Source organism: Silurus meridionalis, chromosome 11 (assembly GCF_014805685.1).
Source record: "Silurus meridionalis isolate SWU-2019-XX chromosome 11, ASM1480568v1, whole genome shotgun sequence".
In the NCBI taxonomy this organism is placed as follows: Eukaryota; Metazoa; Chordata; class Actinopteri; order Siluriformes; family Siluridae; genus Silurus; species Silurus meridionalis.
Window position 1 is genome coordinate 2,884,753 of NC_060894.1, and position 72,089 is coordinate 2,956,841.

The window sequence follows — 72,089 nt, forward strand, 5'->3', positions numbered from 1 at the left end:
AAACGTGTCCATCAGTAGAAGAAGCGTCACTAAAACTCTAAGTTGAGATCCTTCACCCTGGATTAAATCTTTTCCAGAGTAGAAGAAAATCTGGGATAATGTTCACCATCACGTAGTTAAACACGGTTCACGCCCATGCTTTGATTTCTGTACATAAGTTCCCACTTTGGTGCACGTCGTCGCGTCTTCATATATGGGCAAGATGGTCCATTGTCCACATATATAGACAAAATCTTGTGGACAAATGACTATTTCATTCTACTTTTTGTCCATCCTATTCTACACTTAATCCCCATTTTCCAATATAATAATCTCAACTCTTCTGAGAAGATGTTCCACTCGATTTTGTGGAGATTTTTCAGCCATAAGGGTGTTAGTAAAGTCAGGAACTGATGTAGGTGAGAAGGTGAAGAGATCTGGGGTGCAGTCAGAGTTCACATTCCTCCCAAAGGTGTTCAGTAGGATTGAAGCTCCACAGCAGGAGATCTTCCAGACACTTCCAACCCATATAGCTCTTCATAAAGTTTGCTTTGTGCACAGGGGTATTGTCATGCTGGAACAGTTTTGGGTCTTTTAGTTCAAGTGTCAAACTTTGTGGTAACAGTTTGGAAAAGAACCACATGGAGAGGTCAGTTGTCCCAGTTCATTTGTCCATTAAGTGGAAAATTCCAGTTTCAAAACGTTGTGGAAAATGCAAATAAAAACAGTCTGCAATGATTTGCAAATTTTATCAATCGATATTCTATTCACAATAAAACAACAACAAAAAAAATTCCAAATGTTTAAACTGAAAAAATTAGATGGAAAAAAACTGAGGAATAAGATTTTGCTGTCATGTAATGAAAAACACAACAAAGAACACCCAGAACTGTTGAACAAGCAGAATCCTGTATCAGACACATATGGGACAACATTCTTCTCTCAAAACTTCAGCAACTGATCTTCTCATCTCCCAGATGTATACAGACAGAGGACATGGTGCTACACAGCATCAAACATGGCCCTGTCCAGAAATTCTTTGCGACGTGTTTCAGCCATTAAATTCAAAAAGACTTTATTTTTTTCCTCAGTTTAAACATTTGATATATTTTTGTTTTATTGTGAATAAAAATGGGTTTGTGAGATTTGCACATTGTATTTGATTGTATTTCACATTTCCAGAGTGTTCAAGATTTCTTTGTACTGAACCTGAAATTAACATTGCTGTTCCTAATAATAAGGAGAAAATCATGGGTAATGTGCCCAGTGATGATTATTATGATTTACAGCAGCTTTCTAATCATTTACAGGCCGTTATTAGTTCTATTTAATAATATTCACTGGTTTATGGGTTGCGATGGTGATTCTGACTTATCCAGGCCTGAATAGAGCTTCCTTATTGGAGCTTATCAAATGATTAGGAACTTTTAGAGAAAGATAAAAGCACCATAGAAGGTATTAGAGAACAGCTCAGGAACATTTACAGCCGAAACGCCACCCGCTGTCCGGAGTTCAGTTGAAGAATCTGTACAAACCATGCAGGCTTCAGGATCTATACACCAACTAAAGTGGACTCTTACTTCTTAGCAATATTTTGCATCATAGCTAAAGAAGAAAACTGTAAATCAAAGAAAGAGAGACAGAGAGAGAAAAAGAGAGCAGAAGAGAGAGAGCAAAAAAGAAAGTATTATTCGATAAATAAGATGAGCTCTTCTTCTGCTCATGCTTTGAGGAGCTTGAGGAACTTGGGAGTCCTGGAAGTGACTAAAATGAGGCTTTTACTTTTACAGTACAGTGAAATTCTTTCTTCACACATTGTTAGAATGCTGGATCAGAGCACAGGCTCAGCCATGATACAGAGCACCTGGAGCAGAGAAGGTTAAGGGCCTTGCTCAGGGGCCCAACATTGGCAGCTTGGCAATGCTTCGGCTTAAACCTCCGACCTTTTCATCAGTAACCCAGAACCATTGGGCTTCCGATTCCCCAGAGTGTCTTGTTCCATTATGAACCTTCTGAACATAACTAGTTATGAGTATCCACCATAAGTTTTGGCACCCTGCTGTATTGTAGTGTGTATAGAATTCCAGTAGATATCATCATGAGACATCAGCATGCCTTGATAAACTTTGAGTGTATTAAAGATGAGGTCCGAATCACATTTACATCATAACACCCATGTAAAAGAGAATCTTCATTCTATATTTGCAGACCACCGACTTCGATTGAGGACTTGTACATGAGTTGGGGTGTTATAGAGGTGTGGCTTTTGCAAACGGTTGCATTAATTCAATCCAAATCGCTGACTACAGCTTCTGTCTCACACACGTGTGTGAACACCGTGCGTGAGAGTGCACGCCGAGATACGGACGTCTCTCGCCTGTTACATAACTATACTGATCTGTATCTTTCGATGTGACCCTGAACTTTATCTTTTACACCTCATTGTTCCTTAATCAATGCTTATAAAAGGTGGCTTTCATGCCAATAAATTATAGCACGAGATTACCGTTAGGAACCAAATGGAACATTAAAGATGTCAACCTGCTGTTCGAGGAACTCAGGCCATGTTCCCTGATGCATTTTTCTGGGGCTTCGTGCCAGACAGGATAAGTGTAGCGTGGTAATGCTTAATGGTAGAGAATAGGAAACTAAAATGGTAAAATGGACAATACTATACTGGTTGAATAGACAAGCCTTGACTGGTTGAATGGACAATGCTAAACTGGTAGAATGGACAATGCTTAACTGGAAGAATGAACATTGATAAACTGGTTGAATGGACAATGTTATACTGGTTAATTAGACAAGGCTTAACTGGTAGAATGGACAATGCTAAACTGGTAGCATGGACATTACCAAACTGATAGACTGGACAATGCTAAACTGGTAGCATGGACATTACCAAACTGATAGACTGGACAATGCTAAACTGGTAGAATGGACAATGCTAAACTGGTACCATGGACATTACCAAACTGATAGACTGGACAATGCTAAACTGGTAGCATGGACATTACCAAACTGATAGACTGGACAATGCTAAACTGGTTGAATGGAAAATGCTAAACTGGTAGCATGGACATTACCAAACTGATAGACTGGACAATGATAAACTGGTTGAATGGACAATGCTAAACTGGTAGCATGGACATTACCAAACTGATAGACTGGACAATGATAAACTGGTTGAATGGACAATGCTATACTAGCAGACTGGAAAATGCCAGTCTTGTAGACAAGACGATGCTATACATGTAGAATAAACATTGCCAAACAAATAAAACTGAACTACATGAAGCATTAAAAGCACTGGCAGGTGAAGTGAATACCAGGGTCCATTGTCACAAGGCAGGGTTAAAGTGGTTGGATATGTCTGGCACAGATACACAGAGGGACAACAGGTCAGTTAGCTACTGAAGCACAAAATGTGGACACAGTAGAGATAATAAGATTCACTGATTCGCATAAAAGTTAACAATGTGATGCATTGATTTAAGTGTGTATCAGATCAGATTTTCTCCTTTGTTTTATAATGCATTATTTTTTAACATATTTAGACCATGGAGCAACGGAAGAAAGTGGCCTGGTCTGAGAAGTCCTGTATTCTTCTGTGTCATGTGGATGCCCCGCTGTGTGATTTACTTACCTGGGGCAAAAAAGGTACCAGGTGCACTATGGGAACAAGGTGAGCTGGCGGAGGCAGTGTGATACTTGCTGGAAAACCTCAAGTCATGGCAATCATGTAGATCTTTACTTTGAACCTACATAAAGTGTCGCAGACCGAGTTACACAAAAGACAGGTATTCACTTTTTCAGCACGATAATGCTTCCTATTGCACTTCATAAATGCTTTAAAGGAACATGATTATGACCTTCAGCCCCCAATTCCCCAGATCTTAACCCAAGCAAGCATCTGAAGGACGTCCTGGACAAACAATTCCGATCAATGGAGACCCAACCTCACAAATTACAAGTGATCTAGTGCTAACATCTTGGAGCCAGATACCACAGCACACCTTCAGAGGTCTTGAGGAGACCAAGTTTTAATGAGTCAGAGCTTTTTGAACAGCAGGGGGCGCTGTATTGGGCAGGTTCCAGGACACAGGTTTTCATGGTTTAATGCAATGGGTGATTGGTGTACATTTAGCTGTCTAGCTTGCTGCTAGCAAAAGACAACCAAAATGGCGTCTATGTTTTTTTCCTCCTTATATCTCGACTACATAAGGAAACGAGATTGAAAATAGCTTCCTTCCAAGCACCGACTTTCCTCTTCTTCAATTCAGATGAAAGTACATATAGCTAATGTTCAACTTGGTGTTACATGGCAAATTCTTGTGTTGTTTTAACGTCTGTGGTGTTAAATTAACCTCTGTAGTGTCACGGTGTTGTATTAAGTTTTCCTTCCCTGCATCATAGACAAAAATAAACTATAAATAATTACACATGGACCCATTCCCCCTCTGCTGTGATGAGTAGAATCAGTCAGCCGGGACACTTATATGTGACGTCTGCCTCCTTTGTGATGAACTGGAATTTTGGAGCTAATATTCAGCACCTTCTTCTTCTTTCGGCTGCTCCCATTAGGGGGCGCCAAAGCGGATCATCCGTCTCCATACCCCCCTGTCCTCTATATCTTCCTTCTTCACACCAACTACCTGCATGTCTTCCTTTACCACATCCATAAACCTCCTCCTTGGTCTTCCTCTTTTCCTCCTTCCTGGTGTCTCTATCCTCAGCATTCTCCTACTGATATACCACATGTCCAAACCATCTTAATCTCACCTCCCTCACCTTGTCTCTAAAACGTCCTATATGGGCTGTCCCTCTAATAAACTCATTTCTAATCCTGTCCATCATCGTCACTCCCAACGAAAACCTCAACATCTTCAGCTCTGCTACCTCCAGCTCCACCTCCTGTCTTTTACTCAATGCCATTGTCTCTCTCAGGTCTCACCACAGTCCTATAAACTTTCCCTTTCCATCTCACAGATACTCTTCTATCACAAATCACTCCTGCTATCACTCTTCTCCACCCACTCCACCCTGCCTGCACTCTTTTCTTCACTTCTCTAACACACTCTCCAATACTTTACACTGTTGACCCCAGGTACCTGAACTCCTCCACCTTCTCCACCTCTTCTCCCTGCAACTTCACCACTTCACTGCCCTCCCTCTCATTCACACACATGTACTCTGTCTTACTAATATTCAGCACCAAACACTCAAAAATAATTCATTAGCATCTGCCTGGACACCAAGTGCTGTGGACAGTTGCTACATGGTAGCGGGGACATTGGACATTCCTAAACTAGTAGACTGGACATTGCCAGTGGAGTGATAGCAGTACAGTAGAACCCCGGTGTAGTATATGAGCAGTTTTACTGGTAAAAGCCTTTGTAGGAGAACAAGGACTGTTTGGGTCCAGTTTGGTTTCAGTCTCGAGTTCTGCTCGTCGCACGTCACCTCCGTCCACATGCTTCATGCTCGGTCGCTTCGTAGACATTGTTTTGAGTGCGTTCTCGTCGTTCTCTCGTGTGAATATTGTGCTTTTTGTCTGTTTTTAGTGTTTTTGTTTTATTTTACTATAAATTTAGTTGATTTCTTTATATTTGGTTACAAGTAAAACATTTTGTAAGGGCTGAAATAAGCGATCGGCTCAGGTCCGGGAACGGATTCATCGCTTTTACATTCATTACGATGGGAAAGTTAACATGCGAGTTCGAGAATTCAGGAACACGGGACAAATTAATCTCGCACACCGTAATAATCGTGTGAAAAACACCAATGTGATTTATTGGACGATGCTGAACTGGTAGTGGACTTTAGATTGGAATAGTTTTTTTACTGTGTGATGAATAAGAGAGAGAGAGAGAGAGAGAGAGAGAGAGAGAGAGAAAATAAAGTGGAGAAAAGAGTAAGACAATGTGAAGAGAGACAAAGGAGAAAAATCTGAGAAAAATAGAGAGCATGAGAAAGACAGAGAGAAAGACAAAGACTGACAGACAGACAGACAGAGAGAAAGATAGAGACAGGCAGAGAGAGACAAACAGGAAAAAGAGGAAAGGAGAGAGAGACAAAGGAGAAAAATCTAAGGAAAAATTTAGAAAAAGAGAAAGACATGTGAAGGAAAAGAAAGGAATACAGAGAAATACAGAAAAAGACAAAGAGGGGTAGGGACAGACAGACAAAGAGAGAGAGAGAGAGAGAGAGAGAGAGAGAGAGAGATACAAAGACTGACAGAGAGAAAGACAGAGACAGACAGACAGAGATAACCAGATTAACCAAAGTGACAGACAGAAAAAGACAGAGACAGATGGACAGACAGAGAGAGAGAGAAAGAGAGAGAGAAAGAATGACAGAGAGAAAGACAGAGAGAAAGACAGAGACAGACAGACAGAAAAAGAGAAAGAGACTAATTGAAGTGGTCTCCGTAATGAAGCAGCACACATTCACCTCAAGTTCCTGTGGTAATGAATGTCTTTAATGGCGTTCTGTCTCTCTCTCATACACACACACACACACACACACACACACACACACACACACACACACAGTGACAGATGATCAAATCGCTCGACTTGGCATGACCGCACAGCCGCAACAGACACAAAACTGTCTCTCTCTCTCTCTCTCACACACACACACACACACACACACACACACACTTCAGTGTGAATGAAGAGGCTCTGTAGTGAGCGAGTCCATGAGAGAGAGCCTGATGCTAATCAGCCGCGAGTGAAGAGCAGAGACGCGCTGCTCGTCATCAGCTAACTTTCCATCCAAAACGTTTCGCTAATGTTACGCAAATTTACGCAAAATGGTCGCAAAACCTGAATTCTTACCTGCTAATCGTCGTTACCGTGACGAAGAGATTTTTTTACTTTCTCTTCGCTAGCTAGCATTCGACATTTCCTTTCAGGTTTGCTAGCTTGCTAACAAACTTGGCCTTGATTTCATTTCACACAATTCCTTTCCATTGACCTGCTAATTCAAAAGACAGTTTTACTCGCTAGGACAATGTTAGCCATCAAAACTAGCGACTAGTTTCGAAGTACACGTTTAATCGTTAGACCATAGCTAACAATGAAAACTTTGCTGCAGGTAAAATTTGCCCAAGTTTACAGTTTTTTAATGGTGGTTTGTTTGCTAGCGACCTCGCCTATTTATTTGATGCAATTAACAGTTATTGTGAAGCCAGCTAGCTAACTTCCAATAGGATTCAATTCCACTGCTAGCTTGTTTGCTGTCCAATTTGCCCGTTTTGATTAAATAATTAATCAACGAAATATCAAAGTCTTTGCCAACTTTCCAGTGAACAAGTCTCCGGTTTAAATGACACCAATATCTGACCCAAAAATTGCTAGCAAAACCGTTTACTAGTCTAATTAAACACATAATCCAATGCTAGCATTATAGCAATTAAGCCCGTTTTGTTATATAATTGCGTTAATCGGATGCTAGCTATCATAGTTGACCCGCTGCTAGTTAACCTGACTACTGGTTTTAATTATGCAATAATTGTTAGCAATGCGGTTAGCAGACTTGGTTAGTTGTTAATGTAGAATGTTGTTGGAAACGAAAGCTAACTTGCCATGCTAACATGATCAAACATAGCCAAAGGAAATTAGGTTCTGGGAATGCTAACAAGCCAATTATGACCTCTGCATAAGCTAGTTAGCTAGCGAGTTGGTTTTAAAGTAGTGCAATAAGTATTTGACTTTTGCCTGGTGAGAAGTGGACAATGGAGTGGAGTTAATAGCTCACATCAGTAGCTGTTCTATAAAAAATGCAGGACGGGCAGCATATTAGCGTTTGGGAAAGTGTGTGAAAGTGTGACACAGCTAGCTAACTTTAGCGAATTGCCACATTAGCAGGATGGATAAAAGAAAGAATCGGTTTAAGCTGTACGCAACCCAAAAAATTAAATGTTAAAATGTCCTCCTCTGTGGAACAGGGAGACGCTTTCGAGATTAGCATGCTAGCTTATTGTTATTCTAGCTAAGCTGTAGCGTTAGTTTGAATGTTAGGTCCAATTTAGCTGAACACATAGCGGTTAGCTTTTTCCCCAGAGTGGAATTATAAGTTTCTTTTTAGCCATGTTAGCATGCCATGTTATAGCTAATGCGCAGCTAATGTTAGCTAACAGGTAAAGCGGCTAATATTAATGTCGAAGATTACTAGCGGAAACCGTGTGGAGTTTCATGGAGGTTGTGAAATTCAATTTCAAGCGACAATTAGCCAAATTTCAAAATGAGCACTTTATTAGATGTTGGCTAGCGAGATATGGATAGGCAGGATAAGAATGTGCTAGCTACATCGTGACGCTCTTAGACACGTACCCGCTAGGCTAAATCACGTGGAAAAACCGAAACCGTGTAAAATTTGCATACATCTGCATAAAACCGATGGATGGAAGTGAGACTACAGGACTAGAAGAGAAGAGAGAGAGGACATTTATTAAGAGGAAATCGAAGTCGACTACAGCTAGCGAGAGCGTTAACGGAGAGAGTGAGCGTGCGTTCTGTTGCGCTCAGTTGTTAGCGTCTCCTCCTTCACTGTCCTGCTGGTCACTGGTCCACAGGGTCAAGTTGTCCCTGAGGAGCTGCATGATGAGCGTGGAGTCCTTGTACGAGTCCTCGTTCAGATTGTCCAGGTGTCCGATGGCCTCGTCGAACGCCTCCTTGGCGAGCTGGCACGCCTGCTCGGGAGCGTTCTGGATCTCATAGTAGAAGACGGAGAAGTTGAGGGCCAGGCCGAGGCGGATGGGGTGCGTGGGTGCCATGTTCTTGGCGATGTCGAACGCTTCCTTGTAGGCGGCCTCGGAGGTGGCGACGGCCGTGGTGCGCTTCTCGCCGGTTCCTACCTCGGCTAGGTAGCGCTGGTAGTCGCCCTTCATCTTTAGGTAGAAGACTTTGCTCTCCAGTTGGCTTTCGTCGCAGTTCTTGATGAGGTAGCTGTCGAGCAGCGAGAGGACGTCCTGGCACACGCCCTCCAGTTCCTTCTCGATGGTCTCGCGGTAGGCGCGCACCAGCTCCAGCTTCTTCTCGCCGCCGTCTTGCGCCGCCGTCTTCTGCTCGATGCTGGAGGTGACGCGCCACGATGAGCGACGCGCGCCCACCACGTTCTTATACGCTACCGACAGCAGGTTACGGTCCTCGTTGGACAGCGGCTCGTTCAACTCGGTCACCTGCGGAGAGGAGGGACAGGGGGAAGAAAGAAGGGCTTAATTAAGGACGTTTCACCAGTCACATTCGTCTGCCTGTCTGTCTTTCTGTTTATCTGGCTTGTGTATTTTTATATATGCGCCTTCCACTTTGTCTGTCCGTCCATCCATCCATCCACCCATCCATATCCTTCTATCTAACGCACGAAATCAAATGACTGCCTCAAACGATTCCGTAAAGTTCCCTCAGTTGACCACTAGAGGAGATACAGTTTGATACGCCGTCATTACGAGAGCGGCCTCTAGAGGCGAATCACTGACACCGCGTGCTGTTTGTTTTACACGCGAGACCAGTTCTAGTTATTAACGTAGCCTAATTATTTGTTTGATTCACCCACAAACCACATGTATAATTAAGTAGATGTTTGGATTTCAATAAATATATAAAAAGAAAAGTCATTATAATAGAAATAATGTTAATTTAATAGGCTCCTAAAAAGTAACGCTCATTTGTCTGTACGGTGCAGAACAAAATAATAAACTAATCTAGGATTAGGAGGTGAAATAAATACATTTCAAATCATAATAAAATCTCCACAATAATACTGCTGGTCACTCCGGCCCGTGCCTTTTACTGTTACAGACCGACCCGGACCCCCGTTAAAAAAGAAAAGATGTGGTCCTCACAGAAAAATGTTCTTTAGTTCGCTTTATCCAGTTACTACAAATTCACTGGAAACACTGGACAGACCACACCCACAATCAACAGATCCATCCATTTTTATCCTACTCTATCTGTCCATCCATCCATCCATCCATCTATCTATTGCATATAAAATGTAATCTATCCATCCATCCTACTGTATCTGTCTATCCATCCAACTCTATCTATCCATCTATCCATCTATAGCATATAAAATGTAATCCATCCATCTTACTGTATCTGTCTATCCATCCAGCTCTATCTATCCATCTATCTATCCATCCATCCATCCATCCATCGCATATAAACTGTAATTTATCCATCCATCTTACTGTATCTATCCGTCTATCCATCTATCCATCTATCTATCTATCTATCTATCTATCTATCTATCTATCTATCTATCTATCGCATATAAAATGTAATCTATCCATCCATCCTACTGTATCTGTCTATCCATCTATCCATCCATCCATCCATATCCCATCTATCCATTGCATATAAAATCTAATCCAAATACATCCCCCTCTCTCTCTCTCTCTCTCTCTCTGATTAAATTATAGAGGTTACTGTATTACTCTTGACCGCTGTAACTCAGTGCAGTGTATCTCAGTGCAGCAGTGTAAAGCAGCAGGTTAATATGGGGTTTAATCGTACAGGCTGCCACATATGTCTTTATAAAATCACACCCGGCTGGCAGAAACTGTAATTATGTAATTAAGCATCCCACAATTCTATATTACATACACATTATATAAACTGTGGGAAGTGAAGCGAGGAGAAGCTCTGATTCTGCACCCATTATAAGACGTGTACGTCACACATGCAATTTCTGATGCAATATCACTTTCGCTCCGAATCATCGCTTCTGCTGCTTTCCGTTCAGGATGAAGCTCTCGACCCATACAGCTTTTTTGTTCCACGTGTACAATCATGAGATTACGTTAATGCAGCAAATCGTCTTTAAGATCGTCACTGCCGTAGTCCATGAGGTCAATAAATCCATCACGGTTTTATTCTGCACAAAGCATATCATCAGGGAAAACGTAAAATTGATGAGAATTGTCAGACAGACAGTCTATCTATCTATCTATCTATCTATCTATCTATCTATCTATCACACATGCCTAATTTTGAATTCGTATCAAACACTCTTCCTGACCTTGTGTTCAATGTCAAGAGAGCGATCGCACACTTGGTGCATCAGGATGTGTTTAATTGGGAGGGGAATACGAGAGGAAAAGTCAGACTCGTGCCTGAATAATTGTGTATAATGTGAAAGCAGACTACGAGGACTACGAGGAAAGCAGACTACGAGAAAGCATCAGAGGACATGGGCATCCTTTTGTCCACCGATGCCAATTTATCTGTATGATGCTGCGGCTGATGGACAGACGCTCACTCGTCTCATCGCTGATCGACAAGCCGTGGCAAACCTCCTCATTATGAATCAAATAAAATGTAAAAAAAAAATTAATAAAAAAAAAAAAAAAGAATGCATTACTGTCATGTGGTGATTCTAATAAATTGCAGGACCTGCTAATACAATAATTAAAACAATTAAATATATATCTCCTTCATATCTATCTATCTATCTATCTATCTTGTATATATAAATATATATAAACCCTCACAAAGAGATGCTCCAGCATTGACAAAAGAGCTTAAGGTTGCCAGATTACACAAATATCCACAAAAATATTTGTATATTTTACAGAATTTAAATAAAGGTATGTGTATTGATTGATTAAATATGGATTAAGTTTATTAAACATGTTCAAACGTGATAAATAAGTTTAAGTTTACAGGGCAGGACTTGGGACTAATCGGAGGATGGATTTATCAGATATGGCAACCCGAGATAAAAGGCACGGCGGCAGCATCAGTGAAAGTGAAGCTCTGCATTGCTGTGTATTGTTATAATGGAGTGAGATTTGATGCATGAATGAATACAGATTGAATTTTGTGTTTTAGTGGTATAAATTATATTATATATATATTGTATATTAATAAATATGGTACATGGTGTGTGTATATTATATATATTTAAATACACACACACACGTATATTAATAAATATGGTACATGGTGTGTATATAGTATAAAGGTTATAGATGTGATATATAAATATATAGATATGTTTTATTCTAAAAGATTAGTCACTCACCAGCTTCATGGCGGCGGCCATGTCATCGTAGCGCTCCGCCTGTTCGGCGAGCCGAGCCCTCTGGATGAGCTGCTCCCGGTCTGCCATCTTTCAGCACTTCTAATCTTTTTATTTGTATTCTCTAAAACACGTTTAAACCAAAGCCTTTGGTATTTTCTTCTTTTGTCCCTCCTGAGCGCGTTTCTCTATGCTCTTATCTCCCGTGGTTCTCTGCTGCAGCGTCCTGCTGTCAATCCTGCTCACACACGCACCCAAGGGCTGGGAAAGGGGGCGGGGCCTCCGCTCGGTCTATTTCATGGGTGACGTCACGGCCTAAAAATAGCCCAGGCCGAAGGTGCAGCAGTGCGCACGCGCAGTACGGATGTCGTTGCAGCGTTCGGATGAAGGTGCTGTAGTACATTCGTGGCATTCCTAAAGCAGTGTGTGTGTGTAGTGGTGGTGGTGAGGCTACCACCAAAAGTATGTGGACACCCACCCATATGGGTTTCTTACCCTAAAAAAATGTGCAGGCCCACATCTGTCTAGCATGTCTTTCAGCACGTCTTCATACCTCACCTGGTTCAGTAAGGCACTGATCAGGGAGTCGGCCATTTTGAAGGCTTGTGGAGTGGAAGATCTGAGGCCTGACTTCACCTCCAATAAACCCCAGACCTTCTCACCCTGAATGTTCACAAATAAAACAACGCTCCAAACATCTGGTGAAAAAAAAGCCTGGAAGCATCCAGGTTCTTTTTAAAGAAAGGAATGTGATGTTCCAGACGCTCACATTGAGCCACATAATGTACCTCAGAGCTGCACTTTAGGACTTGCTCTTCCATGAATCACCTTCACACACACACACACACACACCTTCAACACCAAGGGGCAATTAAAGATAACCAAATCCACTTTCCTGTATGTTTTTTTGGTCAGTAGGACGAAACCGGAAAAGCCAGAGGTCTGAATCTAAACCAGTGAATGTACACTATATATGACAGGCTGAATCACATACACACACATACACACCTTCAACACCTAGGAGAACTTTACAATAGAGAGATCCACGTTTCTGTATGTTTCTGGACGGTAGGACGAAACCGGAAAACTCAGAGGAAACATTTGAAGAACAGATATTTACAGCTCAGGATCTACGCAGGGAAACTGGAGCAGAAAGCCAACAACTATATTATATATAAAACGTGGCAGAAGCCGTGTCAATGAGCGACGGTTCGGTGCCAAACGCACTCCGTTTCATAGAAAAATAGCTAAAAATTTTAGCTAAATAAACGCTATTATTTTTTTAATAGCGGAAAAAATTTAAGTTGAAGCATTATAGCTTGGGGACTTGTTAGTATGAAAGGGATTTTTATATAGAATATTATGGGGGAAAATCTCATTTTGACGTGAGATACAAATAATTTGTTATGGCAAATGCCAAAAAAAAAAAAAAAAAGCACATAAACACCATCAAGAAACAAAAAGATTTATAAATGTGGACTTGAAACGAGGTGGAACTACTACTTTAATTGACACTTCGATCTCAACCAAATCTCTGTTCAGTGTCGATTGTAGCGGCAGATTAAAAAATTTTTTCTGTTGCAAACGTTATCAGATACGAAGCCAAGTGTTCTCGTTCATTCACACCATCATGACTGCTGCCTTTAAAAAAAAAAAAAAAAAAAAATATATATATATATATATATATATATATCCTAAACCAGTGACAACTGAGCACTCATCTGAAATTTCTCCATCTTTTTCAGCATTTTGTTTCCTACAGAAAAGCATTTTCAGTGCCTCAATTTTAAAACATTATTATTAATAATAAGTCATTACATTCTCATTTGCATTTATAATTTAATAATCGTGAGCTGTGATTTCCTCCGCTATACGAAACGTAGAAGATCATTGAGAAGGTCCTCGGAAAACCGCGAACCATCGACTCGCTTCTATTGTATTTTTGTCTCTAAACACAAACTGAATAAAATCTGTTGAAATGCTCTTCCTATATAACTGAATATAAATATTATGTTTCCTATAAATAAATAAGAAACATTTTCTCTTCAGTGCAACAAATGACCCCTTTAAGACACAGTCGCAGTGCACCATCAGCATTGGGCTTCTCCTTTCCCGGGGCAAAGCAACTACTTCTGCTGACACTGAAAACTCCGTACATGATGACTCAGTCCTTTATTTCCTCTCCTCGACTCAGGCGTTACATTAAAGCACCAATCAGGACTTCCCTGCTGATTGCGCCTCGATCTGATTGGACCGGATTCACTCCTGATATCTGTAAACACTTCTATATAAATATGACAGTATAAATTAATCCCAGTCTTTGGACTGAGAGTGTGTGTGTGTGTGTGTGTGTGTGTGTGTGTGTGTGTGTGTGTGTGTGTGTGTGTTTCAAGGGGCACTCGAGTTCATTTTCTCCACACAATTCTCCCAGAAGCTCACGAGCCGTTTGTCCTTGTTGGCGCAGAAGTCGGTGAAGTCTCGGAGGAGACGCTCGGCGAGCTTCTCGTCTCCTAGGACGCCGGTGCGCCACGCTTTGGTCAGCATGGTGTTATAGGCCCAGTGGTAGCCGACGTGCTCTTCAGGCCCGAAGAGGCTCTGACTGGCCGAGGAGGCGGAGTTACGGCGGCGCCGCTGCTGACCGCTACAGTACTTCCTTTTTGAGAACGGCAACTGCATGAACACGGTGCCTGGAAAAAAGGGATGAGATCATATGCACTAAAGGAGGATGTCCCAGGTTGACAGGTTCTCCATGATAACATTTTGAACAGAATCAGTTAGCGCACACACATACGCACGCACACACGCACGTGCACACACGCACACACGCACACTTCCCAATTCCTTAATTGAACTTGATTAGAAATCTATCAGCTAGCTAGGAAAAGTTCTAACATTTGAAACTGACGCGTTGCTGGACTTTTAAACTTCGCATTTTCCGGCGCACTGCAGACAAATAAACTACTTTAAACGAGTGACAATCAGCTGAACGGCCGGAGTGTTGATATTCGTCATGCAGGTTAAGACATATTCAAAAGTCACCCCTGAGAGTTAGTGAGAGTTACTAATACTGTCTCTTTATTTAAGCCATACCTCATATAATGACCTCGTTATCTAGCGAAACGCCACCTCACATCACAGGTGTCAAACTCATTAGATTAGATTTAGATCTCTCTATCTGTTCTTCCATCTATCCGTACGTCCATTTCCCCATCCATTATTACTTTCGTCTTCCGTCCCTCCAACAGTCTGTCAGTCCATCCATTCAATTATGCATTCAACTATCCTTCTCTCTGTCCATCAGTCCTTCCATCTCACCTTCTGTCTGTGTCTGCCTATCAATCAATCCAGCTATCCATTCAACCATCCATACATCCAACAATCCATCCATCTGTCTATCCAACAGTCTAACCAGCATTCTATCAAACCATCCATTTATCTGTCCATCCAACAATCCACCCATCTGTCCATCCATCCATCTGTCTATCCAACAGTTCAACCAACATTCCATCTATCTGTCCAACCAACATTCCATCCATCTGTCCATCCAACCATCCACACATCTGTCCATCCAACCATCCACACATCTGTCCATCCAATCATCCGTCTATCCAACTATCCACCCATCTATCCATCCAACAATCCATCCGTCTGTCCATCCAACAATCCAACCAACATTCCAGCAATCTGTCCAACCAACATTCCACCCATCAGTCTACCCAACAATCCATCCAGACTATTTTCCAAAACAGCTAGTGTCAGTACTCGATACTGAGTTGGATCAAAGTGTTTGAGACACGATGTTAGTTGGTTTATGTTCTGGACGCTGGGTCACATGGTTCTAGACTGACTTTTTACTTTGGTATATTTTAGTTAATGTTTCTTTGCACATCCACTGTAATATTTTATCATTTCTGCTCACACTTTAAAGTAAAACACAAACAGGAGCATGAGGGGGACTGTACCTGTGACGTGGATGTACTGCGGCTTGTTTTCGGCAGGGAAGCTGAAAGCCGAAGCAGAGAATTTGTCCTGAACAAAACCGAACCTAAAAAATGGAGAAGGGCGACATAAATTAAGTGCAACAGGACAGAACTTGTACCTTCACCCGAAGTACTTTTTCCAGTTTACCTGTAAAGAATAGCCTCTTGGAAGAGCTGCATCCGGTCCCAGTACGTCTCCGGTTCGAATCCTGCCCGTGATAACAGGAACATTAAATCATCTCACAGGTCAAAACTCAAACATGTTAGAGCTGAGAGGAAAGATTTATACACCCCACACCAAGTGTTTGTGTGCCCTCACCCTCGAACAGGTTGTCGTTGGAGTCTTTGAGCAGACACTGAATGTTGAGAGGGATGAAGAGCTGAGCACGTAGCGGATCTCCGTACAGATACGAGGGCAATGCGAACGGCACCTCCAGCACCGGGACCAACAGGAAACCGCATGATGCCGCCTTCCTGTGCCAGCCTTGGACCTGAGAGTACACGATCGCATGCGTTTTTAGTCCTTAATTCACTTTATATAGGAAAGAAATCACTAGGAAAAATAGAAAGAAGGAAGGCAAGATTTTCTATTCTATTTCTACACTTATAAAATATATATTCTTATGTCCACGCATATGTTTTCATCTGAATATAAATTTTCTGACACTGAGGTGCCGTTTTCGGTCAACAAAAATGTAGCTTTTTTGAAAACGCTTTCGAAAATTTACAGACGAAGTGTGAATGAGCAACTTTTGGGAAACGATTGAAATCTAAAGTATGGACGCAGAACGTTTTTAGATGCAAACACTGTTTCCAAAATGAAACCGGATTAGCGTAGAGGTAGCTAATCTAATCTAATCTATTTATTTCTGTAGCTTTGGTACAACAGTAATAGTTAAAAGTGCTATAGAAATAAACGAGATCGGACTGGATGTGATCACTGACCATCTCGAAAAGCACCGCCGCAGTCACGGCCATCCAGTGCAGCTTGATCTCGAATGCCATGTTGGGAGAGAAGTTGCCGTGGTAATAACAGCTACCCCATTCAGTACGATCGCTGCGGTTGTTCACGTCCACGTCCAGAGTGACTGTCTTCTGCTCAGGTACTGTAGCAGCTGAGAGAGAGAGAGAGAGAGAGAGAGAGAGAGAGAGAGAGAGAGAGAGAGAGAGAGAGAGAGAGAGAGAGAGAGAGAGATTGTAAAATATATAACAATAGAAAGAAAGCAATCAAAACAGTAAGCAAAAGAGTCATAGAGACAGACAGAAAGATTGAAAGAGAGAAAAGAACGCACAAGAGAGAGCAATAGAGAGTGTGAAAGAAAGAAAGAAAGAAAGAAAGAAAGAAAGAAAGAAAGAAAGAAACAAACAAACAAAGAAGGAGGAGAAATAGAGGAAAGTCAGAGAGAAAGATAGAAAGATAGTAAGAAGGCGGAGAGAGAGAAAAGTGAGGGACAAGAGAGCAAGTGTGGAGACAGACAGCAAGAAAGAGAGCAAAAAAGGAAGGTTTGAAAAAAAGAAAGAGAGAGAGAGAGAGAGAGAGAGAGAGAGAGAGAGAGAGAGAGAGAGAGAGAATTTGACAGATCACTAGGTGACTAGACCCTGGCTGATCACTGTATCCAGCAGGGGGCGTGTCTGTGGGTGAGGTAATTTGCACCTAGAAGTGCGGCGGCTTGGCTGCGGCCCCCGAAGCTGCGGCTGAAAGAACTGTGTCTGCTGGCGTAGGAAGCGGGTCGACTGGGCAGCCAAGGCAACAGGAAGGTGGGAAGGTCACATGGGCGACGCTCCTCGAGCACCAACGCCACCTCAAACCACTTCCTCTGGAAATCGTCGAGAGCCGCGGCAGAGATCGCAACGCTGCACGGAGCTGCAGGACCAGGACAGACGTCTCTCACATCACAGAGGTTTGTCTGTTTATTTCAAAATGAAAGCTAATAAAAATAAAAGCCATCAGGGGGCGACTCTTACGCTTCTCTGCCTCCTTGTCCACAATCCTGTAGAAGTAGAATCCGTAGACGAAAGTGCGCATGGCCTCGCCGGACGCGTGAGCGATCAGACCTTCATCTAACATTTTCTACAAAAACAGAGTCGCTTTCACACTGCTTTCACACTTGATCTTAAATGCAACAATAAATGGATAAAAGCATAACACGTTATTCTATAATGTACAAATGACAGTAGGAGGAGCAGCTGCAATAGTTAAATATCTCACCAGTGTTAGAGGGAGTTGTGCAAGTGGTGCAAAAGTTCATGAATTGTGCAAATGTTTGCTTTGTGAATGTTAGTGTGAGTTGTGCGAGTGTATGCTGTGCGAAAGCTAGTGCAAATTGTGCGAGTGACAATGTATGTAGTGCGAGTTGTGCGAGTGTGAGCTGTGCAAGTATTAGTGTGAATTGTGCGAGTGTTAGTGCGAGTTGTGTGAGAGTGTTACTGTGAATTGTACACGAGATTGTGAGTTGTGTGAATGACAGTGTGCGCTGTGCGAGTGTTAGTGCGAGTTGTGCAAATTGTTAAATTGTGTAACTGATAGTATATGCTGTATATGAGTATATGTTGTGCGAGTGTTAAAGCGAGTGGTGCGAGTGTTTGTGTATGTTGTGCAGAAATGTGTAGTTTGTGCAAGAGTCAGTGCGAGTTGTGCAAGTGTAACGAGAGTGTTCGTGTGAGCAGTGCGAGTGTTAGCCGTGCGTGTTTGAGTGTGAGTTATGCGAGTGTTCGTGTGAGTTGTTTGAATGTTCGTGTGGCACCTGCATGATCTCCACAGCGATGCCCTGTGTGGCCACATTCTCCACTGTGTTCATTAGCCAGTGTACCACCTCAGCACTGATGAAGCAGTTCGGGGGCAAACCCTTCTGCTCAGGCAGCAGCTGGACGCCAGTACTGTGCGCACACACAGACACACACACACACACACACACACACACACACACAGTATATTTGTGCTGTGAGCAGGTTAATGCAGTGTAAGCTGTAATGTAATGGAAAATGTCCTGGACTCTTACTTTGGGTGTTTGATGGCCTCCAGAATTTCCAGCATGGTGGAGGAGGAGGACAGATTGCCCATCTGAGCCCTGAGAGAGAAGAACATCATCAGAAGCTACTCAAACACTAGCTATATAAAGCTTGGAAGCTAGCAGCGGTGTGCTCAGGAGTCATATAACTTGAACACAAAGTTTGTCGTGCGTTGCTTTAACACGTCCCATGATTAAAAAGAAATAAAACAAAAAATTTACTTACCCTGGATCGGGTCCTGACGCAGTGTCTGAAGCTCCGCCCACTGCCAGCCTGTCATTTGATAGGTTTCCTCCTTTCTCTATTGAACCGGAATCAGCAGGATTGACTGCAGGAGGCTCAGGAGGCATCTTCAGGAAGCAACCACACATCTTTATAATACATACTAACAATTTCCAAACTGAAAAATCTAAACTACTTACATGCAACAAATCCAAATATATATATCACAAAAGTAAGTACACCCCTCACATTTCAGCAACTATTTTAGTATGTTTTCAAAGGACAAGACTATAGAAATAAAACTTATTATTATCTTATGATATATTTTAGAGGAGTCAATGTGCAGTTTGTCCTCAGGTTGTACAGTAAATCTGTACTGCTATACAAGTTTTATTTCTACAGTGTTGTCCCTTGAGAAGATTATACAAAAATTGTTGCCGAAATGTGAGGGGTGTACTCACTTTTGTGAAATGCTGTGTGTGTGTGTGTGTGTGTGTGTGTGTGTATATGTGTGTGTATATATATATATATATATAAAATCAAAAGAAGTGCATGCAGAACAGTGCTGGGCGATGTGTCAATATAATGCTGATATCATGGTCATGAAAAATTATGCCCTTATGGACCTTTCGAAGAAATCGGCGTCTCTAATCATGATGTTATATGTGATAGATGGCCATTCTAAAAATATGGGCAAAAATTTGTGGACACCTGGAAAAATGTTCCACTAGATTTGTGCGAGATTCATTTGGCCACAATGGCATTAGTGTTCATAATGATCAATTCAATCGGGTCAGAGCTTTATAGCATGAGATCTTCCACTCCAAACACATGTACAGCATATTATCATGGAGCTGGCTTTGTGCACAGGGGTGTTGTCATGCTGGAACAGGTTTGGGTTTTCTAGTTAGTGAAGGGAAAATGTTATGCTTCTGCAGCCAAAGACAATTTTAACAGTTTGGGGAAGAACCACATATGGGCAGGTGTCGCAATACTTTAGCTCATATATTGTATCTGAGCTAATCTGTTTATCCATCCATAGATCTATCTATTTATCTATCTATCCTTCCAACCATCCATCCACAGATCTTTCGACAGACAGACAGACAGACAGACAGACAGACAGACAGACAGCCCAGCCCTCTTTCAGGATACAGGGATAAACTACACATAAATACGTCACTGTATTGAAAGTTCTGAGAGCTGGTGGTTATCAGTAAACCCACTTTACTCTTTATGTCGCATTTGGAAAGCTGCATTCGGAAAAACACACAAGCACAGAGGACAAACACAAACGACAAAGTGCCCATGCTTTTCTTGTTCAGGGAGAAAACAAGAGGCCGAGGAAGTTACTGACCTGTGGGTGAGACAGGTAGGAGGAGCGAGGGCTACGAATAAAATCCAACATGAACGCAGCGTCCTGCTGGCATACAGGAGAAAAACAAAAAAAAAACGCCACAGAGAGTTTGACAGAGACAGAGGAAGGGATGGAAGAACCCAGGGAATTCAATGTGATTACACAGCAGGAGGCACACAGGACTGCAGAAGTGCACAGTTCTACATTTAGAAATCATTACACGTGTGTACACTACGTAGACAAAAGTATTGTGACACCTGACTTTTCCAGCCATATTTGGTTCTTTCACAAACTGTCGCACAACGATTGTATTAAATGTCTTTGGATGTTGGAACACTATATTTTCCCTTCACCTCAACTATTAGTCCCAAACCTGTTCCAGCCTGACAATAACCCCTGTGTAGAAATGCCAGATCCATGAAGATATGCTTCACATGGGTTGGAGTGGAAGATCTCCTGCTATAGAGCATCTCCAGGCCTCCTCACCTACATCAGTGATTACTAACACCCCTGTGTCTGAAAGGATCTCATACAATGAGCTCCATTCTTCTGGGAAGATCCACAAAATTTTGCTCATATGGTGTACACACGTGTTACTGATCTTTGACTTTTCAATGAAAATAAAGTGGAACATCTAGACATTTATATATTTGTTTGGTCAAAGGAAATCATTACGTTACATCACCGGGTTTGTTGAATAGAAACATAGAAACGCGGCGGTGTCTCTCAAAAAACGTAAAAGACTGGATTTTTGAGAGGCGCTGTGACTTGTAATGTGATTAAGTGTACACTTGTGTACATTGAGTTCCACCAGTGGCTGTTCTTATGCTGTTCTAACTACCAAAATGAGCAGAAAACCATGCAGTTCTGACTTCCTGCAGTTTAAGGATGAAACCCTTATACAAGGAAAAGAAAAAAAACAAACAAACGCCACAAACCAACACAAAAAGTATGTGAAAAAGAGTGAACGAATAAAGACAAAAGAAACCCTGGCTACATGCTGCAATGACAGGGGTCCAAGCACTTTTCCCCCCAAAAGTTGCTCATCCACACTGAGACGTGTGACCTGCGGCATTTCCGCCTCGCGTTTATTTACTTTCCGACTTAAACGTTTATCTACGTAAAAAAAACTTATTAGTGTGGACACTGTTTAATTAAAAAATACATTTAATAAGAAAATTTAATAAAAAGCCTAATTATAAAGCAGTGCATTGAGCTCTCCAGAAATAAAAATGCCATTTGTGGTGAAGAATTATTATAAATAATTATGAGTAAAGTCTTCAAATGAGACATAGAAACGATTATAAACCAGGAGCCAAGAAAAAGGAAATAAAATAAATATAAAAATGGAACTACTGCAAGCGACTCTGCTCTGATTGGGTGCTTGTCCCCCCTATAAACACACCTATACATGAGATGGACCAGAATTGAGCAGACACACACACACACACACACATTTTTAGCAATCGGTCACCTTTCTAGGGCTGTCGATGTAAGTATTTGCCACAGAAATGACAGGAGCAGCATCAGTGAATGACGGGTTTGTTTTAACCACCGCATACTGAGCAACAGCCTGCTGCTCCTCCAGAGTCCTACAGAGAGAGACAACGAGAAAGAGTGTGTGTGTGTGTGTGGGGTTGTTACGCAGTGAACCACAAAAGTATAATAATAAAGCATTTTTTTGTAATTGATTTGTTCGAGTTTTTCATGTATTCCTACATGAGGTGCGACACTTGATGTTATGACCATGACGACATGCTATGCAGAAGAAGCAGCACTTACTTGTGCGTCTGATCCAGCTCAAGCAACGTGGTGAGAGCTGAAGCACCTTTTTTACCCAGAGGAGGTGCCAGAGGCTCCGGGGTGTAAGGAGAGAGCGGTGATGTCACCTGTAGACCCTTCATGGCTGCTCCTTTCTGTGAGCATGGTGGCAATAAACAGAGTGAGGAAAAGTTCTACTGAAAAAAAAGGCCTGGCTACTGTGCTGTCAATCCCAGTAAAAGAGGTGTGGCCTATGTACCTGTCAATCCCAGAAAAAGAGGTGTGGCCTATGTACCTGTCACTCCAAGTAAAAGGGGTGTGGCCTATGTACCTGCCCCTCCCAATAAAAAAGGCGTAGCCTATGTACCAGTCACTCCCCATAAAAGTGGTGTGGCCTATGTACCTGACACTCCCAGTAAAAGAGGGGTGGCCTATGCACCTGCCACTCCCCATAAAAGAGGCGTGGTTTCTCTTTTTGGAAAACCCACAGTCCTCTTCTCTGCTTACCCGGATGATACGATCAGATCGATGCCGTCTCCGGATTCTGTTCAGCCCCTCTAAAAAGCGTATAAATCCATCCAGCAGTGCCCAGTCTCCGCACCCAGCCGCTGCCCCTGGCCCTTCCCCGTACACGTCCCAGTGGCCCTCGCCGTCTGCCACTCGCCTGGCCCCGCCCGCTGGGAGCAACAGAAAGCGGGTGCGCCAGAACTTCAGCGAGTCGATAAGGCTGGGGAGAACAACGAATAGAGAGAAATTCATTTCCAAACGTCAGCATCACATTCAGAACAGCGTAGAAAAGAGAGCTTGTGACGGTGCACCTGAAGTCCTCGGAGCCAGCTGAGCAGATGTACTGGTCCAGGTAGTTCCATTTGTACTCCTCCAGTCTCTCGTGGCTGAACTCCACCCAGCAGGGCACAAAATGACCGTCGGCATGAGGGGGGCACAGACTGTAGCTGTACTGGATCTGGGTGGACTCATACGGGTATCTACATACACACAATTCTGATACTAAACCAATGCTTCCACAGTCATTTTTATTTGTTTTATTGAGTGTTTTATTTCTAGGAAACGTCCTTTTAAAGCATGAAAACAGAATAATATTCGCGTTCATTATGCATTTTATAGCGTGGGTTATTCATTGCTGAAGGTTTCATTCGCTTTTTTTACCAGTTGTAATAAAGTCACAAATTATTAATCTACTTACAAATGATAAATTATTTACAAAAAGAAGCAACGAAATACCAACTAATATATTTTAAATCATATATTAATACATTATTAATTTATGTATCTAAAGTCTAAGGGCCTTGTTCAAGGGCCCAGTAGTGGCTGTTGTAATGGGATTTGAACTCACGACCTGATCAGAAGTCAAACATCTTAACCAATGAGCTGTGTGTGTGTGTGTGTGTGTGTGTGTGTGTGTGTGAGACTGACTTGGGCAGGTATCGTGTAACAGTAATGATTTTGTCCTTCAGACAGACTTTGTGGAAAGTTCGTCCCATGCTGAGCCAGTACACGCTCTCCTCTTCCTCAGCCTTCCTCCGAGACACCAGTCCTGAAAAAATGAGGAGAACAGGAACCTATATATCAATATTTCGAATACACAGATGTTTATATATAAACACACACACACACACACACACACACACACACACACACACACACATACACACACACATAGCTTTCGTTCTGTTTTTCCCTCAAACACTAGGAGAGAAAAAAGAGAATGAACAAGATATGGGGAGAACGAAAGAGTTGCACATAGAGGGAAACAAAGAGAAACACGGAAAAACTAAATTAAGCAATAAATGAAAGAGAAAAGCAAAACGACAGAGTAAGCGATAGAGCGAGAGATGAAACCAGACGGAAAGACATGTCATGGCCTGCTGTCTTTGAGAGAGCTCGGACCCTTCATCAACATCTTTAACACATAATTTACCCCTGGAATAGAGCGGGCTGCTGCTGAGGGGTGGAGCGATTGTGGGCGGAGCTTTTCTGCTGTTGGGCTGGACGATGATCTGGTAGCCTTGCATCAGCCTCTGGCAGATAAACTCTTCAAACACACGTGGGGCGCTCATCACCGGCACCTCGTCATCACGCCTGACGTGCACACAAGACGCTTGGTCATGTAAGGGATACCGCACTTTGTGTGTGTGTGTGTGTGTGTGTGTGTGTGTGTGTGTGTGTGTGTGTGTACCGCTCCAGGTCAGTGTGTGGCAGCAGGTCATAGTAGCCCTCTGTGTAGTCGTTCTGGAGCGACTGGCGCTCTGGAAAATAGTCGGTGGTGAGGGGGAGACACGCCGGCGTGGTCAGAGACTTCCAGTCCACTCCAACTGTACAGCAGAACGCAGGCACTGTAGGAGGGGCAGAGAGCTGTAGGGCTTCAGGGGCACACACACGCACACACACGCACGCACACACGCACACGCACATTGCCCCAGTGTAGAAACACACAGACACACGCTCCAAATGGAGCATGTATTTTTAAAAAAAAGAAAAAAGAAAACAGAAAGAAGGAAAGAAAGAAAGCAGTCATACAAAGAACCCAACAAGAAATTCAGAAAGAAAATAAGAGAGAGAGAGAGAGAGAGAGAGAGAGAGAGAGAAAGAGATATGGAGGGAGTGAGGGGAAAAAAAAACATTAATTGAGACACAAACACAAAGAAGGGAGGGAGGGAAGAGAAAAAGGAGACAATGTGTTACTTTGGTGCTCTTCATTGTGTCTGATGCTGCTGGTGCAGTCTATAGCGTGCTCAATTAATCATGCACTGTGGGATTAGAGGGAAAGTCAGTCAATTGCACACACTTTAACACACTTTAACACACACACACACACACACACCACGAATTGAAAAAAAAAAAAGTACCAGAATTTTCCAGTGTACGTCGCTCTAGCGTGTAAAATAACAATATAAAATGTAATAATCAAATGTCAAAGTAACATTTGAATGTAATCAATTAAATTAAATTCATTAATTGACTTAAAATGTGAACAAAAAATTATGCTGAATTGTGAACAATTGAAACCGTTTTATTATTTATTATTATTTTATTAATAACATTTATTTTTAAATTTCAATTTATTTTTCAAAGTTCCCTGTTAAAGCATGTAAAATATGAGGTTTTTCTTCACCACAATTGCAAGAGTAAATTTAACTTTGTACAGTCTGGAAAATCTGCTCAATTACACACACACACACACACACACACACACACACACACACACACACACACACACACACACACACACACCTTAAATAACTGAATAAGGAAGCCCATAACTGTGCATGCAGAAAAGTACATGCGTGGATTGAATCCCTCGGTGAGCGCAGCGTGATGATTAAATTGTGAATAGTAACGATTTAAAAGCGGCCCCCAGAAGATGGAAAATAAAAAGTCCCAGAGAGATGACCAGATCGTGATAGAAAGAAAGTAGGAAACAGTGGAAGTGGATCGAGGATGTGTCCCAAACTGCTGTAATTCACTTTTTAACAAGTATTCTTCCGATTTATTAGTACATTTATTTTAAGAATCGTGTTAAAAGGCTGTGTTTACGTTTTCCCGGATTTCTGGTGGTCCACGGTGGCCCACACTCGTTCTAGAACAACCAAACATCTTACAACCAAACATCGTCTGTAAAGCTGTTGATTGAAGTGGGTTTTCCTGAAACGACCTACGTCTACTGACTAGCGAATAAAAGTTCAACATGAAACGGCGCGTTGATCGACATCACATGGTTCTAAAACTTAAATAAAACTTAAAACTTTCAGTTTTTTTAAATGGATACTGGGGAAAAAAGTAACAATACTGAAATTTTGTTCAAAAACATTTTTTTATCATGAAAATGTGCTAAACTAAATACATTTTCATATTAATAAATATGATTATTAATAAATTATAATGAATGAATTATAATATTGCACTCTGAGCAGCGTGGAGACTCACATGGGGAAGTGGAAGCTTAGTGGTTCAGGCATTCGACTTCGGCTCTAAAGGTCGTGAGGTCTATTCCCAGCCGAACCAAGTTGCCACCTCTGGGCCCCTAAACAAGGCCCTTAACCCCATTATCTGTTTAGATGTATTTATGTGATAAGGGCATCTGCCAATTACTTAAATGTAGGCAGCAAGTGAAAAATCAAACAGCACGTAGTATCAGTGATTCGCCTCTAGAGGTCGCTTTTATACCGACAGTGGACCTTCTCGGCTGCTCCAGCAACCCGGAATAACTATCTGTATTGATTTTTGCCGATAGCTGATAGTTCCAGAAATCAACTATTGGCAAAACCGTTGAATCGGTCGACCTTTAAATACCAGTACACGGGATTCGAAACTGGGAAAAGGGAGTTTCTTTGTACGACACGTCCTCTAGCTGTTACCGTGTCCCTAGCCCTAAACGGTCCGATTTTCCTCCTCTTCCTCCTCCTTTCAAAAAGCGTCATCATCGTACAGCCTATATACGTTGTTTCAGAGATTTTTCTCAGTGTAGCTTGCATTGATCTTATAATATACTTGGAATTGTGGGAATGTTTAAATGAAAGCTTTTTTCCATAATGCTTCGAACAGACAACCTAACAAGTGAAAGAAACACCATTCAGGACACAGCCGTAAACTTGCGTGAGAGTGGGAGATCACTCGTCACAATGTTCACCCTGAAACTTCACCCAATCTCCACAGCAAAGTTCCTGAAGAACCTTACAACCATCAAGAACCTTCTGGATAGAAACACAAAGAAAAAGTAGTTCCCTGGAGCAAAAACCCATCTAATCCCCCCCAAAAATATCGGATTCAGCAGATAACATGACCCCTAAATACCCCCTAAATACCTACAATCTTTTCCAGACTATAAAATACTCACCATTTCTATAATTAATCATATTAGCTGTGTTATAATCTGGAAAACATGTGCAGGCTTTCATACAGAAGCCAAAAACAAAAAAATAATACATTTTTGCTGTAAAAATAATCAAAATCACAGCGACCGAAAATACTCATTTCTGATTGGCTGGCTGATGTATAGCCAACAGAAATCAATCACACATTGAATCACAGTTTAGTCTTTGATATGACACTCCAAAACGGAGAAAAACATAAATTATACAAATGACAGTGCAGGAAAATTTAATAAATAAATAAATAAATAAATAAAAAGGACAACACTACTCCTTTTTAGATATAACTAGAGGTCAACCGATACTGGATTTTACCGATATTGAGGCTGAATCGTACATGCCGAACACCCATTAATCAAACTATGTTTTTTCGAATGGATACTAGAAAAAACAAACATACATAACAAACACAGACATGCTAAATTAAATAAATATGGATATATTCATTATAATAATAAATATTGATGAAAATAAAAGATATGCAGTCAAACTGCAACAAAAGTAACACTCAAAATAAATAAAAACAGTTACATCTAAATGATTTAGAAAAAGACACTTAAAAAAAAAAAAACAGCATGTGGCTTCAGTAATTCACCTCTAGATGCCGCTCTCACACTGTATAATGCAACCCGGAAAAACTATCTGTATGGATTTTTGCTGGTAACCAACCCATCAATCAACTATTGGCAAAACCGATGAATCGGTCAACATCTGGACAAACCAGCAACAATGGTTCAATTGAGGCCACCGAACTGCAAGCTAGACCACCTCCAATTGTTTGAACATTGGTAGAAAGCCGCGAGTCGTGCGACGTGCGGAATTTCGTTCACAGAATGGTGCAAACAAACTAAAAACCTTCCATGAGCAACAGTTCTGTAGGTTAAAACACCTTGTTCATTAAAAAGATCACAAGAAAACGGGGTTCAGATTGATTTAAGCTGCCAGGAAAGATCATCACTCATATAATCCCTGTGGTGAGCAAAAAAAAAAAAAGAGGGAAGTCTGAACCCTGGACAACCACAGTAAAGCCGATGTGGTCTTCTGCTGGTTTATATCATCTTTTGACTTCCTTTCAGCTCAGAGAATTCAGGTCATTCTACTCATTGTTAAAAATCCATACTAATAGTTTTTCAGGGTTGTATTATACAGTACAAGAGCAGCCTCTAGAGGCGAATCACTGACACTACGGGCTGTTTATTTTTAAGTGTCTTTAAAGTGTTTCAGTTTTATTTAACTCAACTTTATTAATATATTTAATAGATTCATATTTTTCATTCATATATTTTGTAATAAAGTTTAGTACTGTTTTGCATGGAGTGTTATGTTTGTTTTACGATCCAACCCTGCTGTGGGTAAAATCGCTTGACCTTTACTTCCCACCTGTTTGATATTAAAATTCATATAAACAAATTTACAAAATGCATGCAAAAACGTTTCAGCAAAATATCATGAACATTTCAAATGCTTGCATGGTGTATCAACAGGCAAATCAAATCAATGGTTTAACAAATGCAAGTTTGAGAGATTTTTCGATGATGATGATCATGCTTGTGAATGTTTTGCTGCCTGTATGTCAAACTCACTTGGATCCGAAGTGCTGGAGCACTCATCGAAAGAGCCGCGATTGACAGGAGTACCTGAAAAAAATGTGAGAGGCTCATTTAAGTTCCAAAACACCAGAAGTGTACGTGTTTTCTATTCGATTCAACACGATTCCATTCACTGCAATGGAAAAAAATGTGATGATGTGCAATTTAATATGGTGCAGAAAGTTTATTTCTTTGGTTCAGACTGATGGCAAATCATCAATTTACTTAAGTGCCTTCTGACACATGGCCCCTTTCACAAACAAGAGCTTTGTAGTGCAAAAAATAAATAAATAAATAAAACCAGACGTTCTTTTCCTGTTCTGTCTCCAGGAAGATGCAGCTCTACCTCTGCCATGTTGATCTCTATTCTATGCCAGTGGTTCTATGCCAACAGGGAGACCTCTATTTTAACATAAAAAAATTTTAACGACCCCCATCCCTGTGAATCTTGCCATCCCTAGTGGGTGTATGATACACGTGTGTGTGTGTGTGTGTGTGTGTGTGTGTGTGTGTGTGTGTACCTGTACTATTACTGCTGGCTGGGCTTCCTGAATAATCATCAGTTCCCCCACTGATGTAGAGCCCACTGTCTGCAGTCTGAGGAAGTCCTGTTCGCCTACACACAGACACAGACACACACAGCTTTACTATATACCATGTTTGAAAGCTTTCTTGTAGCTGATATTCCCAATTGAATCATTTAGGTGTTGTGGGCATGTCTAACCTGCCCATTGCTTCATGATAGGCCAGTTCCAGCAGCTCTGCTGAGGTGTGGACGGGGTCACGCTGCTCGCTACCCTGCAGTTCGGCCATGTTCTGCCTTGTCTGATGGTGGATCTGGATGGCTTCTCCAGAAGGACCTGAAATGGAAAACGCAACTAAAACGGAGAAAAAGCTGCAAACAAAACATGATCTTCACTGTTTGTGAACGTGTGTGTGTGTGTGTTTTTGTGTTACACCCACCCACAGGGAAGGTGTGCATCCATCTGCGGCGGTTGGAGGTGAGCTTCATGGGCATGCGTGAAGGGGCGAATGGATTGATGAGAGCTCTCTGGGGCGTGTAACCGCCCGGGCGGATGTGTAGGGTCGACTCGGCACTGCCCACAGTGAAGCGTCCCGGAGCGCTCGAGTCCCGCTGAGACTCCACAAGCTTCTCCAGCAGCCCTGACAAACACACACACACACAAAATGGGATCCCGAATACACACCAGTTTTATTAACAGTCAGACAATGCACCCGAATCGTCCATCAATCCACCAGCTCATCATTCATTAAGATACTGTTTATAGACAATAATCTGTCCGTCACCAATTCAACATATCCATCCATCCATCCAACCACCAACTGAACCATCTGTACAAGCAATCGTCCATTCACCAACTGAACCTTCCATTTATCCACCTGTTGATTCGTCCATTAATATACTGTCTTTCTATGCCAACAGTTCATCCCAACCAATTATTCATCTGTCCATCCTTTAATCCATCTGTCCACCAACTGAACCTTCCATCCATTCATCTATCCATCAACTGAACCTTCCATCCATTCATCTATCCATCAACTGAACCTTCCACCCGTCCACTAGTTGATTTATCCATCAAATTACTGTCTGTCTTTGCCAGAAAATCCATCCATCCATCCATCCATCCATCTACTGAACCTTCCATCCATCTGTCTATCAATCAAATAAACCTCCATCCATCTAGTAGTTGATTCATCTATTAAAATACTGTGTCCGTCTGTCAACAATTCATACCAACCATCCAACCACCCATTTGTCACCAACTGAACCATTCATCCATCCATCCACCAATTATCAATAGTGTATATGTCTGTCACCAATCCATCCATCCATCCATCCATCCATCCATCCACCCACCAACTGAACCTTCCATCAATCCAACTGTCCATTTGTCTAACTAAATGGTAATGGTGAAGGAATTGTGTGGTTTTGGTATAGTTTGCTTTCCCGCACCTCTGGCACAGCTGGTGTACCCAAGCGAACTGCTGACTTCATACTGCGGCGGATGGCGAGGGATCAGCAGGATGTTCGAGACGCGGCCCAGACTGTCGTCGGACGCAAGGCTGCGCTGCTCGTCTGTGCCCCCTATAGGACGGGAAGGAGGAGAGCAGCCACTGTAGTGTCCTCCACCCACTTCCGAACACCAGCTCTTCCTAAAGCTTGCCTCCCTCTCTCTGTTTGACCTGTGAGAGCACAGTGGGAATAATAATGATAGCAATCAAGAACATATCTGGCGTGAAATATTATAAACCATAGTAACCGAAATGTTACCGGAAGGTGCTGCCCCTCTGTGCTCTCGCAGGTCCAGGAAGTCTGAAGACCTGAGCATCGTGAGCATCGTAGTCCACTTGGATGGGAAGACTGTTCTCCGAGTCTTTAGGAGCACCAATAGCTTTAAAAAAAAAAAAATTACATCAGTAGAAATTAAAAAAAAAAATTTCCATGAGGAGGAAAATACAAAATGAAATATACACTTACAGTGTTCTTTGCTGCTCTTTAATTTCTCGACATGGAGCTTGGAAACAAAGCAGAAAATAAAATACATTTTTTACTGAGAAATAAAAAAAATAAATAAAGATTTATGCATGATTAGTACACTGGGGTTGGATTAAAAAGCATTGAAACATTTTTTTAATTCATTCTTTTTTTTTTATTTAAATGTTTAAACTAAATATTGCAACAAATTTCATAGTATATGTATAATATTTTTTATTAACATCACATATATAAACCCCCCTCCCAAAAAAATAATAATTATATTAAAAATTATAATAAAAATAAAAAAACTACAAGAAAGTGCAAAAAACTTTTATATTCAAAATAACGACGTGATTCTCCAACCTTCTGACCAGCGAGTTTAATCCTGGGAGTGAACGAGCTGCATGAGCCTTGACTCTTTGATGTGTAGAAGCTGTGAAATGTATCCATGGTCATAATACGAAGTACAGGAAATTTAAAATGTATTTATTATAAAAAAAAAAATTACGAAAAAAATAAAGCACATTTTGACAAAGCAGTACAGAAGGTAGATGGAAGGTTTTTTTTTATATAAATTTGCATCAATTGAAATAAAGAAATGGATTCAAAATAGAGTAAAAATGTTGAACTATTGGACACAATGCTATAATGTTACTTATAGGAATTTATGAGGGTCATTTTTCAAAGCATTTATTTGGAGCAAATTAACGACGTAATGCCGAGGGGGTTTCTGTAATGTGCGGCTTCTGGAGAATCGATCATAAAAACTAGGGACTCATAAACAATATAATTTTTTTTTTTTTAAAACAGTCGCTGATCAACAATAACTGGGCCATATGTGCAAATTTGGTTATTATTATGTCTTGAGGACCTTTTTGTAAATATCTACAGTGTGAAACAGCTCATTCAGAGCAGCTCTAAGTAGAGGTCGACTGGTTCATCGGTTTTGCCGATTAATCGGCACTGATTCCATGCAAAAAATCCATAACAATAGTTTTTCCGGGTTCCGGCCTGTTGTCATTACAAGAGCTATTTTATATATAATATATTATTATATTTATTATTTCCAATTTATTATTTATATAATTATATTTATTTTATTTAGCACATTTTCATGATTTTCTTTTTTGTAATAAAGTTCAGTAATATTTTACATGGAATGATATTTTTGGTTTGTATCCAGCATCCATTTTAAAAACTATTAGTTGATTAATCGTAAGTACAATCCAACATAGGTACCTCTAGTACTTAATGTTATTTTAAATTTATTCTCTTCAAATTATTAGCATTTTGCCGATTCTGCGAGGCGTATATGGAAACTCATGAGCTCTTCCCGTCTGCTCTCTGACCTGTGATTGATCCAGTGAGGCAGATTGTAGTCATCCAGTCTGGAGTCCCCCGGTACTGTTCGGTTGTGTAGCTGTAGAAAGCGATCACACCATTAGGCAACAGTGGGCTCATAGTTTGATAGTGTACAAGTTTTTAAATAAAAAAAAAAAAAATCCCAGTTTTCTCCAATTCACAGATTACTACAAACCTTGAAGAGCGGGACGGCATGTAGCGGCTGCTCTCCCATACACACCAGGTCCACTCCAATGCCTGTCAATCAAAAACACACAACTCAACGACACACTCCTCCTGCAGTAAACAGGAAGACGAGCTCCAACTGCCGAGGCCATGATTCCATCCGAATATGGAATTTTAGTTTACAATCAAATAAATATATACAATATAATACAAATTTTATTTTAAATATGTTTTTTTTTTTTTTTTTTATAAAATCACTGTTACTGTAAAGTAATGGATAGTGAAATAAATAGATGGCCAGACAGAAAGATAGACAGACAGAGAGAAAGACAGAAAGAGAGCTGGATAGATGAGCAGACAGACATGTAAACAGACAGATCAAGGGATAATCAGACAGCTAGACAGACAGAGAGACAGATGAACAGAGAAACAGAGAGAAGAATAGATTAACTACAGACGAATGGAACAGACAGACAGATAGATATAATGACAGAGAGACAGACAAGTAAATAGAGAAACAGGCAGACCTACAGAGAGAATAACAGACAGATGGACAGAGTCAGACTGATGGACAGATAGATGGATATACAGACAGACAAATTGATAGCTGGACAGACAGATAGACAGACAGGTACACAGACAAACATACAGACATGTAGATGGACAGACAGACAGATAAATAAATGTTATAGTTTTATATATATATATATATATATATATATATATATATATATATATATATATATATATATATATATATATATATATATATATATATATATATATATATAAAAACTATTTTAATTAACACTGCTTCCATGCTTTCAGGTTATATAATGTAATAAAGACAGAGACAGAGGACACACGGAGTGTTTGTCCTCACCGTTGTCGATCATGCGCTGTTTGGTGAGGATCATGAGGAGCCGGTCCACCTCGAACACGCCCACTCCCGGCGTGATCACCACCGACATCTGCCCCGTGCGGTCAAAGTTCCGGTTGATGTAGTGTTTATCGAACACTGAGACACAGACAGAGACGAACTGTGAGCTACGGAACCTCGGGCAGAGGAACGCGTTACCGCTGTGCTGAGAAACATCAGATTTCACGCACCGTTAAACGACAGGTTGATGGCTTCGAGGTAATTTCCCTGAGCGGCAGTGGAGTTCTGTCCACACGGAAACCTGTCTGTCTCACACACACACACACACACACACATACACACACAAAGGGAATTTGATTAAACATTTGCATTAGGATGAAGGCATGTGTCTGTGCTCTGTGTGTGTGTGTGTGTGTGTGTGTGTGTGTACCTGCTCCTTTAAGGCGCACAAGCACTGGATATTGAATAAACAGCTTCTTAATGGTGACCAGCAGAGACGTCCACTCGTCCCTCCTCTCGTTCTGAGCCACCACTCTGTACCACAGAGATGTTTAAATAAAATCGACACGATTTCCCACTTCAATTACTCAAATCATAAAAGACCTTTTAAGGCCAATTCAATTCAATGGTCATCGCAAAATTAAGACCTGTTTGAGCCTTAGAACAGTGAATTTAAGACTTCAAGGCCTAAAATGTTTTTACTTTTTACGACCCAGCAGTAACCCTGTTTAAACCTGTACATAAGAATTTGCTAAAACCTGTAGAAATCCTCGTAGAACCGGCCCTCATGATCCTGCCTGATGGCTCCTCTCTGGCTCTCGGGAAACTCATCTGAGACGGGAAAAGATCATTAAGACCATCACTTGATGCTACATCTTATCATCACAGAGTGTTGAATGAAAAGTGATTTTATGGCGTTTACTGTGCATTTATTTCTCATTTTTCAGCATTTCAATGAAACAGATAATAGTACAGGACACGTATTACGACTTGAACTGTAGGTCGTTAATTACAATACAATAGACTGTATATAAAGTGTGAATCAATAGCCTTCGCTTTCCACAAGTCTCACTGATCCTTGTCTTATACAATGGTTGGACAGCTGACCTATCAAACCTATAGAAACTTCTAGTCTTTTGTTTTTTTTCTATGCAACGAGCTCCAAAACAACCCCAAACTATTAGGCTTCCACCTCCATGTATGACCTCCATGACCACAGCAGACCGGGAACACTCCACAAGAGCTGCTCTGGAGACGCTCTCACCCAGACGTCTAGCCGTCACAATTTGGCTCTCGTCAAACTCGTTTAAATCCTCACCCGTTTTTCCAGCTTCTAACGCGTCAACTTTGGGGGGAAAAATGTACACTTGCTGCCTAATAAATAAATCCCACCCACTAACAGGGGCCATGATGAAGAGATCATCAGTGTTATTCGCTTCACAGCTCGTAATGTTATAATGCTACGTTACGCCTGATCGGTGTATATAGTATTAATCAGCTTTTCTGGGTCAAAACTAACCATTTACTAGCTAATTGATTCAAACAGCTTTGCAAAGACATGGTGTGTGTGTGTGTGTGTGTGTGACACAGCGTACTTCCTAACTATAGATCACCTCATCAATAAATAAGAAATTCCTTCCTTTCTTTCCATATTTCATTATGGAATTCTTTGCAGGGGTTTTGCTGATTAGTGTCAATTTGCAGTTCTAATGTAATGATCACTCGGTCCGCCAATCAACAGCAGCACCTTTTCTAGTCTTAGGGTAAAAAGAGCATGAGGAGGTGCGTATGTACGAAGCTCACCTTGCGTCTTGGCGGCGTAGAAGGTTCGGGAGAACAACACCACCGTGACCTCATGGCTGCAGTTCTTTTCCTGACATGAGTGCAAACATTAGAACTCTAAATAAAACCCTGCTATCGCTTTAAAAAAGGGCCCGAAAACAATCACAGCACCAATGATGATTCTGGTTCTTACTTTCCACTTGGTGAACAGGTCCGAGAGGAAGCCATTGACCGCCTTCTCAAAATAGAGATCGCCTAGAAATAAACACCAGAGATGTGATGCCATAAATGTAAATGATCAGAGACTGATTTGTGCATCTCACAAGACAAGATAAGAGGGTGATGTTAAAAAAAAAAAGAAAAAGAATATGCTGTGCAGTATATCAAGTGAAAAAACAACACAAAGAGTAACACCAACAGGTTCATTATCAGTAGTAGAGAATTTGTCTAGATTTCAAGACCTGAAATTTATCTTAATATTTTCAAGTCCACTACAGCAAATATAAAACAATAAACAATATTAAACAATAAAGAGAAAAAGGTGAAGATTTTATAATAAGGCCTGAGAAAGTTATCAATAATTACAAGTGTATTCAGAAGTGTATGTATATTATATGCATAAATAATTAATTAATCATATGAATATTTACATATATGAAAAATTAGCATGAGGTGTTTTTATTTTAATTTTTTTTTTATATAATATAATCAAACTTATACGCATATTAAGAGATGGAAATTAATAAATTACATTTACTTGCATTATTGTCATTTAGTAAGTTTTTTTTTAATACTTTTTAAATCTGTAATTTTACTTTTATTTAAATATGATTTGTTTGAAGTGTTGGACTTAACAACATTTATATCCGTTACTGAGTAAAGAATGGACGGACGAGACAGACGCCAGTGATACAGACCCGGCTGAACAACTTTTTTCCTTTTACTTCAATAGAATTCTTCTTGTTATTAAGTAAAATTTTACAGTAACTTTACTCGATGCCTACATCAAGCTGCTCTCATATGCATCATTTTTTGTTTTAATCAGTGAGAATGTCTTCTTTTTCTAATCCAGAATCTGACAAAAAGGAGGCGGAGTTACCGTAGATATCAAAGTCCCACATCTCGCAGCTCATCTGGATAAAGATGTACACCATGGCTGAGCTGGAGCGAAACACCACCTGCAGCATGGAATAGAACACAGTTTCACATCGGTTCCATCACAGTGGACTTACAAGAGGCTTTTGCAACATCAGCATCAGCTTCTACTTGACCACTTTTCAGATGAAGACAGTCACCCCCCCCACCACCTGACTATCACAAACGCCCCCTCCGAGGCCATGAAAAAAAAAGTCTTGCATGAAAAGGGTCCATGATGCGAAAAAAAATAACATTAGGGGGGCAGCTGGTCTAGAAGGCTGTGGTGTGAAGAGGCGTCTCACCCGCGTGTCCTCACTGATGTAACCACAAGTGACCTTCTCGCCTTTTACCCACAGCTCACTCGCCTGAGCCCTGGAGTGTAAACACACACACACACACACACACACACACACACACACACACACACACACACAAATAAAATAAAAAAATAAAAAATAAAAAAATACAAAAATAAGAAAGAAAGAAAGAAAGAAAGAAAGAAAGAAAGAAAGAAAGAAAGAAAGAAAGAAAGAAAGAAAGAAAGGGAGAGGTGGGAGGATGATTTAAAAACATGTCTGTGACTGACCTGATCCCTGCGAACTCCACCTTTTGGGTTACATACGCATACGTGCTGACCTGCAGGAGAACGTTAATGAGATACAAAACTGGAAGAGTCACTTCATTTTTTTATATACGACAAAACATTATTGTTGTACAAACGTCTTATAATAATGTACTCCGAATAGACTCTGAATCAAAATGACTCAATCAAATCAACCACAAATCAAATCGACTCTGAATCGAATCGAATCCGAATCGAATCGACTCCAAATCGAATCGACTCCAAATCGAATCGACTCCAAATCGAATCGACTCCGAATCGAATCGACTCCGAATCGAATCGACTCCGAATCGAATCGACTCCGAATCGAATCGACTCCGAACAGACTCACCCACAGAAAATGACACGGACCGTCATGTTTTTCGAAATAAATAGGAAAACCGTGTCGCAAACATGATCTCAAACTACATATCAATGAATACCTTTATTGCTAAATGACTCACCAGACTCTTCTTTAGTCTCCACATGTCTCCTCTGCCAATGTACTGGTCTTTAAAGGTGAGCTCAACTAGATCCAGTGTCACGTCCTGTCAAAAACACACGTCTCATTTAAACTACAGTACTGCTGAATTCAAGATACTGTTTGATAACTAGGGTGCTAATTATATTTCTAGCAACATCTCTGAAAAACAACTAATTCATATGAACTTATATAGATAAAGCCCTGAAGATCTTTATGCTAACTAGTGGTCACAGAGGTTTCTGCACTGTTCATTAAATCATACTGGTGTACAAAAGCAAAAAGCCTAAAAGTCTTAAGTGTAAAATCTAAAGACCTTGGGATCCACAATGTTAATGATGACATCCTGATAGGCGCGAAGCTTGAAGGCTTGAGCGACGGTCTGGTCCACACTGATCGTCTCTTTCCGGGAAAAAAACAAAACAGACAATGTTAAAGGAGCTCAGCTAGACCATATCACACCATCTGTTTTCAATGTTCTACACAGAGGTCGACCGATAGTGGACTTGACCGATATCTAGGTTGGATCGTACTTGCCGTTAACCAATTAATCAACCGATAGTTTTTAAAAAATGGATACTGGATAAAAAGAAGTATAGAAGTATTAGAAGTATAGCTTTAGAAGGTTTATTTATTAATTACAACATTTACTCAATTTTTTTTTATTTATTTTATTGTATCTGTAACTTTAGTTAATGCACTATGAACGAACCAGCGTGTCAAAACATACAGCACATGGAGTCACCGATTCTCCTCTAGAGGCCGCTCTCGTACTGTATAATGACACTGGAGCTTCTCAACCGCAACCCGGAAAAACTATCTACATTGATTTTTTTTTTGTCGATTAATCAGCAAAACTCTGCTCCGGTCCACCTCTAATTCTACAACCTTTCAACACTGTCACCAAGCAATGTTACTGAAATAAATCGAGTGATAATATACAGATATACAATAGTGAGGGGAAGAAAAAAAAAACTTGAAACGATAAGAAGAAAAAACCATAAAAGGAACCTTGACTCAAAAGGGAGCTCATCCTCAATCTAGACACAGGATATTGCAATTATCAATAATTTTCTTCTCAAACTGTGTGCTAGATGGTTAAAAAGTGCATGATGATTAGGGGAGGTTGGAAAAGAACAAGATATGGCTGGAAAAGTCTGGGATCCCAATACTTTTGCGCAAATAATGTATGTAAAAGCCCTTCAGGAGTTTTGATTAAATTCAGCACTGAAGGAGAAACGGCATCTCAGGGTGGATACAGAGATTTGAGGTTGTACCTTTCTGCAGGTCTTCTTTCAGGCTTTTCACCTGGAGCAGGAGCGGGCTGGAGAGAGAAAGCAAGGCAGGGAATTCCGTATTATTACACGTACATGTACAGTGCCAGTGAAATGCAGTTAGGTAGGTAATAAGACATGGTGTGTTTAGTAATGTACAAGTTTCTGAGTGATCTCCAGTCGCAAATGCCCCATTCAGGAGGCAATACTAGATTAATCTGAGAAGATGAGATTTAAGGGCCTTGCTCAAGGGCCCAACATTGGCAGTTTGGTGGTGGTAGGATTTAAACTCATGACTATCTGATCAGAAGTCCAACATCTTAACGCTTGGCCTCCTTAATGGCAGCTTTTTTACGTTTGAGAGACATCTACAGTGGCAGATGGCCTTGTTTGGTGTTGGTGGGATTTGAACTCATGATCATCTGATCTAAAATCCAGCATCTTAACACTTGACCCCATAACTGCAGCTTTTATAAGTTTGACAGGGGCAATATAATTATTGGAGCAGTTGAGGGTTAAGAGCCTTGGTGGTGCTGAGATTTGAAGTCATAACCATGTGAAGTCCAACATCTTGACCACTGAGCGACTACTTCCCTAAACAACAGGGTGTCTGGGTACCTTCAGTGCTTGGCCCTGTAATTGCAGCATATATTTTGAGAGTGATCTACACTAGCAGATGCCCTTATTCAGAGGGTTGAGGGTTTGAGGGTTAAGGGCCTTGCTCAAGGGCCCAGCAGTGGCAGCTTGGTGGTGCTGGGATTTTGATTAGAAATCTTACGCCTCAACCACTGAGCTACAACCTCCAGTGTGAACCAGGACTGAACCACGTCCCATTCCTCGCTCACCTGTACTCATCATTGGGGTGTGCGATCTCAACGATGTCTCCCAGCTTGACCTGAGGAAACACCTTCGGGTTCATCATCAGCTCATCATCTGAAAGAGGAGAGGCGAAAGATGAACTTCCGGATTAACCGCGAGTTTGTCGGAGTGCCTATGAAAATCGGTTACGTGTGAAGTAAAAGATCTCAGTGTTTTCAGGGTCGTGTTTCACACACTGTGAAGCGAATCACTCGGATTGGGGGTGTAACGGTACACGTATTCGAATGCAATCGTTTTTACGTGCGGAACATAGTTAAAATCTTTATTACCCAAATGGGGTCTAACAAATGTAAACTATTTAATTTTTTTTTTTTTATAATAATAATAAAAAAAATTAATCAATATAATAAAAAGTGCAGTGAATTAATTAATTTTTTTTTGCTTTTTTTTTTTAGATATTTTATAAAATATAATATAAAATATTATTTTAGATATTATTTAACCAGGCAGGCATTTTAATTAAAATAGTTTTAAAAATGTAAACTGTTCACTAATATTAATAATAATAAACTGCATAAACAGAAAAACAACAAGCAGTTTATTCATTTTGGTATTTCTTCCCCACTCACCGTATCGACATTGATCCAAACCGGTAAAAAAAAAACGAGGTACGTACCGAACCATGAGTTCAGCTGGACAGATAACAAAACCCCCCTGAGATAAAGAATGTTATGACATCATGAAATGTAAATATTTAATGACTTTTCTATTAAGACTGATGGATGTGCAAATGGATTTCTCAATAAACCTGCATGGGGGTGGAGCTAACCGACAAAAAAAGAAAAAAGTCACCCTGGCCAATCACAAGTCAGATGCACAGAAATGTGATGCAAAAAGTGAGTGATGATGATGATGATGATGATGGTGAAGATATCTCACCGCTTCCTCCAAATCCCTTCTTATGGACTACCAGTTTGTAGGTTTTGGTTTTGGTGGTGACCGTCATTTTATCTGCAGTGCTCACACGAGGCACAACAAACATCAACCACTGCTGAGCTCCGACTTCAGGTCCGAATCGGTCTCCTGTAAATCTAAACACACACACACACACACACACACACACAGCTATTATTTTCATACAAACTGTGTGACACAAAGGAGAAGGAGGAGGAAGAAGATGACAATCTGAAAGAGGAACAGAAAATGAAGGAGTAATAAGTAAAGAAGGAGGAGGAGCTGAAATTACCCAATTACATCTCACACTGATTATAAACTACTACTACTGACGTATAAAGCACTTAACGCTCTCACGCCGCAGTATCTGAGTGAACTTCTGTACCAGTATGATCCTCCATGCCTACCTAGATCAAAAGGTGCAGGCTATTTGTTGGTACCTCAAATAATGAAGACTCCAGCAGGGGGCAGATTTTTCTCTTATAAACCCCACAATTATGGAACAACCTGGATATCGAACCATGGATATGGAGTGTTTGGTGAACTGGGATATTAGGATGCTGTCATCCTCTCACTCTCACACGTTCACTCAAGTTTGTTGATAGTGGTGTGGTGGCGTCTCTTTTCCCAGAGATCCCTCATTTCTGTGTTGCCTTCTGGTTCTCACATAATAATACATATCCTTCTCTTCCTCTTCTCTCTCTCTCTCGGTCAAGTTAAACATGCTCCTGAGGTACCAGTGACCAATGTTCCTGTCCGTCTCCTCTCCTCTCCTCAGATCTGCCCGCTTCGTTCCGGCCTGCCTCTGGATGGCGTCCTCTTCGACTGGAGGACAGCTGGGGATGTTTCCATGTAAACAGGAGCCTTGAGATTGGATTTGAATTGTACTAAATGTCAACAGTCTCAGAACTACAGTTTGTATCTGATCACCATCACTGCACACACTGGAGACCTTTGACCCACTGAATTACAGCTTTCTAATTAAAGTATTAAAGATCTGAATAGAACAGAACAGAGTCTAACAAGAGTGTGTGTGTGTGTGTGTGTGTGTGTGTGTGTGTGTGTGTGTGTACACAGGGGTGTACAAACTTCTGCACTCAACTTATAAAGAACTTAATCTATCCACAGGGATTAAAAAAAACCTCACCATCTGATATAAAGAAAATGAAAATCTACGGTTGCATTACAAATAACACAGTATGGATTCTGTAGTGCACTACATCACGTGCACGAGCCCGCTGGGTCGGACCCTAAGTAGTGCACTTCTAAGTCAATCCGTTTGTATTCCGGCCCAATACTGCTGACACCCGTTGGTCTAAAAAAGCGAGCAGTCTCTAAAAAAAACTGAAGAAACTCACCACACACTCGATCCCAACGCCATTCAGGTTTTATGCCGTGACTCCACTTTCCTCCTTCAGCGGCTCAGTTCGGCCATTTAACGGTTTTTAACGCTTTTTCTGTCCACAAGCTACTTCCCATAATAACAAACAGCAGCTCTTCTTCTTGGTCGTAGCAGCGAGTGAGTGCAAAACTACAGCACTGCTGCGCGACCTCTAGCGGCCAGGAGCGGAACCGCCGCTTCAGCAGTGTATGTGCAGGTGCATCTCAATAAATTAAAATATCATTAAAAAGTTGATTTATTTTAGTAATTTAATATAAAACAATAATCACACACAGACTGATATATTTCAAGTGTTTATTTCTTTTAATTTTGATGATTATGGCGTGCAGCTAATAAAAACTCAAAATTCAGTTTCTCAGAAAATTAGAAAATTATTTAAGACCAAGAAGAAAAATAATAATTAAAAAAAAAAAGATTTTTAACACAGAAATGCTGGACTACTGATGTACAGAACCTAATACTCAATATTCTTGCATGAATCATTGCAGTGGCATGGAAGCGATCGGTCTGTGATGCTGCTGACGTGTTAAAGAGGTTGCTCTGATAGCGGCCTTTAGCTCTTCTACATTGTTGGGTCTGGTGTCTCATATCCTCCTCTTTACAATACCCCATAGATTCTCCATGGGGTTTAGGTCGGGAGAGTTTGCTGGCCAATCAAGCACGTGGATACTATGGTCCTTAAACCAGGTATTAGTACTATTGGCAGTGTGGGCAGGAGCCAAATCCTGCTGGAAAATGAAATCACCATCTTCATAAAGCTGGTCAGCAGAGAGAAGCATGAAATGCTCTTAAACTTTTTGGTAGACGGCTGTGCTGACCTTGGACCTGATAAAACACAGTGGACCAACACCAGCAGACTACACGACTCCCCAAACCACCACTAACTGTACAAACTTTACACTGGACCTCAGGCAGCTTGGATTCTGTGCCTCTGCTATCTTCTTCTTCCAGACTGTGGGGCCTTGATTTCCAAATAAAATGCAAAGTTGTCTTTGGTTCAGGAGTGGCACGACATGAGGAACGCATCAGTTGTAGCCCATGGATACGTCTGTGTGTGGAGGCTCTTGAAGCGCTGACTCCAGCTGTAGTCCACTTCTTGTGAATCTCCCCAAAATCTTGAATGAGCTTCGTTTCACCTTCTACCACAATATTTCCTTCTATTCAACTTTCCATTAATGTGCTTGGATACAGCAGTCTGTGAACAGCAGCTTCTATAGCGATTAACCTTTTGTCTCTTACCCTCCATGTGCAGGGTGTCAATGATCGTCTTCTGGACAACTGTCGAGTCAGCAGTCTTCCCCATGATTGTGTAGCCTTAACCAGACTGAGACACAATTTGAAGGCTCAGGAAACCTTTGCAGGTGTTTGGATTTAATGAGCTGATTAGAGTGTGACACCACGAGCCTCCGAGATTGAACTTTTTCACAATATTCTAATTTTCTGAGACACCAAATTTTGGGTTTTCATTAGCTGTAAGCCATAATCATCAAAATTTAAATAAATAAACACTTGAAATATATCAGTATGTGTGTGATGAATCTATACAATATAAAAGTGTCACTTTTTATATTGAATTACTAAAATAAATCAACTTTTTAATGATATTCTCATTTATTGAGATGCACCTGTATGTGTGTGTGTGTGTGTGTGTGTGTGTGTGTGTGTGTGTGTGCGTGTGTGTTTAGGGTGACATACAGACAGACAGACAGACAGACAGACAGACAGACCGGCAGACAGACAGACAGACAGACAGACCGGCAGACAGACAGACAGACAGACAGACAGACAGACAGACAGACAGATAAATAGACAGATAGATAGATAGATAGATAGATAGATAGATAGATAGATAGATAGATAGATAGATAGATAGATAGATAGATAGATAGATAGATATCTCAGCCCTTTATTCACAAACCCGAGCTCGGCCTCACCCCCGCTGCCATCAAATACTCCATTATTTAATACTTGAGTAAAATTGCTAAATATTGAAAAGAAAATATTGAAAAACTCAGTGAAAAAGAGAAACAGTACTCTTCCTTTAATGTTGTAAAAAAGGTAAAATAATGCAAATTCACGTTAATATCTGATCACAAGACTTCAAACAGCTGCTCAGTTACAATCTTTTACAACAAAATACTGAAAGAAAGTAGTGATGTGGTGAAGCGGCAGTCGTGTGTGTTTTCTTCCCTCTATTCAGTTCTACAGCGGCAGTGATTAAAGCAGCACAATACTGAGGGAGGAAACACTTCAGCAGTACAGTGTGTGTGTGTGTGTGTGTGTGTGTGTGTGTGTGTGTGTGTGTGTGTGTGTGTGTGTGTGTGACTGATTCTGTGTTTTTCCCTTTAAAATAATCAAGAGTCTGAGCTCTTCAGCGTGATACAGTGTGGAGCTTCTCCATCAGATCAGCAGCAGCTCTTCCTCTCTGCCTTCACCTCAGAACGCACCGAAGTGTGATCCACCTCTGTCAAATAAATTATCATTTTTATTATTATTACAATTATTATCATTGGTGTTGTTGTTTTGATATTATTATTATTGCTATAGTGATTATTATTATTATTATTATTATTATTATTATTATTATTATTATTATTAATATTAATACTATTATAATTATAATAATAATTATTACTATTGTCATTGCTGTTTTTGAAAATAAACAAAACAAGCAACACACAGAAACAAACAAACAAAAACCAAAAGTAAACGAAACGTAAAGTCGAATGGAAAAAACTCGAAATGAAAAACAAAACAAAAATCAACAAACTCCTCAAACCAAAACACAAACTCAACCAGCCAAAAGAGCTCAAACACAACAAACACACCCACAGTGACGTAAACATAACTAACACACAAATAAATAACTAAAATATAAAACTTACACGTAACTGAAACTTCACAACTCCACACAAATCAATCCAATAAAACAAAACAAACAACAAACAAACTCAAACAATAAGACAAAACAAACAAACAGAAGATTCATTTCTGAAATGTGTATCATTATTTCTAACGCACACACACACACACACACACACACACACACACACACACACACACACACACACACTTACTAATGACGTCTCCAATCCGTGCTGTGCCGCTGCAGAGCTCCGCCCCCTTCACCACGGAGTCCTCGAAAGCCAGAGCAGCCACACGGAAGAAAAACTGCTGCACGTTTTCTCCTGTCACACACACACACACACACACACACACACACACACACACACACACACACACACACACATATTATCATCATCTGGTCTCTCAGACTGAACACAGAAACTTGTTACATTTGAGCCACATGTCCAGACATCAGTCAGCTTTTCTCTGCTGTCTTCTGCTTCACAGTCCCTCTAATGAAGGTCAGGAAGCTCTGGAAGATCTGCAGCGTGTCTCTCTGGACAGTGAGGACGATGTCCCTCTTTACCTGTTTTGGACGAGACGGACCAGAACTCTGCGTTTATCTCCTCCGCCATCTTTACCGCATCTCTCTCTGTCCTCCGGCATTCCTCTGGAGACTAATACACACACACACACACACACACACACACACACACACACACACACACACAAATAAATCATCATCATCTTCATCATCATCATTTATTTCAGAGGCATGTGATATTTAAATCCAGTGGTCTTGAATTCTCGATTCTGATTGGTCAGAAGGTGTGTATTCTTTATGACAGCATCTCTTTGACCGCTTTATATTAATATCAATATCGCTTTCATAGGTTACCGTTTCTATAGTAACAGCTCATCTGTTCACCTGATCTTCCACACTGACGGATGTTCGATACGGTGGATTTTTCCAGAAGGAAATCAGTCGAGGAAATTTTCCACCACAGATTTAATCACATTTAATTTTTTGTGTCTCTGCCTCTGGATGTGGGTCAGTGTGAGGAACGAGGCAGAGGAACTGAATTCTCACCATCAGATCTCTTTTGGTTCCGACCAGGAAAATAAAGCAGGAGTTGGGTTCGTTCTCGTTCAGCGCTTCGATCAGCCACTGCCTGAGAGAAAAAACGTTACGCTTTAGAACAACTGAGACCTACAACATATCCCCATGCTGATACACTGCACACGTTTGTTTTTTATCACGTGTATAACACGTATTTCTACAGGATTCTGGAATAGAATTGAATCCTAAACTCATATGAAATTGCACATTTCAATAATTAGCAGTTGACCATAAGTACATGCTGTGCTCAAAAGTATTGGGACGCCTGCCTGTTCCCGCCATATGTGCTTCTTCTACAAATTGTTTCCACAAAGTTCAAGGCACGCAATCGTATAGGAGGATTTTGGATGTTAGGAGACTCAAACCTGTTCCAGCATGGAGATGCTCCTGTGTACAAAACCAGCTCCATGAGCAAATGCTTTACAAGGATCGGAGTGGAAGATCTCCTGCTATAGAGTTCACCTCAGAGCGCCACACATCTCCAAAGGCACACTTCAAAATCTAGTGGAACATCTTCTCAGTAGAGTGGAGGTGAGTATAGAGTCAAAATGTGGAATAGGATGTTTAGAAAGCAAATACATGTCAGGTGTCCACAAACTTATCCAAATAGTGTATATTTTTTCTCCAGAAATGTGGTGGTAAGATGAGGTGCTAGCTTAGTACTCAAGGCATTGGACTGTGAATCCAAAGACTTTAAATCCACTCCTGGGCCCCTGGGTGAGGCCCTTAACCTCATCACTGCTCAGTTATATGAATGAGTTCAATGTAAATCTCTCTGAATAAAGGCATCTGCCACACGCCAAAAAAAGTAAATGAAACAAAAAGACAAACTTCAAATTAATTGCTAAAGTCAATGAAACTCCTACCCATAAAAAGTTATTTATAGCCAATGATTTTCTACAAAAATCTTCTTCTTCTTTTGGGTGCTCCCATTAGGGGGCGCCACAGCGGATCATCCGTCTCCATACCCCCCTGTCCTTAACATCTGCCTCTTTCACACCAACTACCTGCATGTCTTCCCTCACCACATCCATAAACCTCCTCCATGTTCTTCCTCTTTTCCTCCTTCCTGGTGTCTCCATCCTCAGCATTCTCCTACTGATATACCCCATGTCCCTCCTCTGCACACGTCCAAACCATCTCAATATTTCTCACCTTGTCTCCAAAATGTCCTACATGCGCTGTTTCTCTAATAAACTTATTTCTAATTCTGTTCATCCTCCTCACTGTCAATGAAAACCTCAACATCTTCAGCTCTGCTTCCTCCAAATGAGAGAAAACATCTACACCAAATGTCTACCAAACCAAAAATAGCAGAAAGCCTCTAAAACAGGCAAAACGTCATGAAAATCCACCCAGAGACTTTCTGCAGGGTATAAACGATCTCTTAAAGCTCCACTTCAGAGAGTTTCTCCTCTCGATTGTCTGTGCTTTTATCAATCCTGCGAACGAAAAAACCCTCCAACCACAGCGTGTAAAAATCCACAACTCACTTCGTGTGTTCCAGCGTTTTAATGTCCGTCATGTCGAATACAGCGACGATGACTGTGGAGAAGAAAAACACAGGAGCGACGTGTTGCATGTGCTGTGTGATGGAATGAATAAAGACGTAGGAGTGGAGGAACGAGGGTCGTACCCTGAGCTCCTCTGTAATACGCTGCAGCGATGCATTTGAACTTCTCCTGGCCTGCCGTGTCCCAGCTACGGGGAGAAGAGAACATTTACACACTGTGTGTATTATAATGAAGAAAAGGAAAAGTGGATTTTGTGGAATCAAATTTCTTCAATTATTAAATTCTTTAAATTAAATTAATGATTTAATTTCACATCATTTTATTCAATTGCATTTATTCATTCAATTTCATTGAATTGATGTCATTTTATGAATTTCTTTTCATCGACTAATAGATTACAATTAATTTCATTTAATGATTGATTCATTTTCTTCCATTTCATTTAATCATTTAATAATAGAAGTCATTTAATTAATTAAATTGAACAATTAAATATTTTTTTATTTCATATAATAATTGATTTAATTTCTTAACTCAATTTTCGTTTATCAATTAAATAATTCATATCATTAAATTTAATTATTAATTTGATTTTATTTAATTTAATGGTTTTATTTCATAATTTCATAATTGAGTAGATTTCAATTTATTAATCTGATTTTATTCAATTATTTCATGTTTTGAATAAATTAAATGTCAGGTTGCACATTCGCTTACATTTTACCTAGAAATAGTAGTGAATCCTGAATATTAAAATATTAAAAATCTGATTATTTGCTTGAAATGTTTTTTATTACCAGTAAAAAAAAAAAATTTCAAAGTAGCCGCCGATTTTTTCCGCTCAGCCACAAGAAGAAAGATCTGATCCAGTCCTACATGTATACACAAGCAGCGTCACCCTGTGAGAAACCTGACATGAAGACGAATCAGCACTCACATCTGAAGAGAAAACGGAAGCCCTGACAGTTCAAATCTCACGATTTCGAAGTCGACCCCGATGGTGGCCTTGTAGTCGCGATCGAAGACGTCTTTACAGAACCTGAAGCACAAGATCATCTCCGTTATCATCCAGAAAACACCGTACGCTGACAAACAAGCCCTGTAGATCACAGACCTAACTCCAATTACACATTATTACCTGTTAATTAAGCAGGTCTTCCCTACGTTCAGGTCTCCCACCACCACCACTTTAGACATCTTCGATCTGTCCAGGAAAAAACATGCATGTCCTCTCAGGGCTTTGGGTTTGCACCAGTACAGCACATGGGAAAGATCTTCAAATCAAAGCACATTCAATTTCCTGAATTTAAAGGAGGTCTTGTTTAAGGGCCCTCGAGGGGTTTGAACTCCAATCAGGAGTCCAATGTTTTCTCCACTGAGCCACTGGTTTTTCCACCATTTCTCACACAAATCTCAAAATCTAGACCATCTTCCCTGAAGAATAAAAGTTATAAAAACAGCAAATAATGTGGAACAAAGAATGTGGAACGGGATGTTCAAAAAGCACATTGTCTTATGCACAGGGTGTCCACAAACTTTTGCCCATACAGTTCTTTGCGAGACGAGCCCATGACGAGTCTGAGAACATGGATTGGTGGTTTCTCGGGCGCTTATAACCCTGCTAACTGGAAGTGATGCGTACGTCTGCTGTTTGCTCGCATGAAATCAACACGATGAAGACGGTGGTTTTTACCCATGCTGTCTGGTGGCTCGGTCTTTAAAAGCGAGTTTAGCTTCAGCGCTCCAGTCCTCCTTCATCTGCAGACATGCTTGTGGATTATAACACTGCAACACACACACACACACACACACAGACACGGAGAAATGGTACTAGTCATTACGTATGAATGTACAGTAACTAGCTAGCAAAACGCAAGCAAAAGAAAAACAGCTAGCAAAAGTTTACGAAGTGCTAGTCGCTTCCTGATTCACACTGCTATCGACTACCACATTCCTGCCGTTGTGTTCTTCATTTACACGTTTTTTGGAAATGTCTTGCCATCAGATCACGTGTTCATGTGATCTTAATAAATGTTACTACAAGAAAACAATGACGCAACTGGACAAGTGAATAAATCAGGTAGAAACTGTCCGTTTGCGGCTGCGCTATTTGTTACAAGGGATAAACCAAAACCTTCTGACCAATCAGCATGGAGAATTCAGCAGCTTTGATGAAATACTAACATATACACTATGCACTCAAAAGTTTGTGGACACTTGCACGTAAGATTGGTACGAGATGGTGTCCAAAAGTTTCGAGACTCGCTCTGTTTACAAAAAAGCACGTGTGTCCTGGAAGTCTTCTTTTCTAAGCCCGTCAAGCACCTTCTGGATCTCCGCTACGCTGTCAGAACGGCGACCCTTGATCTGATCGTGTGGATTCTTCTCCGCCGATCGTTATGCGCGAGTTGCCGAAGGGTTTCGGCATTTTTGATGATCGAGCTCGTTGAAGGTCTTCCTGATCCCTCGTGATGTTCTTCCGCACGTCTTGATCATGTAAAACGTCTCTGTGGCTGGTTTGCCAGGGTTTCATTTTAACCTCTGCTCTTCTGGGAAGATGTTCTACCAGATTGTGGAGTGATTTAGTGGAGATTTATGTAAAAGAAAATCAGGTACTGATGTAGGTGAGGTGAGGAGGCCTGAGGTGCAGTCAGCTTGATACTCCAACCCATGTGAAGCATATCTTCAGGGTTATTGTCATGCTGGAACAGGTTTGGGTCTTCTAGTTCAAGTGAAGAACAAATTTCACGATCCCACGAGTAACGACGTCTTGTACAATTGTATTTCTCCTACTTTTGTGGTATCAGTTTGAGGAACATACGAACGAGGCTAAAAAAGTCAGGTGTCCCGATACGTTTTTCGGGAAATTATTAGAAAGTAATAATAATCGTTACCTTGGGAAATGTAGATACGATCCTGTTTTTGCTGACAGGAGGAATGAACTGCATTGTGCCGTCTCACAGCAGCTGAAGGGACTGACCTCTGACCTGCAGAGGGAACGCAGGACACGTTTATTACAGATGAAGTACACCGAAAATAACACATCATCCTTCCATATCGAAAACGCTGCGCTGCATTAAAGCGTGTTGTGGTTCGAGATAACGACACTGCAACACTGGAAATGTTTATTCAGCACCAGCAGGGTGTTTCTTCGCCTCAGCTGTTCGCTAGGAGACGAAAACACGCGGTAACTGATTGGCTCGGACGCATACTGCATGGGCGAGAACTTTTGTGGACACCTGACTATAAGATTGTGCCTTTTGAATAAACCTTTCCAGATTTAGTCTCCATTTGCTGTTAAAAAAAACCTCAGTGGGAATTCTGGGAAGATGTTCCAATCGATTTTGGAGTGATTTATGGAGCTTTGTGCTCATTCAGACACAAAGGTGTTACTGATGTAGATGAGGTGAGGATTCTAGTAGGAAGCTCTAGTAGATTCTAATTCATTCCAAAAGAGATCAATAGGGATCAGACCCGAACTCTAAAGCAGGCCACGTGAGACCTTCTACACACTTCTAACCCATGTAAATCTTCATGGAGCTGATTTTGTGCACAGGAGCATTGTGATGTTGGAACCACATCCAAAGACCTCCTTTACAGTTGTGTACCTCCAGTTTTGTGGAAAGAGATTGAGGAGGAACCACATTTGGCTGAGAAAAAAAAAAGGCAGGTGCCCGAATACTTTTGGCCAAACATAGTGTCGTTTATGAAGAAGTGTAAAATGTAATCTAGGTGATGATAAAACCACAGATCTCGTAACTGCTCAGGTGAAGAACTAAATGATCTTCAAAATGCAATAAATGTAAATGTGCTGGTTTTCACTCTTAAGAATATAAAAGCTGTAATTATGGAGACTTTTTCTTCCTTATCTTCTACTTAATCATCATGTTCTCCTTCTTCTTTGTCATTGTGTTATTCTTTTTCTACTTCCTTCTCAAATTCTTTTACTTAAAACTTCAAATTAAAGCACCAGAGAGCAACATGAAGCTGTAATTAGGGGGCCAAGCACCAAAGACACTATACACCCTACTGTTTTTCTACGTCTTCTTCTTCTTAATCATCATGTTCTCCTTCTTCTACTTTGTCATCATCTTGTTCTTTTTCTTCTTCTTTTTCTAAATTTTTTGTATTTAAAACATTAAATGAAAACACCAGAGATCATCCTCAAGCTGTATTTAGGGGGCCAAGCACCAACGTGACCTAGACACCCGAGTGTTTTTCTACTTCTCATTTTCATTTTTGTTATTGTCGGATTCGTCCTTCTTTTCTGCAGATGATAGAAGCGTCTGATAAGAAGTTCAAATGAAATTTGGCACAGTGATCGTGGACCAAACTTGAACCAAACGCTGCCAATAATGACGTAAATTCCCTCCTAATTAAGTCTTCTGTCGGCTTGGATTGTTTTGTTCAAGAGACCTCCAACAAATTTTGTCCAACCGTCATCCCCACAATAAGAAAAGAAAAAAGAAAAAAAGAATTTGGAATATTCCAAATGGTTTGTTCCAATGACGCTGAGAGCAATGCGACACATTTATCGCCACCTACTGGTCAAAATGTTACAATAGCATGCTTCAAAATTGGCTCACATCATCTTGCTGATCATTTGTTCATGCAGACCTTTTTCTCCTACACTCAGAGAGTTTTTTATTCAAAGTTATAGCTCTACTTCTCTTTGATTTGGGCAGGCAACAGCTGTATTCATGAAAGTTCTGATCACCAAGGCGAAAATATGCTGTTTCTAGCTTTATTAGTCAGAACTCGCAACCTGAATCTATAGCAAACTGCACAAGCTGAAATCTATTCACCTGGATTTAATAGCTGTTCTGTCTTTTTTCCGTTTTCTCCACTCACAAGGGCATTTACAAGGATTTTTTTTTTTACAAGAAAAGCTCAAAAACAGTTCAAAACATTTGTTTTTTATAAACCGTTCACACTTTTTTACATTTTCTTTCCTGTTGAATTTGCGCACAACAAAAACACAAAATTTGCTTCCAGTTCAAATTCTCAGGAAACTCTAGAAAATGTGGGGAAAACCCAGGGTTGATGATGTATGCCGGGCGGTGCAGCTGTGGTGCAGCTGTGGCTCCAGTGAAAGGAGAATTCTAGTTTTCGGGATTCTTGCTTTAGTAACAGCATTCGTTCTCACAATATGACTTTCCTGTGTGTGATATCTAATATCCATGCTCTTTCTCTCTAATAGCGATGGTTTCTACAGCCGTGGTGTCATAATGACTGAATTAAGAAGTGGATTGATTCAGATGGGACTAGTGTTTGAAGAGTTTCAGGTATTTCAACACAACACAGCCGGACTATGATGTGTGTGAGTGACCAAATTACAATCCAAATGAAGTCAATTCAATCTCAGAGGGCAAATAAACATACAAATATGATGCCCAGTATTTATAAAAGCATAAAATGGGATTGTTGCATTGCTGTATGTGGGTGAAAATGTAAACATTCATCTTTTACACACTCCAAACTGCACATTCAAGAAAATATAGACATTTTACAGTCCAGAAATAAAGACATTTATATCACAAACCCCAGTTTTAGATTTAGGATTAATTCTGCATCATTTAGGGCTCATATAGGACACGTTTTCATGCACTAAATCTTTTTCTCTGTAACATTTCAGACATTTTACACCAAGACGCCGCTTTCTACTCACCACTCCTAATGTTTATTGTAAAGTTTTTTATTATTATTTGAATAAAATAATAAATAAAAACGCAACTCCGCTCCACACGCTTCCGCAAGGTGCATCAGTCAACCCAAATCTCCATGGCAACAGCTCGACGTCACGTGGCTCGTCTTCCCGGACGACACCCCTCCATTCTCCATCCAAGTCACGTGACGCGATTTTACGCGATATCTCGCGATACCTACGTTTAGAGAACTTTCATGCAAATAAAAGGAAGAAGAAACGAGCAAACATGAACAAATGTATTGTACGGTTAGTGGGTGTACTGCTATAGTCAAGATTTATAATGAAATATGATGTAAATTATCCTGTCCAACAAAGTCTCGCGAGATTTCCGAGGCTTGACAGTGGTTACCATGACGACGATGAATCAATCAATGAACAGCTTTACCTGTCACCACGTGTTTCCGCCATTTGCATTTCTGTTCAAACACACACACACACACACACACGTCCTACGTGTAAAATGATCAGCTCTTAATCAAACAAAACTTTTCCCACATATCATACAAACATATTTTGCTACTAAATTAATGATTTTATTAGTTTGTTCGTTATTTAAATGAATATTATTTGTATTATGTTTTAACCCGTATGATTGATGTGTGTATTATTTTTCCAATAAAAGAATAAAGCTGTCTCACTGATTGCTGTGGTGTTGTTGAAGGTCACCGCAAGGTCCTTAGTTCATTCATATTCAGCGTTTTCTTTTGCTCTTTTTACCTCCTACTTTCGAAAGTTTCTCTCTTTATTCTCATGTATTCTCGTCTGAAATAATGACCACCCATGAGATATGATGTTGAGAGCAACTAGGACACCGTTGGAAAGGAAATGGGTTTGGATGTGATATTTTTGTGTCGTTAGTGAGGTCGGTGTCGCTGAAGCGAGACGAAGACCTGAGATCAGGGTTCCTAAATCTTTTTTTTTTTGTGAGGACCACATAATTCTTTCCCTTTTTTTAACGGGGGTCCGGGTCGGTCTGTAACAGAAAATGACGCAGTATTATTGTGGAGATTTTATTATGATTTGAAATGTATTTATTTAACCTCCTATTGCAAGATTAGTTTATTATTTTGTTCTGCACCGTACAGACACGAGTGTTACTTTTTAGGAGTCTATTAAAAGAACATTATTACTATTATAATTACTTTTTTTTTTACTTAATACTCACCAATAACCGATTAATCAGACAGTAGTTTTTAAAAATGGATACTGCGTTTAGAACAAGCACTCCATTTAAAATCGTTCTGAACTATTAATAAATAGAATTATAGAATTAATAAATAATAAATAATAAATATAATATAGCACTCTCCGTACAGCACAGCGTTTCGGGAGTAAAAACAGCATCGTCAGTGATTCGCCTCTAGAGGCCGCTCTCGCAATGACAGCGGACCGGAAGCCGGAAAAACTATCGGTATGGATTTTGGCGGATAGTTGATAGTTCTAGCAATCAACTTTCAGTGCCTCGATCTCTATTAATAACTATGGATAATTTTATTTTGAAAGCCAAGACATTTACTATCAAATACAGATATGATTTGCGTAAAAAAAAATAATTTAAAATTCAATTTTCAAAATATGTCTCTGGCATTGTTCAGATGGCTGTTCTAAATGTGGGGCTGTAGTTTGGGCACCTCTGGCTTACATTATGTGTATTGACTATATTATATGTCTGATATACTTCTGGAAGATGTTGCACAAAAATTAGTCAAGCATAGTTTTCAATTCCAGGTAAACAAACTGTGTGGTTTTTGTTAAGTACTAAAAGACACCACAAGCCTTTTAGCTACAACATGGTGATATTTTGTGTATTAGCCAACATGGAGTCACCGTGATGTCGTCAGTCCAGTCCAGTCCAGTCTAATAATGCAGACTTCCATCTGTCAGTTGAGCAACACTACTGCAGGAAATAACCTCCTTACTCACACACCCTGTCCAGCTTGTTGTGGTGAACAGCTTTGTGCAGACACCAAATCCTAAGCTGTGATTAGCTCTGGCGCTGGATCATATTTGTTAAGAATGTCTTGGCCGACACCAGGAGACGACAAGATTATCTTCAGGGGCTTCTCAAATCCTTTATCCTAAAAGCTGTGGCTAATACACACCTCACCAGGTGATAATGTTTTAAGTGGAACTCGGTCCTGCTCCAGAGACTGTCAAAGGTGAAGAAGTTGAAACCACGGGTTTATTACATTCTTCCAAACGCTGGAGACTGGAAACAAAAGGACATCAGATTGCAGAAAAGACTGTTCACTTCCTAAATGATCTAAAAAAACACACACACAAATACTTTAAATATCCACAAACACCAACAAATATAACAAACACCTCAAATATCCACAAACGTTCACAAACACCACAGAATACATTTAACATTTATCAAATAAACCAAATATTCCTAAACACTCAAATATCCACAAATACACACAAACACTCCAAACACACACAAACACCACAAACAAACAAATACCCCAAAATCCACAAACACACACAAAATATTCACAAAACCGTGAACATCCACAAAATAAAAACACAAAACACCCCAAATATTCACAAACACACACAAACACCCCAAATATTCACAAACACACACAAACACTAGAAATATTCACAAACACACAAACACTAAATATCCACAAACGCACAAACACCACAAATATCCACAAACACACACAAACACCACAAATATCCACAAACACACACAAACACCCCAAATATTCACAAACACACAAAACACTACAAATATCCACACACACACACAAACACTCCAAATATCCACAAACACAAAACACCCCAAATATCCACAAACGCACAAACACCACAAATATCCACAAACACACACAAACACTCCAGATATCCACAAACACACAAAACTCCAAATATCCACAAACGCACAAACACCCAAATATCCACAAACACACAAACACTCCAAATATCCACAAACACAAAACACTCCAAATATCCACAAACACACAAACACCACAAATATCCACAAACACACACAAACACCACAAATATCCACACACACACACACACACACAAACACTCCAAACATCCACAAACACAAAACACTCAAATATCCACAAACACACAAACACCAAATATCCACAAACACACACAAACACTCCAAATATCCACAAACACACACAAACACCAAATATCCACACACACAAACACCACAAATATCACAAACACAAAATACTCCAAATATCCACAAACACAAAACACTCCAAATATCCACAAACGACAAACACCACAAATATCCACAAACACACAAACACTAGAAATATTCACAAACACACAAATATCCACAAACACACACAAACACTCCAAATATCCACACACACACAAATACCCCAAATATCCAAATACATTAAAATATCCACAAACACACAAAACTCCAAATATCCACAACACACACAAACACCCCAAATATCCACAAACACACAAACACTCAAATATCCACAAACACACACAAACACCCCAAATATCCACAAACACACAAAACACTACAAATATCCACAAACAAAAAACCCCACTAAAATATAGACACACATACACACACACACACACACACACACACACACACACACACACACACACACACACACACACACACACACACACACACAACAAAACATAAACCAAACACTCTCAATATTCAAATACACCAAACCTCCACAAATAAACCAAATATCAACAAACACCTCAAAAAATATTTTGATATTAATCATCAAATATTATTTATTTCATCATTGCTGATTAAAGTGATCTGTCTGTCTACAAATTTACCAAAACACATATAATAAAAGGAAAAAAAATGTTTGTGTCCCCCAACAAACTAAAAGTAATGTGTACTTACACTTATTACTTTTACGTCGATATAAAAAAACATCACATGAAAATTCAAAGGTTTAATTTTTCCCCCGGCTTCAGTTCATAACCTCTGAAGTGTGTAAAACTGTACTGTGATCAAATATCAAAAATATTGTAGCTGATCAGTAATTCAGCACCTGTGTATCATTAATAGACGAGTGTCGATAGATGGAGCTGTAAAATCACGTCTCCAGCTACAGTTTATGGGTTTGATGAACTTCCTGAACTCAGTTACGTGGAATGGATCGTGTCAAGAGGTTCACTAGGTGGCAGCAGACGGTGTCTTTTTTCCCAGCATGCACCGGCATCGACATCCTGCACTGCACATCTGCACGCTACGGTGTATAAAAAGAAAACACAACATTATTGATGACGGAATAACATGAGCTCATAGGTTACCATCGTGGTGTATCTTTGAATTGCTATTGGAACTGCTATGTGGTAGTGAAGGAAAAGGAAATAACAGGTTATTGCGAGCATCATACAAACACACACACACACACACACACACACACACACACACACACACACACACATAATTATGTATTTTATTATGCCTTGAAACAGGTGTCCCATGGAGCGGCTGCTGCCTAATTTCTAAAACCATCTGTCAGTTTGAAGTGCGCATAAGGTGTCAGAGAGAGAACTTGAAACCTCAGAAGCCTGTAAGAGAAAGAGAAAGAGAAAGAGAGAGAGAGAGAGAGAGAGAGAGAGAGAGAGAGAGAGAGAGAAAAGGATTGAGCCAGGGTTTAGACTGCTCCTAAACCAACCACCACTCTTCTAATGAGCACTTATCTGCCTTAAGTGCATTAAATAACCACATTGGATGGCTGGGATTGCATTTCCTACACTATCAGATCGATCCTGCCACATGCTTGTTCTCCTGCGCTGGACCTCTAAAAGTCTGTGGCCTGCTGAATAATTATAATCCCACTCTGAGGCACATTCGTTCAGTCACTGGCGGACCGTTAACCTCTGTCCGTGTGCCAGAAGCTCATACCCTCATGAAGCCTGCACAAACAGCAACATGCTGATTTGGATTCCAGGACCAGGTGTAAAGTCATACACCATTTCTGTGTGTGATCAGACTTGAACAAAGCCACTCAGTCTTTTCTACCATCAGTGAGATTATTAGTAGTTTAGGTGTTTGTGAAATCGGGAAGCCTCCTCTGGGCAGTTCTTTTGAGCTGATGGCGTTTAAACAGAAGGTGTAAGGTTTAAAACTTGCAAACTGTACAAAAGCTGTACAAATCTTTTCAATCCTGAATGATTTTGCTGCTTGGTAAGAAATGGCTTCTTTATACCTGCTCAACACTGAGATTAAACCTGCTCAGGAATGTCCTAGACACCATGTGAAGGAGGTGTGGCTTCTCTATGTCGTTCCAAGGGAAGGAGGCGTGGCCTCTGTGCATGTCAGCCCCAGTGGAGGAGGCGTGGCCGCTGTGCATGTCAGCTATGAGTTTCAGTGAAGGAGGCATGGCCTCTGTACATTTAAATCCCAGTGAAGGAGGCGTGGCTTCTGTGCATGTAAGTCCTAGTGAAGGAGGCGTGGCTTCTGTGCATGTAAGTCCTAGTGAAGGAGGCGTGGCCTCTGTGCATGTAAATCCCAGTGAAGGAGACATAGCTTCTGTGCATGTAAGTCCCAATAAAGGAGGCGTGGCCTCTGCACATGTAAATCCCAGTGAAGGAGGCGTGGCTTCTGTTCATGTAAGGCATGGCCTCTGTGCATGTAAGTCCCAGTGAAGGAGGCGTGGCTTCTGTGCATGTAAGTCCTAGTGAAGGAGGCGTGGCCTCTGTGCATGTAAGTCCCAGTGAAGGAGGCGTGGCTTCTGTGCATGTAAGTCCCAATAAAGGAGGGTCGGGCCTCTGCACATGTAAATCCCAGTGAAGGAGGCGTGGCTTCTGTGCATGTAAATCCCAGTGAAAGAGTTGTGGCTCCTCAAACACTCTATTCTTTTTATAATACCAGTTCACATTGCACAATCAACCTCTAAATAATCATATATTAATAATTATGTAATTGGAAGGTCTTCATTTTGAATGTGAAATAAGTGTGTGTGTGTGTGTGTGTGTGTGTGTGTGTGTGTGTGTGTGTGTGTGTGTGTGTGTGAGAGAGAAAGAGAGAGAGAGAATAATTTCTCCTCTGCCTGTTTTTGTTGTCTCTCCTTTATCACTGCTCATGACAGTCACAAGGCCGCCGAGTTGCTCAGCCCTGCCTGGCATTTTAATTCATTTATTTTTATTGTCACTGTAAACAGCCGTCCTCTTTCTCCTTTATGAGATTTGAGCTGTGTTTCAGCGCACAGCAGGTCACCTTAACGCTGGGAGAAATAACAGAAGGTGGGCGGAACTGCATTTACCAATTTCCCACTGCACTGTTAAACTGACGACGCTTCTTGGATATGATGGGGGGAAAATGTTCTATTTACTGTGACTCACAGAATCTCTAGGGAGTATAATGATACTGGGGCAGATCTTAATAACCAGTGGTACTCAATTCATGTAGTCTTCAAGGCTCGATTATTAAATCAACACTCATTCTGAAAGCATTACACAGAGAGCGTTTTAAAACCCATAGATTCTGCTCTATGATTATAGGTTATTAAGCCAGGGATGAATCTGATGCACCACGACTGAGATCGTCTCTGATGGACGTGCGGCCATCTCTGAAATGTTTACACCAAACGAGTGTCTCATCACGGTACTGTGCTTTAAGTCTTCTGTCGATATCCACGAGTTTTACGCCTTCGTTCACGAGGAAACTTTATCACGCGAGCCAGTTAGTTCGGGTTCCATTTCTGAACCTGTGACATTAAAAGTTCTGGTTTGGGGACTAAATGTGGGATGGCATCGATGTTCAAAAGGCACACAGAAATCTATATTATATATATATAATCTATATTTATATATATCAACGCCAAGACCAAACATCAGAGGGTCCAACTGAATAGTGCGAGGAATATTTGCTTTCAAAAATGAGGTCCAAGATGGCCGCCTTTTTATGTACCTCATTTGTTCGGTTTAGGCCACATCAAAATGCAACGCGGTGCCCGTGTTTTGTCATTGACATTCATGGAAGTTGGAATTTGAGCTGTAAAACATGGGTTTGCTGTGGGATTCTGAACAGGCCATTACAGGCTTGCCAAGAGGAACAAACTAAAGGAGATGGAGGGATAAAAAGATGGATCGGCCAATGCCAGAAAGAAGTGTTAGTGTTCCTTTTTATTTTTATGGATTTTAATGATGCCTCTCACGCCAACTCGCGTCATCTCCCCACCAGGAACGTTCTACTCACACCAAACATAGACCAAGTACATCATTTAAAGCTAATGATCCATAATAGCCGTTCATCTATAGTTTCTTTACGGCTTGTATATTTCTAAAGACATAATTTGTCCCTGACTCTAAAAGGCCAGTGTTGTTTGTACGGAGTGAGAGGTGGACAGACATTTCTCTCATTCAGAGCGACTCGGCAGGCAGTTTCACAACACATTGCCTCCTTTTTCCTCCTCGAGTGCAAACAATGAGGCTTTTCTGTAAACAGCGACAGGGGTCGGCCAAGGTTTGGATGCTAATTGGCATGGAATGTGTGACCGTCCCGAATGTCTCCTTGTCCTAATGAAAAACCCCTTTCTATCAAAATTTTTTTTACTCACGTCCAAACTCCCCGTGGACGTCGAATCAATCTCACAAGAATCTAATCGCACACTTAATTATTGCGCTGATTGTTTGCCGTCGTTGCCGCGGCTGTCGGGTTTGGAGGGTGTCCTGAGTAGAGCGCTTGCAGAGAGAAACTGAGAATGAGTGTGTGTTTATGTGTGTTATTGGAATAACAGCAGATGGGTGGAGGCTTCCAAGAATAATCTAAGACAGACTTACGCAAAAAAGAACCAGAGCTAGCAGAATAACCTTTTAAAACCCTGAGAACGAGCACGCCTGCTCTCATATGAACAAATTTCTGGCCAAAATTTGGATTTTTTTAAATTTCAAAAGGATTGAAAGTGAGGCAGGAATAAACACACCGGCGGTGGACAGCAACCGAGGAAATGTAATTCGTTACTGTACTCAAGTAGCTTTTTCACGGATCTGTATTTTACTGAAGTATTTGTATTTGGGGAGACTTTTACTTCACTACATTTCAAAGTCAAATATCCCTTTTTACTCAACTACATTTTGCCAAATCAGTCGTTTCTTTTCATTTATGAGGATAAAAACTTAACTGGTCAAACACACTGCAAATCACCAATCAGTGTCGAGCGCTCGCTCTGTTTTAAACCGATTTTGATTGGCGCTTGGCGGAATCTATTAATCGCCAACATACAGTTCAGCATCAGTTCAACAGCAACCAGAACATTTAGAGAGGAATAAATGAATGATGAAGGAACTCCAGACTCGAACTCAAATCGTAATAATTGTAATAGAAATCAATCAGTGTTTGAGTCATTAATATCATTCTATTAATAGATCAGTGTTCTGAGAGTCACATTCGAGTCTTTTCACATAAACTGAGGTGATTAAGTAAAGAATCTTGTGAGAAAAATGATCATAGGAACATTATAGTTATAATAAATCATAGTACTTTGAATACTTAAGTACATTTGAAGGCAAAATTCTTTTTACTTTTACTCAAGTGAAAGAGCATTTTTACTTTAACTGGAGTCACATTTTACCCAAAGTGTCTCTACTTTTACTCAAATGCATGCTTTGTGTCCACCACTGCACATTAATTTATACACACTCTAACCAGAGTTTTCCACTAGAAAGATAAAGTTGACATTTTATTCAGCAATAAAGCATTTCGGAATTTAATTTATGCGATATGGAACGATAATAACGAGCCAATCAAGTCAAACGATCATTTTTATGTTATGAGATTTTTTTTATTTTCGTTTTCATGATCAAATGTGTAGTGTTTTTTTGCAGTTCATGATGCTCATTAACCTGGTTGTAATGGTCTAGCTACAGTAGGTAGCTACAGCACTCACATACATACACTTTATGAACAAAAGTATTCGGACACCTGACTTTTCCGCCATATGTGGTTCTTCACAATCTTTTACCGCAAAGTTGGAGGTACACAATTGTATCAAATGTATTTGTATGTGGGAGCATAACATTTTCCCTTCACCTGAACTTGGAGACTTGAACCTATTCCAAATACCCCTGTGCACAAAGTCATTTTCATGAAGATATGCTTTATATGTGTTGGAGTGGAAGATCTCCTGCTATAGAGCTCCAACCTTATTGAACTGATGAATATGAATGCTGACTGCATCCCAGGCCTCCTCACCCTCACCTTCATCCCTACCTGACTTTACTAACACCCTTGTGGCTGAATGACCACAAATCTCCACAAGCACACTCTAAAATCTAGTAGAACATCTTCCCAGGAGAGTGGAGGTTATTCTAACAGCAAATGTGGACTGAATGTGGAATGGGATGTTCAAAAAGCACAAAGGAATCTTGAAAATGTACGTCTGCTTCATGTCCTCCTGATTCCAAATCAGGTAAAATTGCTCCAGTTTGGTGTCAAGACGTACAGAGTCGACGTACCTACAGATTGGAGTCTTTACAGTCTGGTTATTGGTACATGTCAAAGTTAGGACGCTAAACCCAGTTCATGGTTGGGTCTAAAAAGCCCAGTAGGATGGTATTATCAGTAGTATGCGAGGTGAAATCAAAAAGTTTGGAGACTTGCTCTGTTTAAAAGAAGGTACTTTATTTACCTATGTTTACACACCATTACCTTCTAAAATAGTCCCCTCGCACATCAATACAGCTCCCCCAGCGTTCTCCAGTGTCCTGGTTTTCTTTTCGAAGCGTATCAAGCACCTTTCTCCGATTCGCGCCGGATCTCCGCAACGGTGTCAAGTTCTTCAAGGAGCCAAATCTGGCAAATTGGGTGGGTGCAGAAGTGACATCATGTGGACTGTTCTCCCATGATCATTATGCACAAGTTTCTGAATGGTTTCGACATTTCGATGAAGGTCCTCCTGATCTCTTGCAACGCCGTATGTCAATCGTATGTCATGTCAAACGTCTTTGTGGCAGATTTGCTCGGTTTCACGCAGAATTTCACGTTTGCTCTTTGCTCTAACGCACTGTCGTGGTAATGCACGTGGTCAGAACATCACCAGTTACACCATTAGTCTCGAAACCTTTTGATACCAACTCGTAGCTTCTGATTTATTAGTATAAGTCTAAAGTTAAACTTTGGCAGTGGGCTTTATGGGGCAGAATGGTTTCAATGGACATTAAAAGTAAATTTGCTTCTTCTAAATGTTTAGAGATGAAAGCAACTTTGACCTTAACCACATCAGCACACGTTTGTAAGATCGTTCAAGAACTGGATGTGGTTTGACTCAATAATTCACAGAAATCTGATTTTGGATGATAAACTTTTCAGAAAACATCCAGCATATCTCAGTTAATCGACTATATCTGATATAAGAACAACCGCACTGCTCATTAGATTTTTTTTTACTTCAAGCTTAATAAATATCCTTAAAAAATATTCAAAATCCCAACATACAGCTACAGATGTTTGATTCGTGTGACGTTGTTACCTGAAATCCGCGTTCACTGCATCCGAAAATGGCCTATTTAAAAAAAATAAAATAAACACTGCACAATAGACATTTTGCATAATCTTTTTTTTTATTATTCTTATTATTTATTTATTGTTGTTCTTTTATACTTTGTTTTAAATATTTGTCTGTTTGTATTTTTCAGTGGACATCGTTTAAAGTCAAGCCTGAAGCCCTTAGCACGGGATGGTTGCACATCATCATAGCTGAAAAGGAGAAGGATGAAGTAATGAAGGAGAAGAAAAAAGAGGGCGTGGTCCTTTTTTATTCTTGCCTGTCACGCCAATAATTTTTTTTTTTTCTCACAAACAATGCACCTCACATACTATTTACACGCCAACCGGAAAAAACTACGTCCACTCAAAACGATGGCAGAACAAAGAGGAAGATTTGCTTATATAAGACTCTCTCTATTTTCTTTTGTTGTTGCTCATATATATATATTTTTTAATCCTTTTTTTTGGTTTTCGATTCGTTTTTCATTTTTGTGTGCATTGATTTTTTTTTTTTGACTTTTGTTGCAATCAACAGCTTTTCACGTACTATAATATTCACGGTACTGGATCCGAGGTTGGATACAACATACCGTCTCTGGTTATAGTCCTCTTTTCAATAAATACCTCTGGAAAAAAAATTGCTGTACAAGTGTACACAGTGTTTTTGATTTTATATGTATATACAGTGTCTATCAAAAGTCTGGAAACAGAGTCTTTTAGGGTTTTTGAGACACGTGTATTTTCCAATTTGTTTCAATGAAACAAACAAATAAGAAAAAGGCAAAAAAACTAAACAAAAGTGAACAGTGAATGACTGAAAGAAAGTTCTGTGGTGTCCAAAGTCCATTTCTGTCTCTAACAGAAGAACTTGAGTGTGAGAAGGAGAACAGGAGAGATGATGTTAGCAGACTGCCTCATGGCCAACATGGCTCCCATTCCGTACTTCAACACCATGCAATTCCATCTGGGCTCATTGGAACCGACTTCACCATACGACAAGACGATGAGGCGACTTGTACGTCGGAGCTCTGTAAGTGTTATTTAGAGAGTCGTCTGGAGTGATTTCTATCATGGAATTACCTGCTCAGTCACCACACCCAAATCCTATTGAACTGCTCTGGGATGAACTGGATCGTAAAGAAATCTCCAACTAGTGAAGAAGATCTTTGGCGAGTTTTACAAGAGGCGAAGTATTTCAGCTGAACGTTTGGAGAAACGGACTGTCCGGCTGCCGAGAGCGTCTAAAGCTGTACTTCATGCTAAGGGAGGAATTTTTAGTGAGAATAAAGTGGAACATCTGGACATTTATAGATTTGATTGGGCAAAGAAACTCTAGTTTGTTGCATAGAACAAAAAGAAACGTGTCTCTGAAAAAAGAAAAAAAACCCACAAGATTCTTGGTGTTTCCACACTTTTCATAGGCACCGTATACGGGATTATATTATATTTGTAAAATCAAAAATATAATAAACAATTCAAATTATAATTTATCAAAATTACAAAGTAACAAAATCATGCATATTTCGAAGTTTTTTTGTTTGTTTTTTTTTACATGTTTTTAAAGTAAAAATTAAAATGTTTTTTTTTTTTGGGTGGGTCTGCGATTTATTTACATTTACATTAGCACTGTTTATGTCTCTTTTGGAAAGTGGAATGATCTTTAATACTCAATTTGGACATAACATTTCCCGGGAACGTTAAGATAATTATTATTTTTTGGCTCTCAAACTGGACACGAAGTACAACCTAATGCAGACAAAAAAGAGAAGGGAAAAAAAAAAATACAAAAAGGAACCCAAAAAGCATCATTTTTCCGACGGGGGGACGAGTGTAAAAAGCTGCGTTCGTTCAGGAACTGTACGTTGGCAGTTTTCACTTTGGGAAGGAACGAGGAATTTTTGTGACTGATCACTTCACAGGTCATCTTGTCATCTCACTTGTGTGTACTCGAAAATGGTCATTAAAAAAAAATTATTAAAAGACTTGTTAAAAACCTTGTTTTAAAGTCACGTGAAACGATTTGTGGAAATGAAAAGAACAGAACAGAACAGAATGAAACAGAAACAGAAGAGTTCGGACAGTGAGGATGTTAAGGACTTGCTCGATCTTAGATGTTTGGTAAACCAGAAAGAAACTGATGGTGTGGTCGGTCTAACAGGTTTCCATGTTAAACAGGGACTTGAGAATTGATTCCAAGATTTCTGTGAGAAAACAACAACAACAACAACAAAAAAATGTGTCTTTGTGTGTGAGTGTGTATGTTCATGAATTCAGTGCAAACACATTAATACCAAGGTTGCAAAATTGTTAACCATTAACTCATGGTTGAAATCTTGAGCAAGGTGGCAGCACCGGTCCTGTCTTCATTCCTCATCATGATCCCATGGCACTATAACAAGCAATCGAGTGAGAGGGACCAGACGTACAGTATGTCTCCCCTCAGCAAACCACCCGACCCTATTCCCTGGTCCTAGCACAGGCCGATGTACTTAAGATTATTCTGGATAATCACGTCCGTGACGGCGTCGAACACGAACTGGATGTTGCTGGTGTCGGTGGCGCAGGTGAAGTGCGAGTAGATCTCCTTTGTCTCTTTGTTGCGGTTCAGGTCCTCGAACTGGCGCTGCACGTACACGGCCGCCTCCTCGTAGGTGTTCTGGCCCTTGTAGTCGGCGAAGCAGACGGTCAACGGGATGCGCTTGATCTTCTCAGCCAGCAGGTCCTTCTTGTTAAGGAAGAGGATGAGTGAGGTGTTGGTGAACCAGTTGTTATTGCAGATGGAGTCGAACAGACGCAAGCTCTCTGCCATGCGACTCTGTGGGAGGCGAAGAGACAAGGAAGAAGATCAGGAAGCGGCAACACACAGGAACGCAAAGATAGAAAATCGATCGGAGAAAATTCCGACCATTCCCTGAGCACTACTCGGCTTCCTGCATTACTCATAATACCGGTCTGCTACAAGATCCACTGGGCCGCTCTGAAGCGTTTAACCTCATTCAATATTCACGATTTGACTTGTTGACTTAATTATCAGGTGGGGTAAACCTGAGAAAGTGCTACAACTATGCTGAGCTGTGCACTCTACAAGTTTTGAGGTACCACAGATAGACTCTTGATTTATTTTTTCTTGTCCTAACATCTTCTGAGACTAAAGAAACACAGACTTAAGCCTGTCCAATTTTGACCATGATTTGAGACAAATTTAAACAAACCTAAAATCTGTAGTCATTGATCGCTGGTTTGTTAATAATTAGAGGTTGTCTGATAGCGGATTTCACCGAAACTGGATACTGGATAAAAAAAGAAACTCTCCATGTAAAATAGTACTAAAGCTTATTACAAAAAAATGAAAAAGTGCTAAAGGAAGTAAATATGATTATATTCCTTAATAAATATAATTATATCATTAATAAATAATATATATATAATATAGCGCTCTCCATGCAGCACGCAGTCTCGCGTGTAAAAACAAACAGCTCGTGTAGTCAGTAATTTGCCTCTAGAGGCCGCTCTCGTAATCTCGATCCGAAAGCCGGAAAAACTATTGGTATGGATTTTTGCCGATAGCCGATAGATCCAGCTATCAGTGACTTGACCTCTATTAATAACTAAGGGACATTTTAGTTTGAAAGCCCTGGAAATCTAAGATTTATTAGTTAAAGTTTTGCTCTGATTCTCACACCAACTAACCGATTACATCCCAGAAGCAGAAATCACCACAATGTCATACGCAGCTTATTTGAGAATAAATTGCGATATTAATTTCGACGTTTGTGCTCGTAAAAAAAAAATGGGTTATGTTTATTAATCACAGGAGGAACGCTTTGTGAAAGAAACTCAAGCTGAATCTTATTATCACACTGCAAGAGTGTGGAGATTACATAAGTCATCATAGGGGGCGGGGTGTCTTACAATCGTGACACATTCGAATCACACGTTTGACTGAAGGATGACTGAAAGCAGCAGATGGTCAAAAACAATGAGATGTACTTCGCAATTAGCCAACACGGTACAGGTGGCAACTCCGAGATATAAAATGCTCTCCTTGATCCACGTTTTAGATCCTTTGCCTGTAGAGCCATGGTCTAGGTTTGTAGCTCATTATACAATGTCCTAGTCTGGACCTCACTACTCAAAGTCTTTGTCTGGGGCTCATTACTAAAAGTCTCTGTCTCGGCCCGTCTACACAAAAAGTCGTCATCTGGGGCTCATTACTCAGAGCTTCGGTCTAGGCTTGGGGCTCATTACTCAGAGCCTGTTTCTGGGGTTCATTACTCAGGAGCGGAGATCTGGTCTGGAAGCTTATTAGTCTTGGTCTTGGATGACTGGCTTTATTACATTCGTTTCTGATCTGATGTTTACTGCTCAAAATCTTGGACTGCAGATCATTACTCAGGGCTGTGTCACTAGTCTGGGTCTAATAGTTACAAATTCTTGGTCTTATTACTCAATTCTAGGTTTATAGTCAGGGTTTTTACTGATAAAAGTCCTAGTCTGGGGTTCATTACAGTCAAGTCTTGGTTTTTAGGATCATCCGTCCAGGAAAATGTAGCTTTTTGAAAATGCTCTTCAAAGTGGATAGATTTGAAAACGTTCTTTTATGCCGCAGTGGAGATGGTAAAAATGTCGGCTTTTGAAAGCATATTTTTAGTCGTTGATGCGACGTTTCAAAGAGACGGAAAGTAAGTAAATGACAGGGACTCAAGCGTTTTCAGACGTTTCAGTGTGGATGAGCAAATTTTTGGAGCTTTTTAGACAAAAACGTCATTTTCACATTTATACGGATTAGTGTAAATGCAGCTTTTGTCTGTGTGTCATTGCTCAGTCTTAATCTGGGTCTTACTGCTTAGACTTGAGAATGTAAACCCTTCGAGAACCCATAAATGTTTTTGGTCTTGGGAAAGGTCTTTTGTCTTTTAAGTCTTGAGGCCAAGAATCTTAGTCAATCAGTCTGAGTCTGAGTCTCAGTATTGTTTAATATTAAAGCCTGGTGCACACTGTGCGATTTTGGCCACGGTTTGGACACATTTTAAAAAGATTCCTCTAATCCTAGGCTAAAATCTATCGTCTTTGATCGTTTGTTCACCGACAGCCAGTGTCAGAAGATATCAGACCCTTTAGGTCTTCGACAACCGTAAAACCGGAAACAAACAGGAGCGCCGAACCTGATGACGCGATTAGTGCGACAACTTTAAACCGCCTCAGGGAAAATGTCGGAACGAGTCAAGCGGACATTACAGCAAGATGAGAAACTTATCGTGTTAAGGAGGGAAAAATTTGTGTTTGTAGGACGTTTTTAATATCGAGGAATGTCACGCTACAGACTGTTTTTGTTTTTCTACTAGCTACATTTAGCGAGAGAACGTGGGTCTGTGTGCGCCTGGCAACAGAGACCCAACTGCCAAACCCTTAGTCTTGTTTTGGGTCTTTTTTTGGTAGATTAAAGAAATCTACAACCACCGTACAGTTTACAACAATCTCTTACAATTTTATTAAGCATTATTAACGTTCATAGAGAGAATATTGCAAGTCACTTCCTTGTAACTAACCTGCTTCCTGAGGATTATTTTAGCTGATTGTTATCCGTTCTGTGACGTCTGAGTCAGATTTGAAAAACTTTAGCTCTGGTAAATACACCCTAACAAAAAGCGTTCAGTTATAGTTTAAGCTCTCAGTATCTGGGCCAATGTCAAAGAAACATCCTTTATTTTACAAACATTTCTCTGCCCCTGATGCAGTGGCATTTGCTTTTTTAAACAGCACAGAGGAACACACATGGTTTTCCCGACTGTCCTTTTAAAACATGCATAAAACTGAATCTTCATCCACTCAACCCTCTCGCTGGCATCAGCATCATAAACTGATGCTGAACTGTATATTGGTGATGAGAAGATAATACATATATGTAAAAAAGGGACACAAGTACAGCAAGGAATTACATTTACTTCCTTACTGTCCACCACTGAATGTAAAAGAAATAATGTAAAATAAAACGGATGTGTTGTTCTCACCATTTGTTATAGGCGATGTTTGGAATGAAAACCCAACCCCCCACCAAATGCGGGTAAAAATTAGCACTGTGGGTAACGCTATCCAATCATAAGCCATTTATTTGGGTTACTTATGTTTCGTAAATGACATTCACTCTGCTAAGAAAGTTCCTCTCAAACGTTTGCAGCGTTGGCACAAATCCCGGACTCGTGAGTCATGGTATATTAAATACACACAAGGATGAGGATGAAAGTGGAAGGATATACCGAATGACTGTCATTGTTGAATAACATGAAATACAGCTTTTATAATAAATTTACAGTAATCCCCCGTTTTTCGCGGTGGTTACGTTCCAAAACCCCCCCCCGCGATAAACCGCAATAAACGGACGCCACATCGTTGAAGCCGTAAATCAATCTCCCACCCACTTTAAACACACAGAAAACATTTGCAAGAATTTAGCGAGATGAATTTTGTGTAAAAAAAACTGTATCCCATTTATATTGAGTACATTGTACAGTATTTAATGTATACAGTACTGTATTAAAATTTTACTTCATATTATAATTAATCATTATATGTTTATTAATACATTTAATTTTTTCAACATAAAAACAATTCCCTATAAGTTTCTTGGTCTATGGTGCTCTCCGCAAGAGACCGGGAAAATAGGCCAAACAGATTAGTTATGTGGCAAATGCAATTCCGCGATAAACCAGGGGGGGCGCCAGATTCGAACCGCGGTAAAACAGGGGATTTCTGTATTGTCATAAATCAATATAGATCATTTCAAAGAAGTAAACAGCCCACGGAACATTTAGAAATAAAAAATCAGAAAAAAAACATGGCTTTTTCACTACAAACTTATCAAAATGCTCGCCATCTACATATGCGAACAATGACGGAGCCACAATGCAAACTCAAATTTAGATTCTACATACTTAACTAGTGGACATATAGGAAAACAAATGAATAAAGTAATAATAATATCAGAGATAAAAGATCGCTAAATTGCTAGTTGCTAATCATCCAGCCACTTCTCATCACTGCTGCAATTAGTACTAGTCTTAATTTCGAATGAAGACGTCACTTTCTTACATGAATATATGGCCGATAAAATGGTCTACATACTGTACATAGCGACTTTGGTAATCTGGATTATTTATTTATTTTTTGTTTGGGTTTTTTTGGCAACTAGAAGCCCCGCATGGCCGATCTGAATAGAAAAGATTCATTTCAAACCCTGATTACAGAGTCATGAGTTCTTTGTAATGACGCTGCCAAACTCAGTGTCAAGATTTATCTTGGCTCAGTGAGAAAACTGGCCGTGGGAATGGTGTACAGATTAACACCGACCAAAGTAATTAAAAAACACAGGAAGATGGCGAACGCACTGAGCTCTCATAATGTTATATAACTGCTTTCCATTCAAATATTGTGTAAAGGTCTGTATTTTTTTCCTCCATATAAGTGCAAAGTCCCAAAAACAACATGGAAAAAAAAAAAAAAAAAAAACGCAGAAAGAAAAAAAAGACAGCGTGTCTAATGAGGCCAATTTGTCGGCCGATTCGTTTGGATTTCAACACCGCCGCTGTATCTCCAGTCCGGATATTAACCTGTGTTTCTCTGCGCCCTGCTCAGGGCCTTATCTAATTCAATTAGTCACCTGCACATGTGCGATTATCATGCAAGTTCATGTCCACAATAACAGTGACACAGAATTTCCAGATGCCAATAACATCTGCGAAAAAAAAGAAAAACTGGAAAAATAAAACCCCATACTGCAACTATGAAGCATTTTAGCGCTTCGGAGCCGAACGTGAATCATTATGCAGCTGCAGCACAACATCGACGTCCCAGGGGTGTTTTACTCAGGAACAGGTTTGTGCTGGAACACGCTTAAATATAACACAAATTCATTTTTACATTCCTGGTATACCATAACGGTGACAACTTCCTGTTCATTGTACTCCTGATTTGTGTCTCATGAGAGCTACAAAGTGCCTTTTGCAATCGGATTTACAGCTAAAGACATGCTAATGCTAATCTCACCAGACAGTTTTTTTCAAATGTAACACTCGTGTGCTTTGACGATTATGTAAGAAGTGTCAGGTAGCAACAGGAAACATTAATACAGAGTAATAGACACATTTATTAGAACAAAAGGTCCTGTATATTAGCATTGCTCTATGCATATAACATTGTATGCATGTAAAGTGTATAAACAAAAGTATTTTGACAGCTGAATGTGGTCCTTCCTAAAACTGGTACCACACAATTG

General features: G+C 40.3%; 4 protein-coding genes across 10 annotated transcripts in view; all 4 read right to left on the reverse strand.

The window, feature by feature from the left end:
- Nucleotides 1–8,416: 8,416 nt before the first annotated feature.
- ywhah (tyrosine 3-monooxygenase/tryptophan 5-monooxygenase activation protein, eta polypeptide) lies at nt 8,417–12,302 on the reverse strand. Its single transcript, XM_046861717.1, has 2 exons — nt 12,013–12,302; nt 8,417–9,166 (listed from the first exon to the last, which is right to left on the reverse strand). Exons 1-2 carry the CDS (start codon nt 12,097–12,099, stop codon nt 8,510–8,512), a joined length of 744 nt encoding a protein of 247 aa, XP_046717673.1. The 5' UTR covers nt 12,100–12,302; the 3' UTR covers nt 8,417–8,509.
- Nucleotides 12,303–14,166: 1,864 nt separating this feature from the next.
- On the reverse strand, nt 14,167–42,305 carry depdc5 (DEP domain containing 5, GATOR1 subcomplex subunit). Of its 6 annotated transcripts, none has more exons than XM_046861712.1 (43): nt 42,130–42,302; nt 40,757–40,908; nt 39,844–39,931; nt 39,002–39,048; nt 38,041–38,126; nt 37,708–37,791; nt 37,229–37,278; nt 36,945–37,014; nt 36,605–36,683; nt 35,699–35,760; nt 35,527–35,596; nt 34,482–34,554; nt 34,154–34,257; nt 33,954–34,028; nt 33,727–33,861; nt 32,854–32,915; nt 32,666–32,736; nt 31,680–31,749; nt 31,317–31,353; nt 31,110–31,230; nt 30,792–31,021; nt 29,780–29,980; nt 29,541–29,676; nt 29,338–29,432; nt 28,811–28,864; nt 24,536–24,692; nt 24,278–24,438; nt 23,773–23,893; nt 23,157–23,324; nt 22,846–23,065; nt 22,360–22,493; nt 22,052–22,169; nt 20,578–20,643; nt 19,224–19,348; nt 18,989–19,057; nt 18,734–18,866; nt 17,955–18,060; nt 17,644–17,853; nt 16,935–17,104; nt 16,309–16,480; nt 16,138–16,198; nt 15,972–16,054; nt 14,167–14,696 (listed from the first exon to the last, which is right to left on the reverse strand). In XM_046861712.1, the coding sequence occupies exons 2-43, from the start codon at nt 40,857–40,859 to the stop codon at nt 14,398–14,400; spliced, it is 4,776 nt and encodes a 1,591-aa protein (XP_046717668.1). In that variant the 5' UTR covers nt 40,860–40,908; nt 42,130–42,302; the 3' UTR covers nt 14,167–14,397. The 6 variants fall into 6 exon arrangements, with proteins under 6 accessions (XP_046717668.1, XP_046717667.1, XP_046717666.1 ...); XM_046861711.1 differs by having other exon boundaries at nt 20,578–20,640; nt 24,536–24,719; XM_046861710.1 differs by having other exon boundaries at nt 24,536–24,719.
- Nucleotides 42,306–44,192: 1,887 nt separating this feature from the next.
- On the reverse strand, nt 44,193–57,564 carry rab36 (RAB36, member RAS oncogene family). 2 transcript variants are annotated; one of them, XM_046860386.1, is made up of 13 exons: nt 57,372–57,564; nt 55,464–55,624; nt 53,389–53,777; nt 50,549–50,641; nt 49,348–49,439; nt 48,793–48,858; nt 48,592–48,693; nt 47,777–47,841; nt 47,634–47,685; nt 46,111–46,192; nt 45,607–45,697; nt 45,251–45,361; nt 44,193–44,637 (listed from the first exon to the last, which is right to left on the reverse strand). In XM_046860386.1, the coding sequence occupies exons 4-13, from the start codon at nt 50,600–50,602 to the stop codon at nt 44,579–44,581; spliced, it is 774 nt and encodes a 257-aa protein (XP_046716342.1). In that variant the 5' UTR covers nt 50,603–50,641; nt 53,389–53,777; nt 55,464–55,624; nt 57,372–57,564; the 3' UTR covers nt 44,193–44,578. The 2 variants fall into 2 exon arrangements, with proteins under 2 accessions (XP_046716342.1, XP_046716341.1); XM_046860385.1 differs by lacking the exons at nt 55,464–55,624; nt 57,372–57,564 and adding an exon at nt 54,000–54,302 and having other exon boundaries at nt 53,323–53,550; nt 53,747–53,777.
- Nucleotides 57,565–65,456: 7,892 nt separating this feature from the next.
- Nucleotides 65,457–72,089, reverse strand: part of gnaz (guanine nucleotide binding protein (G protein), alpha z polypeptide) — a 52,840-nt gene continuing 46,207 nt past the window's right edge. Inside the window, exon 3 of the mRNA XM_046861605.1 lies at nt 65,457–66,632. Coding sequence (XP_046717561.1) covers nt 66,288–66,632 — 345 coding nt within the window. The 3' untranslated portion in view covers nt 65,457–66,287. The remainder of the gene's footprint in view (nt 66,633–72,089) is intronic.

Excerpts from the sequence above, each read along its gene's own strand:
- ywhah (XM_046861717.1), bottom strand. The coding sequence starts at position 12,099 with ATGGCAGACCGGGAGCAGCTCATCCAGAGGGCTCGGCTCGCCGAACAG. Across the intron at positions 9,167-12,012 it reads TGGCCGCCGCCATGAAGCTG|GTGACCGAGTTGAACGAGCC; the intron begins GTGAGTGACTAA and ends TCCTCTCCGCAG.
- rab36 (XM_046860386.1), bottom strand. The coding sequence starts at position 50,602 with ATGCAGTTCATTCCTCCTGTCAGCAAAAACAGGATCGTATCTACATTT. Across the intron at positions 47,842-48,591 it reads CTTCCGTTTTCTCTTCAGAT|CTGGGACACGGCAGGCCAGG; the intron begins GTGAGTGCTGAT and ends TTCTCCCCGTAG. Across the intron at positions 47,686-47,776 it reads GTATTACAGAGGAGCTCAGG|TCATCGTCGCTGTATTCGAC; the intron begins GTACGACCCTCG and ends TCTTCTCCACAG.
- depdc5 (XM_046861710.1), bottom strand. The coding sequence starts at position 40,859 with ATGTTTGTTGTGCCTCGTGTGAGCACTGCAGATAAAATGACGGTCACC. Across the intron at positions 34,258-34,481 it reads TTCTACGAGGATTTCTACAG|AGTGGTGGCTCAGAACGAGA; the intron begins GTTTTAGCAAAT and ends TCTGTGGTACAG. Across the intron at positions 16,055-16,137 it reads CAAGAGGCTATTCTTTACAG|GTTCGGTTTTGTTCAGGACA; the intron begins GTAAACTGGAAA and ends TCCATTTTTTAG.